A 72,089-nucleotide genomic window follows, 5' to 3' on the forward strand; every position below is an offset into this window, starting at 1 on the left:
AACCGGAATATTCCTGTGAATATCCCCCGCCCTAACCCTCCGTCACGTTTCACCGACCGCCAGCCGTCAGATCTGGCCCGCTGCAGATCAACGGCTAACGGGCCGCCCCATATCCAAATCACCCGACCGTTAGCGTCCGGGAGATGGGCGGTATTGCCCCGTACTCCCGCCACGCGTCAAACGCTGGGCTGTGGCGGAGCTCCTCCCTCCGAAACCGCCATCCCCCATAAGCGGTGTGCCACATACCGCTTACCGCCTTCTGCCAGGTGACATCACCTCCACGTCACCCCCTGCCCAGTCACCGTGTCCAGTCACCCGCCACGTGGCCCCTCCCACGTGTCTCCGCCACCGTACCTGCCACGTCATCGACTGTACAGGATGACGTCATGCTGACACGTCACCCGCCGTACAATGCTGACGTCATCAACCTTTTTGGCGCAGAGGCACGAAAGTCGCACTTCGGAGCCCCGGAATCGAATTCTGAGGTAGTTTTTGATGAGCGATTTGGGCCAAAATGGGGAATCTTCAGGGAATCTTTAGGGAATCTTTGCATTCCGCGGCTCCAGGAAGCCCGAAAAGGCGCAAAAATGATCTGTTTTCCTCACAGAGCATACCAAAAGGATCAGAAGACAATTTCAAATGATACAGAGGCTGAGCAACGGCCATTTACTAGTGATTAGACCCGCATCACATAAGATCCGCAGCCCAGATTTTGTCAGAGAGTATCAGTGGAAGAAAAGACGCCAGAGAATGTCAGTCATGATTTTTAGGGGCTCAAGGCACCTGAACATTTATGAAGCTCCCAGAAAGTCAAATCGATGAGCATCAGCCCATCCTTGCCTTAAAATCACCATCAAAGCATTCAAAGCACCAAGACAGCAAGGAAGCAGAAACCCATACTCATTTATTGCAGAAAACACTGCAGCAAGCCACCAAGGACGGCATTATTTATTCAGTTTTGATACATCGGCCTTGAGCACGGCCCGAGACATTTGTTGTATTTATTTTAGGATAGGATTAGGTCAAGTAGTCATTTTTTATGACCTAATTAGGTCAAGATGTAATAAAGGAACTCTGCAGAGAGTTTTTGCCCTATATATACCACCCTCTGTATAGTTCTAAGGGTTGGTCAATTGATAATTTTCACTAGAGACTCGCTGTGTATACCTGGATTTTCTGTAAATCAAAGATTGTTGAAAGCTTGGAGAGCGAACTGTCTATTGTTCATGAATGTGTTGAAGAGTTGAAGATGGAATTCTTGCGCTGCGGTCTGAAGCAATAAGTGCCTCTTATCTTTGTTTATGTGTTTGCCATTATCTAAATAGCTGGAAAAAAGAATAGCCTAGAATTAGTTTAAATACTCTCTATGCTCAATTCCTGCTGTTTCTTGATGTTTTCTTCTGAATTGGTTATGAACATTGAATTCCATCCTGGCTCATGTTTACCCCAGTTCACCTGTGATGGCCAATTATCTAGGGATTCTTAACTACCCCTAGGTAGCGCCCTGTTACTTTCTCTGCTAATCTGTTGGAGAGATTCTTAATTGCCTCTCTTTCTTTAGCATTCTTTCATCCCTTAAACCTGAAGATTGCTTCAACCTCAGTTATCTTGCTCCATGTTCCCTCACTGTCATTAAGGAAACACAACAGCGGCTCCCCTCCTTGACTCCACGCCCAATGGCCTGAAACATTCAGACTATACTCAGCCTCTCTACCTGAAAGTGTCAGTTTTCCTGCCAAAACTCAATCAAACCCCTGTGCATCATATCTAGCCTAAAATCAACCCTTTCAAACAAATCTAAATCATAAAGAGAGAGCCCTCTCTGACTGCAGGCAGGCTAGGGCTTGCAGTCCAAAGTTGGTTTGTGGTTACCTCGGCCTATCCCTTTAGGAGTCAAAAGGGACAACCTGAGTGATAACATAATGGCGACTCTGCTGGGGACGTGAATCATATGTTTATTAATGCAAATCCTCAATTTTGACCAGTTCGCCTCATTTTCTGGAGAAGAGGTTCCTTTTCTTCAGGGTTTTTCATGTTCAGCTCTGATCTGTGACAGTGGACAGAGATCAGGCACTTCACGGTTGTTTCATCCACCTGGCGACTCCACATCATCCTCATAATAAAGACTCCGCTGGAGAAATGAACCTGAAGGAATTATATAAGCAGATCAGGCTCTTGACTTGGATGATAATCCAAGAGATCATGTTCTTTCTCTTGCACCAAATTTTGATGTGCATATTGTACTTTAAAAGCGACCTTATGTCAGATTTTTATGTTTTTTCTTTCGAAAACATTATTGAAAAGCCTCCTTGCACATCAGAGCAGCAACTTTCAAATGTTGTTGAAGATCATCATACAGCCAAGGAGGAACCAAAAATAAAGCCCAGTCTTCTAGTTCCTGTACATACCCCCGTGCCTTGTAAAGTTCCTGAAAGATATAAGCCACTCATTTTTCCTTCTGTACTCGGTCCTCTGCCAGCAAATCATCCTGAATATCTCCCTAGATTCGATGGAGAGAATGGAACTACTGCCCAGAAGCATATCCAGGTTTTTGAAGATTATCTTAATGCATTTGAAGTGGAAGATGAAGATGTCAGTCTTAGACTATTTGCCCTTTCTTTGCAAAGCGAAGCTAGGACTTTGTTTAAAGCGTTGCCTGAGGCGAGCATCTCTAAGTTTCAGCAGTGTGCCAGGCTTTTCCTTGATAGATGGATGATCAGAGGAAATCTCTCCTTGCTCATTGAAGAATACAATCATTTAGAAAGGCATCCAGATGAATCTGTTCAGCAGTTTTCAGACATATTCAATCAAGTTTATCTAGCCATGCCTCTAAATATAAGACCTCCCCTTGATCTAGCTCTATTGTAGTATCCTAGAGCATTTGACACAGAAATGGAATTCTGTCTGAGAGAAAGATGCCCCTCCACCTTGAAACAGATGCAGGACATAGCTGTGGACGTGGAGGCAAATCTAAAAAGGAGGGAGGAACGGCGCAAAGAAGAGCAAGAAGAAAGACTTCATAGTGTGTTAGAAAAGACAAAGGAAATGATGCAGTTGATCATAATGAAAGTGGAATGTTCAGAGCACAAGAACCGATCTGTTTCACAATAGGAAAGTAGTGACATTCACGAAAAAACCTGCCAGAAAACAGATGACATATTCATCCAGCCATACATGATGGAGCAGTCTCCTGATATAGTGTGTGAATATAATAGCTTCTCCTCTTTCAACTGTCTGCCCAAGTATGATTTGTATGATGATGATTATGAGCCTAACGACCAAATCGGCCTTGCAGAGGAATCAGATCTCATTTTGGCAGGTAGCAGTGTTCAGGTTCAGCAACCTGAAACTAATGATCAGCTCTCCCATCTCAGCTATGAAGAAAAAGTAGGAAACACAGAATGCGTTGATTTCAGTGAAGGAACTCTACCCTTTTGTTTTGAATCTTTTCGATTTATCAAGGATAACTATCATGCTATATATGATCAAATGTCACCGAGTGTTGCCATTGATTGTCTAAGAGATAATCAAGATATTGTTCCAAAGGTATTGCCTCCAGTTTCGCATCTCCAAAGAGCCATTGAATATCAGATTGAGGAGGACCCAGAAGCAGCAGCATATGACCAAATGATTCAAGTGGATCCCCTACCTCTTTGTTTTCAGCCATCTGAGTTGTTCAAAGAAGTAGAAGATCAGCAGTCTGCACAGATCAGTCAAGCCCTATCAGACCCAGAATGTGATAAATTACAAGCACCCCTACAAGTAACGAATGACCTATCTGCTGGCAGACAGAATGATGAAAGCGGCCAGTACTCTTCTCCACTAACAGGCTGCAAGGCTCAGTATCAAGGTGGCAATGATCTCCTGACTCCGAGGCATGATATCGATCCTCAAATTTTGTATAGTTCTTTAATTCAGCCTAAGAATTGTATATATACGTTGCAGGACAGTTTTGTAAAGTATTTAGACACTGCAAAGAAGGTCAGTAGCTTCCTGATCTTCTCAAAAATTGACAAAGCCACAACAAATCGTAAAATCTCAGTTTGTGTCACTAGCAAGCACAAGCAGCAAAGCCCACTCATGCTATTATTACTTAAGTGGCTGCATTGGCTATTTCATTTCACCTAACAGCAAAGTGAGTGCTGGTTAGGGTAGGTAGCTAGGTAGGATCAATAAGGCAGCCAGCCAAGGGAATTTGCAGAACACAACAACAATTAAATAGAAGGCAGTCTGACCTGTTGTTCTTGACTTTTCACAAGGAAAAGCCATCCCCAAGTGGAGCCACTGTTAGCCTCCTGCTGCAGCAGGTTAATCATCTTTCATGATTGACAATTTCACATGCCAAATATGTCGTGCTATGCCTACTGCAATGCTCCATATTTGCTACAGATGGCCAAAAGAAGTCTTCATAAGAGTGCACTAGTCTAAGTGCCAATGCTGTGTTCCAATTTTGATAAGCAATCCATTTTTGGTTTAAGGCAGTTTTTCAGTTGGAGGTACTCAGGCTGGAGTTCATTAACCTCTCCCTTCTTCTCATCACCCTTATTATATAACTCCCTAACAATTTTCCCTCTCCCCCTATTTTAATCATGTATATAACACTCCCCTAGATAAATACCCCTCCCTGGCACTATAGCCATAATTCTACTAAGTCCGGGAAATCTCAGTCCATCTGGGACTGTTTTTAGCCCTTCCGCGTCGTTGAGGAACTGGTTCGACACCTGGTCGGCTAGTAACCTCTCCCTTAACCCAAAAAACCCCCAAAAACCCATGTTCCATGTTTCCCCTTCCAAATATTAACCCCCTGCCGCATATAACCCCCATAACCCACCAAGCCTAAGTCTAAACCCACCCGCGCGCATATTAAAACCGGAATATTCCTGTGAATATCCCCCGCCCTAACCCTCCGTCACGTTTCACCGACCGCCAGCCGTTAGATCTGGCTCGCCGCAGATCAACGGCTGACGGGCCGCCCCATCTCCAAATCACCCAACCGTTAGCGTCCGGGAGATGGGCGGTATTGCCCCGTACTCCTGCCACGCGTCAAACGCTGGGCTGTGGCGGAGCTCCTCCCTCCGAAACCGCCATCCCCCATAAGCGGTGCGCCACATACCGCTTACCGCCTTCTGCCAGGTGACGTCACCTCCACGTCACCCCCTGCCCAGTCACCGTGTCCAGTCACCCGCCACGTGGCCCCTCCCACGTGTCTCCGCCACCGTACCTGCCACATCATCGACCGTACAGGATGACGTCATGCTGACGTCATCCTGCGACGTTGCCCTGTTGACGTCATGCTGACGTCACCCGCCGTACAATGCTGATGTCATCAACCTTTTTGGCGCAGAGGCGCGAAAGTCGCACTTCGGAGCCCCGGAATCGAATTCTGAGGCAGTTTTTGATGAGCGGGATTTTTTGGGCCAAAATGGGGAATCTTCAGGGAATCTTTAGGGAATCTTTGCATTCCGCGGCCCCAGGAAGCCCGAAAAAGGCGCAAAAATGATCCATTTTCCTCACAGAGAATACCAAAAGGATCAGAAGACAATTCCAGATGATACAGAGGCCGAGCAGCGGCCATTTACTGGTGATTAGACCCACAGCACATCAGATCCACAGCCCAGATTTTGTCAGAGAGTATCAGTGGAAGAAAAGACGCCAGAGAATGTCAGTCATTATTTTTAGGGGCTCAAGGCACCTGAACATTTATGAAGCCCCCAGAAAGTCAAATCGATGAGCATCAGCCCATCCTTGCCTTCAAATCACCATCAAAGCATTCAAAGCACCAGGACAGCAAGGAAGCAGAAACCCATACTCATTTATTGCAGAAAACACTGCAGCAAGCCACCAAGGACGGCATTATTTATTTAGTTTTGACACATCGGCCTTGAGCACGGCCCGATACATTTGTTGTATTTATTTTAGGATAGGATTAGGTCAAGTAGTCATTTTTTATGACCTAATTAGGTCAAGATGTAATAAAGGAACTCTGCAGAGAGTTTTTGCCCTATATATACCACCCTCTATATAGTTCTAAGGGTTGGTCAATTGATAATTTTCACTAGAGACTCGCTGTGTATACCTGGATTTTCTGTAAATCAAAGATTGATGAAAGCTTGGAGAGCGAACTGTCTGTTGTTCATGAATGTGTTGAAGAGTTGAAGATGGAATTCCTGTGCTGCGGTCTGAAGCAATAAGTGCCTCTTATCTATGTTTATGTGTTTGCCATTATCTAAATAGCTGGAAAAAAGAATAGCCTAGAATTAGTTTAAATACTCTCTATGCTCAATTCCTGTTGTTTCTTGATGTTTTCTTCTGAATTGGTTATGAACATTGAATTCCATCCTGGCTCATGTTTACCCCAGTTCACCTGTGATGGCCAATTATCTAGGGATTCTTAACTGCCCCTAGGTAGTGCCCTGTTACTTTCTCTGCTAATCTGTTGGAGAGATTCTTAATTGCCTCTCTTTCTTTAGCATTCTTTCATCCCTTAAACCTGAAGATTGCTTCAGCCTCAGTTATCTTGCTCCATGTTCCCTCACTGTCATTAAGGAAACACAACAGCGGCTCCCCTCCTTGACTCCACGCCCAATGGCCTGAAACATTCAGACTATACTCAGCCTCTCTACCTGAAAGTGTCAGTTTTCCCGCCAAAACTCAATCAAACCCCTATGCATCATATCTAGCCTAAAATCAACCCTTTCAAACAAAGCTAAATCATAAAGAGAGAGCCCTCTCTGACTGAAGGCAGGCTAGGGCTTGCAGTCCAAAGTTGGTCTGTGGTACCTCGGCCTGTCCCTTTAGGAGTCAAAAGGGACAACCTGAGTGATAACAAAATCCATGGAAATGACCTCCCATTTCCACTCGAGAATCAAAATCGGTTGTAGTAATCCACCTGGATGTTTACACTCTGCTTTCACCTATTGAAAGTCCAAGCATCTAGCCACAAACTCTACCACATCCTTCTTCAAATTTGTCCAATAGTAGAACTTCTTCACTGTCATGAATGTCTTCTGGTATCCTGGGTGACTTGAATATGTCTTTGCATGAAATTATCTCAAGATAATCTTCTTGATCTCACTTTTGTCTGGCACATATATCTTGTCCCTAAATTTGACCAAACCATCCGCTGTGAGACAATATTCCAGATCCTGATCACCTATACCCTGTTGTAACTTATGCATAAGATCCCTATACCTATCATCTTGTTGTCCTCCCTGTAAGCTCTGATCCTCTAGATATGTCCCATAAGAACTCATAGTTTCTATATGATTCACTTTCACTCCTCCATTAAGATCATCTGCAACCATGTTTTCATTTCCATTAATGTATTTGATATCGAAATGAAACTCGTTGATCGTGTCTAACCATCTAGCTTGCTTGGAATTTAGATTTGGTTGGTCAAATATATACCTCAATCCATTGTGATCGCTCATCAATAAAAACCTCCTGCCAAGAAGTTAGTGTCTCCACATCTTCAATGCACAAATGATCACTGCCAACTCAAGATCATGTGTTGGATAATTTTTCTCATGTTCATTCATTTTTTGTGACACATAGCATGCTACTTGTCCTTCCTGCATTAAGACTCCACTAATTTCTCTCTTGCACACATATATACACACCACAAACTCTTTGTCTAGATATGGAATCTTTAAAATTGGATCATTTGTCAACAACTGCATCAATTTCTCAAAACTGGTTGCACATTCCTTTGTTCATTCAAATTTCTTACATTTCCTATAGAATGGCATAATAGGATAGGGAATCTAAGAGAAGTTACTGATGAACCTCCTATAATAACCTGCTAGCCCCATAAATGATCTTACCTCATCCACATTTCTAGGAGCTGCCCATCCCTTGATAGCTCTTATATTTTTTGGGTCCACTATTATGCCCTCCTTGGAAACCTCATGCCCCAAGTAATATACCTATGTCTAGAATAAACTGCATTTACTAAGCTTATCATGCAACTGATGTTGCATCATCAATCTCAATATGGTTGCTAAGTGTTCGATGTGTTCATCTTCATTCTTAGAATATATCAATATATTATCAATGAATAGAATTAAAAACTTGTCTAGATAAGGACACAACATGCTATTCATCAAGCACATAAAATTAGTTGGATTATTATTCAAACCTAATGGAACTACAACAAACTCATAATTCCCATACCTGGTCTGGAAAGCAGTCTTGTGTATGTCCTCTTCTTTGTTGTGTACTTGATGATATTTGTATCTCAAATCAATCTTTGAGAACACTTTCACCCCCTTCAACTGATTAAACCAATCATCAATCCTCAACAATTGATACTTGTTCTTGATGATCACTTTGTTAACCTGCCTGTAATAAATGCGTAACCCGAGAGTGTGATCCTTCTTCTTCACAAACAACACTGGTGCACCCCAAGGTGATACAATTGGCTTGATGTATCCCTTGTCAAGCATTTCCTGCAATTGCAACTTCAACTCTACTAACTCTGGAGTGCTCATCTCGTAAGGCGCCTTCGATGTTAGTGCTTCCCCTCGTACCATCTCAATAGAAAAATCCACTTCTATGTGTGGCAGCAACTCTGAAATATATATTAGGAATACATCTTAAAACTACTGCAAGATCGAGTACCTTTTCATAACTTTTTCATCCTCAACATCCTTACATTTATCAATAGAAATATGTACTGCAAATAACACACGCCCTTTTCTGCGACTGCGCTTGGCCTGCATATTTTTCACCATTCTAACTGATGTTGCCTTCTTCTTACCCTGCAAGATTCTATGTTCTCCATTGTCATCCAAACACTCAATAGCCTTGTCATAACAATCCACCTTGGTCCTGTTGATATATAGCCAATCCACAACCAAAAGCATACTATATGATCCCAATCGAAGTAGATTAAAAAAATTTGATGTAGGCATACCATTCAACTCGAATGCACAAGCTCTTACCCAATGATGAACTCCCTTCTTTTTAACTGTAACCAACTGCACTAACCACAATTTTGCATGCACTTCTTTATTCAAACCAAACTTATCCACCAGGATCTGATTAACATAACGATAATTAGATTCAGGGTCAATCAATTAGAAACAACTTGATCACAAAGCTTATTTTCCATCTCGATAATAGATGTTTGGTGATCCACCTGCCTGTTATCCAATGTTGCATAGATTCATGGAATGTTTTTCCCAACATCCCAAGATGATTGCTCTTCCTATGCACTGTGATATGAGGCCTACCACCACAATTATACTGGGAATTCCTCTTGAGATGCTCCTTTCCACATATCCAACACTAAAACTTCCCCTTACCATCACCTTTATTCTTCTTCCCTTTGGGTTGTGACCCATTAAACTTCTTATAAGGTGCAACATTTTGTTTCTTTCCTGCATTCTGGGGTCTGGTTCTTTTCAGCTGCCATTTACCATTAGCTTTGTATTTCCCTTTCCAACCTTGTTGATATTTTGTCTTATGCTTTGATTGCTCATAATAGTGCTTCCATTTCCCAATGAATTCTTCAAGTGAATTGGGCTCATCATACTCAATCCGATCTTCATCCACAAATAAGCGCCCCGAATAATTTCAGCGACAATGGAAACCCATGGCAAGCTTTCACAAATCGATCTATCAGATCTGCAAATTCTTGTGATGGAAATCGTCGATTCAAGGCATAGAAATAGAAGAGCTCTTTGGAGTGTGATCGAATCACCCCCTTCAGATTATAAATTGAGGACTCTAACACTCCTGAGCTTATGAGGACATGTTTTTCCCTGAGGGTAGCCAAAATAAAGTTATCGGGGTTAAGGATAGCTATCAAGAATGATTTTTCCCGACTTTACAAACTCTACCATGAGGACAAGTTCATCCAAGCACCAAGTAGATTCAGAAAGGTTGGTGAAAAAATTTCAATGTGGACAGACGTACCATGGATAGCCTGTTCTATTTGATAAGGGATATTTTGTCTTGCCTCGAAATCCTCTTTGTCCAAAAATACTCTCAAGCTTCTGTCAATAAGACATTGGTATAAATAGCTAGAAAATGTCTTTTTAACATCAGGGCCCCTATGATTAATAAATACATCCCAAGGAGGAGAGTAAGAAGTGGAGGTAGAAGATGAATAGGCCATGGAGGAGGAAGAAATAGAATGCTGAGGGCATATAGTTAGGCTTGCCATTGATACTAAAATTTGGAAAGGTGTGGACTGATAAGCTCAATAACAAGCTGAAGCTTCAAGGAAAAATTAAACTGTGTTTTGATTTTAGTTCTCAGTTTAATTCAAGGAAAAATTAAACTGGAATTTATTGTTGCCATTTCTCAACAAAAATGGTGTAACGGTGTCTGGATGGAAGCAGGTTCTTTCCTCCATGGCATCCAGGTATGATGATTTCAAACTAGTTTCAACCTCCTTTTGAAGCATGAGCAACATTGTTCTAATTTGCAGAGAAACACCGATGTATTTTTGCATGTTCTATCTGTTCAACTCCAAATCTTCCTTGGTGGCAATTTGTCTCAGCTACTCGAAGTACTCTTCAATCTCTTGCCAGATCTGGTTCCTGGGCTTGTATTTGGTGAGCGAGCCAACTGATGGGATCTTGTGTGCTTTCACCAAGACATCAAAAATACTATATAACCGTACATACGAGGCCCAAATGTTACGATAAATGAGGCGAGGTGCTTGTTGTTATGAATCAACATATGAACTCTTTCTTTCTCCAGCTCTTCCTGTGGCTTCATTTTATTTCCCAAGTCAAGTGGTACCCCTTTGTAATGCATTTTCCATTCTTTCACATAGGGAATGACAGGTTGTACATTCCTGAGAGTTTTAACAAAATATTTGCTCCACTTTATAGGCCAAGCAAATGCAAAACTACTTTATGTACAGTCACAAACTCCTCATAGAGGTTCTGCATGGTTTCTCCAAATGTGGATACTTCAAAAAGTGTCACTGTTGTCATATCCTCCAAGTAGACTTGTGCGAAAACTGAGTTTTGTGCTGCTACGCAGAGTTGTTCTGCCTTTTCCCTAGCAACCTATAAGTTATGTGCCAATTTCTCATTCTTGGCTATCAAATACTGAATATTTGATCTTGTTTCACCTAAAAATTCCAAGTTGGCTTTGGAAATGGAATTTTGGTTCTTCGTGGTGTCTGCCACTATCACCCTTTCTCTAACAAATGCAGGTGATACATGATCACTCGGAAAATTATTTCTCCGCGCTTGTACAATCTTCTTTTGGAACTCATCAAATGATAGATTGTACATGTCTATTATCGAATCATCAGTAAGAGGAACAACATCCCCTTCTTCCCTCAGAGCTAGCTCTACTGTTGGAGGATGTGGAGAATGAGTGGTGACCTGCGATGTGCTTAGCATTAGGTCGACACCTTCATTCCATAGCTCTTGTTCTAACTCCACGTCTTTAAATTCAAACAAGTTCTCAATATGTTGAGAAAACTCCAATCCTACATCTATTCACCCTCCTCCTCTACTATTGGTTGGTTCTTTCCTTGCTCTTCAGCTTGCTTCTGCGTTATTTATACTACTATTTTGCATTGCCTTTTTTCTTCTTCCCAATTCTGCTTCTATTCCTCCATTAGGCTCCAATGTGCTTCTCTCTTCCTTTGTTCTACTCTTTACAACCTTGTTTTTCCTCTTTGCCTCACTTGCTAAAGCTGATTTCATAACAACATGATCCACTTTCATCTTGTGACTTCTTTCCTTCCTTGGACTATAAGATGATGACATCTGCACATGGGAAGGTTGGATACCTACATGCAATCCTGTGTAATCTCGAATATTGAATATTGATGTAAAATTTCCAGCCCTCTAGATATTCTTTGAAGCTCCTTGCTAAAAATATTCCTTAACCTTGTGCCATGTTAGATCTAAATTATTTTTTACAAATAGTTGAGTGTCCGCACACACTGGCAAGTCTACTGGTGTTTTCTCAAATGTTGAGTCCTGGAACTACACAATACATAGTTAGGCCAGCCTCTACTACACACTGCGTAGTTCCATAAGCCAAGCTCTCAGCTTGAGCCTTAGGATTACACAGTGGTGAGCTGGGCAAGGAAAAATATTGCCAAGGAAAGTTTATATCTACCTAGTGGAAGTGTGAAAAATTAGCAGAACTCAGTGATGATTTGAGCTTGAGTGAAAAACTGACTAAGTTGAATGAATCAATGTAGATCAAGTGTAGAAATATAACAAACAAAAGGAAAATCAAGTATGTGAGGAGAGTCACTGCAACGGTGACCATCGGTGCAAAAACAAGAAAACTGATGTGACACTTGTGAAAGGAAAACAAAAACTTATAACAAAACTCCTACAAGCTAAAATAAGTTGAAACTCCAACAACCATGAAGCAAGATAAGTAAAACAACACTCACACAAGTGAAATGAAAAAAAAGTGATAGAAAAAACAACAAAAGATGATAAAAGCAAAACTCACCTGAAAAGCGACGACGACTGCATTGAAGGTTCCTTGATCTCCTCGGTAATTATAGAGCTCTAAGATAGAATGTCCAAATGAGCTATAGAGTCATCAATTAAATAGATTTGAGCGAATTGGGATTTATGATTAGTATGCCTAAAATTAAGGAAAAAGTGACACTTGGCAGAAGTTTCTAAAGTAGTGAGTGTTCCTCTTTCAGGATACTAATAATGGATCCCTATTTTATAGGAACGTTATTTTTTCTTTTTAGCTTTATTTTCTTTTTTCTTTTTCAAGGAAACTTGCCATGCATGCTGTTGGGAAATATTACACAATTATGGGGCACTGGGTAACTTTCTAGCTCAGTGCATTGTGCAGTTTCTGAGCTTAGTAAGGGATTGTGCAAATTCTAGGCTCGGTGTTGAGTTTCCTTCCATGACTGCACAATTTCTAAGCTCAAAGCTGATTTCTAGTATGAACTGCACAATTCCAATCATCAAGGTTGACTGCCCTCAAGGATTGCACAGTTTCTGGAGGCAAGCCCAGAACTGTTGTGTGACCAAGTCAGGAGGTTAGCTTGTGACTTAGAAAGATCAGGTAAGTGTAAAAATGAGAAAACACAAGAAAAAATGAAAAAGATAAGTCTCATTCAAATCACGAGTACTTGAAAATAGTATAAGATAAGCTCTTGTGGATAGGGAGGAAGGCTCCAAAATCAAAGCATAGGAAAAATTTTGGGGGGTGGTTATAACCGCTACACCAAGTTCGTGATCTTGTATTGGTCAATGATGGCCTTCACAAGCCTTGAGGTAAATTTCACCCCTTGATATGTAGCAATTTCTCTAAGGACACCAAAACACATAAATATTTCCTCAAATAAAAAATATACAACTTAATTTTTAGTAGCATAAGAAAGTGTTTTAGCTGCTACTCACTTAGCTACGTAATCAATATAAACTAGAATATACCTTATCTTTTGTGATGCTAGAGTAACTGGTCCCACAAAGTCGAGGGCCCATTTTCAAATGGCTCAATACATACCTAGGGATGTAAAGGAATTTCATCATCTTGCACTAGATGACCCATCCATTGATAATTGTCGCATCTACGAACATATTCCTTGGAATTCCGAAAGAGGGTAGGCCAATAGTAGCTCAAATGAAAGACCTTATAAGAAGCCCTTTTGTCAATGGAGTGGCCTCAACATGGTTCATTATGGGCATCCTTCAATTTTTCAAACGCATCTTCTTACCACATGCATCTTTGGATAACCAAAATAGGGCTAGTGCGGAATAGTTCTCCCTGAACCCAGGAATAAAAGGCACTAGACATGATGATTTTCTACTTTTTTCTAAAGATGTGATGGTGTTTTTCTTGTGATAACATAATTAGTTATGTCTAAAACACATAGAGTTAGTAGAAAGAACAAATATATGCTCATCAAGAAATGTACCATCTACAAGGACTATTTGACCTGCATTATTCACTCAAGAAAGAAAATTGGCTACAAGGTTAGTTTTACCAAGCCTATCTAACACAATATTAAATTCTTGTAACAACAACAACCGCCTACCTATTCATCCATTATTTATTGGTTTTCTCATCAAGTGCATAATAGCATAATTATCTATATCCACTAATATAGTGTTTAAAATTTTTAATGACATATATTACAACTAAAAACTCCTTCTTTATTATTATGTAATTTAACTGAACGAGTGTAATATTTTTACTAGAAAAATCAATGGCATAGAAATATTGTCCTTCCTATTGTCCCAAAGTTGTGCCAACTTCCATCTCCAAGGAATCCATAGAAATGTGAAATGGAAGTGACCAATCATGTCCCCTCAAAAAAGGTGTCTGAGTAAGTTTTTCTTAAGCTCCTCAAAAACATTTTGGAAATCATTATTCTATGAAAAGTAACTATCTTTAGAAAGAAACTAAAATAAAGGAACAACTATCCCAAAAAAATACTCAATAAATCTCCTATAATAGCTAACATGGCCTAAGAAACTTCTCACCTCCTTTTGTGTTTTTTCCACTGGAAAATGCACAATAACCTCGACCTTAGCAAGATCAACTTGTATACCTACACTAAAAATAAGATGTCCAATAATTATTCTTGCATTAAACATCGTAGGACATTTAATATTACTTAAAGAAATATTAGCCTCATGACATATTGTTAATAATTATTCAAAATTCTCTAAGGCTTCATGAAAAAAGTTACCATAAATAGAAAATCATCCATGCATATCTCAACACTCCCAAGATTAGATAAATAACTATAATCACTCACTGAAAAGTAGTAGGGTCATTACAAAAACCAAAGGGAAGCACCCTATAAGTGTATGTTCCCAAGGGGTGTGTAAAGGTAGTTTTGTCTTGATCTTTAGGTGCAATCTGTATTTGGTTGTATTTGTTGAAGCCATCAAGAAAGGAAAAGCACTTTTTACTGACCAAGGTGTCCAACACCAAATCTATAAATTGGAGGGTAAAGTATTCCTTGAGGGTGGATTTGTTAAGATCTTTATAGTTTATTCAAATACACCACCTACCATCCTTTTTCAGGACTACTACAAGAGGAAAGACCAACTGGCTATTGAATATGGGGTAGATGAATTTGGCATCAAGGAGATTCTGAATTTCATCAATAATATTCTTGAGCACAAGGTTCATTCACCTTTGGGGTTGTCAGACAAGTCAGGATCCCTCCTGAATATATACACGACGAGTACATGTTTTAGGAGGAATGCCTTCCATATCCTAATAACTCCAGGTGAAGGCACTAGTGTTTTTTTGCAGCATTTTGATCAGTTGATCTTGCTGATACTATTTGAGTTAAGAGTTTATGTATAAGGATTTTCCTGGACTAATACCAACAAAGACAAAATTAGATTTAGGGGTATCTATGGTTGTGCCTAAATTCTGCAAAATGATGAAGTGTTAAAGCTACAATTCTCTTGAAAATAAAAACTAAAAATATGATCAAATAAACCAGAATTATACAAGGAATCAAGATTAACAAGAAAATCATGGGTTTAACTATCTTCAGTACATGTTGTAAATTGAAGGATTTGATTGATGATAGAAATGGACTGAGTATATTCATCACTATTACATTCTTCAAGCCATGTATTATTCTGATACTATTGAGTGGATCTCGTAGGGGGATATAAGGTTACCTTCTTTTTTCCTCCCCATGTGAAATAAGCATGTCATTAGAGTGACAACCAATATAAGCATTTGTTATGGAAAACCATGGTTGTCCTAGAATCAAGGGATTCCCTCCTATGGGATTCTTAGGTTGTAAAAATATGAAACATGTAGGGTATTCCAAAGAGTCTAGTGAAACAATCACGTCATCCAACACACCCTCTAGTCTAATTTTAGATATGTTTGCAAGCTCTAAAACAATGGGCATTGGGCGGAAGTGAAACAACCATAGTTGATCCATGGTCTGTCTGGTTATAACATTGGTCATGGCTCCATTATCAATTAGAACATTAGGGACAAGAATACCATTAATGTGGACAAAAAAACTAGATTACCAGTGTTTGTATATTTTTTTACTAAGGCTTATCCCGACATCAAGTCAGTTGTCTTAGCAATGAATTGAATAGTTTGTGGTTTTACTCTCTTCCTCCATGGTTTCTTTATACAAAGTTTCACAATATTTTTGGGGTAAATAAGAATTTCCTTTATGGCCTACAAGAAGGGAAATTTAATACAGATATTCTTAAGCTCAGAAACCAAGTCATATTTAGGGCATGGGTTAGATTACTCCAAATTTACTCAAGATAGGGAGGTGAACTAGAAGATAGTAAGGGCTTTGAATTTTGTGAAGTAGGTTTTATTGTAGCATCACTATGTGTGTGGTGAGGAGTTTTTTACTTAATTTTCTTCTCAATTATGACAAGGGGATTTTTTGTTTTTTTCAAAACCATTCCCAATCTTAGCTAGATGTCTCATGCCTAAACGGGTGTGATATGACACGTAAGAAATGGTGCTTGCTCAACATTAAAAATATGTTGAGTTACTTATTAATAGGGTTGGGCACTAGTTGGGAAGGACACTATGTAGGTCTCAGATGGTGAGAAGGTGGTAATTGAGGTGGTGAGGGTTGCATTTGTTGAGGCAAAGCAATAGGTTGGGGTGGCTGAGTTTATGGATACAATGGGTATGGCATGGGGCATTATCACTATGGTGGCATATGGTAGGGAAACATTGGCATATTTCCATAATGAGGCCCTCACCGACCTTATTCCCAAAGATGACTTTTGCCATGTTGTTAAGGATATCCCTGCCAAATCATAGAGTAATTACAATACTGAAAATAATTCAGTTGACCAGGAAAATTAGAAGAATGTGGTGTAGGATCAGATTGTATACCTCGTGGGGGCTTCACTCAATGAACCTCTAACATATCGCATGCATACATGGCATACTAAACAATACCCCTAATTTGACTACATATTGGAAATACCTCTAAAAATCACATTATTTAACCCCCTACCAATATGAACCCAATACACCTCCCCAACTTAAAAAACCCCTACTTTTAATAGATATTGTATGTATCCATTTTTTCATTAACATTTTTTATACCCCTTTATATTTTTACATTAACTTTGAGCTCCATTTTTTATCTGTGCCAATATAAAAACCCTTTACCCAATATATTAAGTCAAATTTTCCTCAATATATATTCCCCAATATGAACCCACGTGGTATGGTATTGCTCCCCTAGTGAAGCTCCCATGGTATACCTGAGCTTCCAAGCTGCCAAGGCTTCTTTTCCCCTATTTCATGTAGTTTCTTTGGCGCTTGACTTACTCCTTGGTTGATTTCTTTCAAGCTAGGTAATGATGGGAAATCATGTGATTCTCTACATAAATGACACATAAATTAGTGACATCTACAAGACACTATCGTAAGCATCAGTTTCTATCTACATCTAGGACATAAAATAGAAAGTGCTTCTCTCTCTTCCTCTTGATTCTTTTCAAATTACAAAAAATCTACTTGTAAATTCAAATTTTCAAAAAAGTCACTTTTAAAGCTTTGTAGTAAATGTCCTAGTTCGTTTTTAGTAACACCACCAGCCATAGGTCTGTAATTCTTAGGGATAATATCCATAAATGATTTCCCAAACCTTGCTTGACTATGAGAGTACCTCCTGCACAAATCACAAATCTCCATGTCCTAATAGATCTCCATGTCTTAATACATTTAACACATTAATAGTTTCATCCAAAATACCTCTTAAAAAGATAGTTCTAATAGTCTCCAGATCTATTTTATGTCGCTTGGATTGTTGAATATTGTACAAAAACATTTCGATATAATCCTCAAGACACTCATCTTATCTTTGTGTCATTTTAAAAATTTCTTCCGTAAAGTCATGGGCTTTGCAATGCTCTTAGTATTTTTGCAGGAATACTCTTTGCATCTCCTCCCATGTTTGGATAGTATTCCCTTCCAACACCATGAACCACCATAAAATTTCATCCCTAAGGGTGGTAGGGAATGATTTAAGCTTCTAGGCATCATATGAATAATCATAACTCTTTCATAGAATATCAAAGTAAAAAATAAATGCAACAGGGTCCTCATGATTCATGCCATAAAAGTGTGTTAGAATAGATGGGGGAATGTTCTTCATTTTCACTATGGGAGCAGGATCCACACTAAGGAGCCCAAAAGTGATTTCCTCCTCTGCATTATTTTCTCCCTAAACTTCACCATTTCCTCCATCAATCACTTATTCCTCGTCTTCTATTATATTATTTCCAAATATACTATATTCAATCTCTGGAAGTGGTAATTGAGTTTGATTAATTCCTACAGTGGGATCTCACCTCCCTGCCAGCTTCGATACAATAGAGGAGCCAATACTAGGAGTTGTCTTTTTGTCTCTTGTAGGTACTCTAGAGTTGCTTTCTTTAGAATCCAATTGCAAGCTTATAGCCTCATTTTTCTGATTCTACTTAGACAGTTTACTTGCAATTGATCCAACATTAGAAAAAGGGCTTTCAAGGATATCATATTCACCTTTACCCCTAGTTTTTGATTTCAAATCTTTTCCCCTAGTCATACATATTTAAAATAAAAAAATTAATCACAGCAAAACCAAGGCAAAGAAGCAAACTAGACCATTGGTCCTTGACAATTCTAACTCAGTTAGCTTCAACAAAATTGCATTTGCTAATAAAAATAACACTAGGCCATAAAAAGAAATCTCAGTTGTAGGAAAAGTAAAAGAAGTGAACCAAACTATTGGCTCCTAACAATTATAACTCAATTAGCTTCAACAAAACTTTGTTTGCTTGAATCAAACCACACTGTGTGAACCAACATGACAAGGGCGACACACTGAAGATGGTAGTGCAGGATCTTGCCTCCTCTTCTCCTCTGAGTCTTAAATATTGTGGAATTCAGTCAAAAAACCTTTGATCACCAAGGTTTTATCCCTCAATTGCCTCCCCCATAACGATGCAAAAATGTTGGGTGGAATAATTGATAAAAAACCTACTCAGCAATTACATATCAATCTAGTGTTGTAGACTTAGAGTCACCACATAGTTTATACATGGATTGAAACCACATAGACCTGTTATGCTAAAGATTTATCTAATTGCCTAAGAAAGTTTCACCTTAAACAAAATAAAAACTTGCATCACCTTGGTTTCTATCAAAGAGTCATATCTAGGACAACAATGATCAAAATACCTTCGACAGTTTTCACTCAAATCAATCAAGAAATCCTAACTAAGGGGCCACTAATTTCCTAGTGCTAAACCCTCCTGGGACAATTGAATTTTTGTACCCTCATGTCTTAAGGTGGAAAAAGGACTCAAGAACTCACAATGGATTCTAAGATTACACTACAGGAAAGGAACCTAGGTTTTAATAAGCAACTCCTAATCAACTAGGCAGTGTTGTTGTCAGAAAATTTTAAAAGGAAAGGGTGACTAATCCTAAGTTTCCCTTGGGGTCATACCACTACTAAGCACTCATTGGTGATTTAGATACAAAATGAACAATGTTAAATGTATATAGGTTGTAACACACCCTACTCCAGATCATCAAAAGACAAGTCAAATCCATAGGTTATCATTCATATAATAGTATACATAGATTTATTTTCTCACAAGAAAGAAACATAATATAATATAAATGATGTTTGAAGTTCAAATTCAAAGCTTCGCTCAACATTGATAAGTATGATACAAATTCTTGCTATTAAATATGAAATTATAACAAATATAAACAATTATATTATGTGAAGACTACACACAACACTTTAACCATTCCCGTGTATCAACACATATAAAGATTTGATTCACATAAACTTCTTAGAGTTATATGTGGTCTTTGCATACACAATTCATGCATCCATCGAGATCTATATAAAAATAGAGGAGTTCGAACTATGCTACATAACAATTATAAATAGTTCAGAGTGCACATATCTCCTTGAAACAAAACCTTATATTTTTAATGAATCTTTGCAAACCATAAATGGTGATCTTGAACGAGATGTATCATGCCACCTGCTTTATTATTGCATTCCAAAGGAAACATAGTCTCGCATTCACCAACGACACCTCACAACAATAATTCCTAGCCCTATATTTACAATAAATCATACAAGGTATGTGTTCTTAGACAAAAAAATTATACATTTGATTGTGGTAGACTAAAGAACAAGACTAGCATGTAAACACTCCAAATTTGATATAAGCGAGAGGTTAAATACGCCATTCTTAGCCCTATATTTACAATAAATCATACAAGGCATGTGTTCTTAGACAAAAAAAATTATACATTTGATTGTGGTAGACTAAAGAACAAGACTAGCATGTAAACACTCCAAATTTGATCTAGGCGAGAGGTTAAATACGCCTCAATCTTAATGTGCACACCCTCAGTTATAACATTCAATGATTGAAATCAAAAAAATAATCTAAATAAGAATAACACATAGATACAAAACTTCTAATGTAGTTCTATTTTTTTTAAAGTAAAAAATTCTAACTTTCTATAAACATTTAAATATTGTCTAAAGCATTAATAAACTTAGAAATTTCATAAAACATTTTAAAATAAAATTTTCCAAATTAAAATTTATTTTCATAATTTAGATAGAAATAAAAATTTATTTTCATAATTTAGATAGAAATAAATACCTTTATTGTTTCTTAATTATATAATTTTTATTTTAATAAACCATTTATAATTATTTATGGGTTTACAACTATTTATTATAAACTTGGTTTAAAATTATTTATCATAAACTTGTTAAAAATATTTTAATGATTTTAAATTTTTAGAAATTTAAAATCAATATTAATATAAAATAAATAATAATTTATGTTTAAGAAAAACATATATATATAATTCGGTACTCTCCTCGCAAAATATTATGATGAGTAATTTAAATATTTAAAATGAAATTTAAAAATTTAATTTTAAATTATTCTTTATTTTGAAATAACTCTTCATTGTCATCACGTCATAGGCTTAAACTAAACCTTCTTTCCATTTCATATTCTTACTTTTATATGTGTTAAGTAAACCTGAAATAGTGAAATAGTGAAATATTGCCACCAAAAAGTGAATTAAATTATATAAACATTACATTATACAAACAGGCGTCCCTTCAATCGTTGGCGCAGTTGTTCCAGCTCACCCTCACCCCACCTTAGTTTCGGACAGCCCATAGCCGAAAGGTCCTTTAGCGAAATTAAATGTTTCGCGCCGGACAACTCTAAGATCTCATGGCATCCAGAAACATTTAGACTTGTGAGCTTCTTGAGCTGCCCCAACCCTGGAATGCTCCGCAGCATTTTGCATCCCTGAACATCTAATATCTCCAAAGATGTCAACATGTCAAGATTTGGCAGCTCCTCTAGTCTTCCAGAGTTAGTGATCTTCAGGCATTGGAGTTTTGAAAGACCACGAAGCCATCCTATTTGTGTCAATCTCTCACACCACGACAACACCAGGGTCTGAAGGTTTGGGCAAACACAGAGATATCTCATTTTAAATGGTAGTTCCAGCGACGGACAAAAATGCACATGTAAATATAGAAGATTGTTCATCTTCACAAGTTCCTGTGGTAAGTTTTTTATCCCACAACTCTCGATGTGCAAGCTTTCTAAATTGCATAGGTTCAGAATCCCGCTGGGCAGTTCTTCTAACCACTTCAGTTCTTCGTACGACCCCCACTCTCCGCCCACGTGTAATTCTTTCAAGGACAGTTGATGCTCAAGCGTGGTCACATTACAAAATTCTGTCACATTACAAAATGAGATATCTAAGAATTCCAAGGTCGTAATTTTTCCAAGCGTGGTGCCGGAGAAGGCCAATTGACCGCATCCTCTCAAATCTAGACTTTTGAGTTTATTTAAATTCCCAAAAGATTCTGGAAGCGTCCTCAAGCTGTAAGCACCAGCTAATTTAATGTGCTGGAGGCGTGTTAGCTTTCCAAAAGAATCAGGCAGGGATGTTATTTGCTCGCAGTCCTCTATGTCTAAGTATTTCAAGCAGGGCAGTTCACAAAATTCTTCTGGCAAACTTTTGAGCATGTTTCGATCCATTGTTGATATGGTAATCTTTTCAAGGTACTTCAATTGTCCTATGGACTTGGGAAACTTTGAAAATGAGGAGCCAGCCCAGATACGTAGCTCTCGCAACTGAAGAGGAGGCTGCAATGTTTGGCATTCTATCAGAAAGAGGTACATGGATTTTGGCGTACAAAATGAAATAATGTTAGAAAAGAAAAATAAGCATACCCCAGATTCCTCCTGCCACAGTGTTTCCAAGTAGTACCCGGCCACTTCTAAAACTCTTAGGTTCTCCATTGGTATCGAACAAGGCAGGAAAGAGTATGGACACTTAACCCAGCGGAGCCATCTGAGATTTGGTGACGGAGCTTTCTCCAATATGCGTTCCAAATAAGGACTTTCAGTTGCAACAAATTCCAAATCCGAAGTGCCACAAGAACGAGAATGTCTCTTCCTTTTGCGCCGTGGAATTCCCATCGTTACCGCGACCTCGGGGTCGGTCATTCTCTGCTCGCATATGAAAAGTATACATATCACAGATTAAATCTTTCTTTCTAGTATTTTTATTGTGAACTTTAAAAATTCAAATTTAACTTGAATACAAACTTGTAGTATTCTTTCTGGGGTTGCCTTCTCCCTCTACCACCTTCATCACTGCTCGTTCTCAACGGGGCCTGGGAACGAGCAGTGATGAAGGTGGTAGAGGGAGAAGGCAACCGCAGCTTAGGGTCAGAGGCAGGGCCAGGCGGGATATGAATAGGAAAATTAATGAAGCAGAGGAAGCTTACAATCATGGCACTAGCCAACATGTGAGAACAGTTATTGATCAATTGGAAGAGGAAGCTATGCAGGCAGCTTCAGATCCAGAGATGGAGGGATCCAGAGATGGAGGAATGGCAGAACTTTACCCTGATCCTGGACATACTCGAGGAAGGTTGTCTTTATACAAACAATCTCTGCATGCTTACTGGGGCATGAAACGACTCCTGGCTAGGGCCATGGAGCAAATTGCAGTTGAAATGGTTGAATTAGTCCATGGACTCCCTACTTTCAAAAGAGAATTAAGGAATATACAGATGACTCTGAATGTCCAAAATTATAAGTTGGACAAAATTCTACAGCTGCTGAAGGAAAATGGTTTCGAGATCAAGGCAGAAGGTGAACCACAGATGGATATCTCAACTCACTAGGGACTGGACTATGCTGTCAACAGGTTTTCATAAGCTTTTTTAGTTTTGTCAATTTTGTAATCCTTAATGGAATTGTCTCAAACAAGATATAGGTTGCTTGTGAATCTCATAGTGGAAAATTTTGTATGGATAGATAGGCTGGTTATGTTTTTCTTATGGATGGCAGTTAAAAACTATCGACTGGTCCCGGTTTCCCTTAAGGGCGGGCAATGACTTGTTTTTTTGTATATAACTGGATTGTAAGTTTTACGATGTTTTGAAGTAATAGAATTCCTAACTCAGTTTACAGAAAAAAAAACAAAAAAGGTTTCAATGATTGAAGAGATGTTTTACCACATCACCCTCACACGGCCACCCCCATTGAGAAAAACGACAAGTTAACCCGCGAACTTCGGTCATTATCTGCTCGCATATGAAATGAAAAGTACACATATGACAGATTAAATCTTTCTTTCGAATAAATAAGCATATTTATTGTGAACATTAAATATTGAAATTTAACCTGAATACAAAGGTTTCAATGATTGAAGTACTTACCTGTGAGGATTGCTTCAGCAAATCGTTAATCTCATCGATGTATAGCTGCCCAAGACGACGGGTCCCTAATCCCTGCGCAATATTTCTTGCCAGGTCACGAATGTGATCATGCATTCTTATACTGTTTTCTGCGTCCACATCCAACAAACACTTGTCCTGTAGATTTTGGAACCCCCGCAAACCCCATATTCTAATAGCAACATCTCTTTTTTCTCCTATGAAAAATGAGGCAATATCTAAAAATATTTGCTGCTCATCTAAACTGAGCGAGTCGTAACTTATTTTTAGGCTTTCCTGTATCTCAGTGTTAGGCAGCATGTTGTCAAGTTCATCCAGTGTTTCTTTCCAGTAACACTCACTTTGCCCACAAACAAGTGCCCCGAATACTTTCAACGACAACGGCAACCCATCGCAGGTTTTCACAAATCGAGCTGTCAGAGCTGCAAATTCTTGTGATGGGCATGGCTGATTCAAGGCATAGCAACAGAAGAGCTCTGTGGAGTGTAATTGACTCAACCCCTTCATATTATAAATTGAGGACTCTAACACTTCTGAGCTTCTGAGGACATGTTTGTCCCTGGTGGTAGCCAAAATCAAGCTATCAGGGTCAAGGAAAGCCCTAAATGACAAAAGCGCGTCCATTTGAGAGGCACCATCTACATCATCTACAACTATCAGAGCGTGACAGGATGAGAGATATTTTTGAAGTATCCCTACTCCTTCATCACCACTCTCAATTTCTCGTTTCATACCTGCTAAGTCTTCTAAAAGCTTACTCTGCAAATAATTTACAGATTTTCTCTTTATGGTTTCTCTTACATTAAATAGAAAAGAAGATTTACTATAACGTGATCTCCTAAGATTGAAGAATTCCTTGGCCAGAGTGGTTTTACCAACTCCACCCACACCCCAAATGCCCACAACCTTGGCCTCACCGCGCTCAGTCTCCTGCTTCTGTAGGACCGTGGTTTCAAATTCTTCCAATTTCTGGTTCAATCCAGTTGGGTATTTTGCCACATACAATAGTGGCTTTGGAACACTTTTTAGAACGCTTTCCACTACCTTATCCAGTAGCTCACCTTCGTCGTCCTCGTCCCTGAATAGTGTAAACGAAGCAAGTGAGAATCGCCTGCCTAAGCATGTCATACAGCATATATCAAATGAAAACTAACACGGTAGGAGATGCACTCACCGAATCACCACGAAACCGCTTAAATCAGCAGCAAAAGAAAGTGCGCCTCTCCATTTCGTAAAATTATCTGAGTTGTAGCGTGGCAACTCTTTACCAGTTTCAGGATCAAGGTCAGTTTTCTGTTGAAGCTTTCGCAGGTCACGAGCGTACGCTCCGCCTTTGACCGTATAACGGACTTCAAAAGGTTCAACTTTGTAGAATATTGGAAGAATGATTTTCCCCGACTTTACAGAGTCTACCATGAGGACAAGTTCGTTCAAGCACCAGGGAGATTCAGCATACGTTGGTGAAAAGATTGCAATGTGGACAGACGCACCACGGATAGCCTGTTCAATTTGAGAAGAGATATTTTGTCCCGCCTTCAACTCCTCTTTGTCCAAAAAGACTTTCAATCCCCTGGAAACGAGAGATCGATACAGATAGCTGGCGAAAGTCCTTTTAACATCGGGGCCTCTGTGATTAATAAAAACATCCCAAGGAGGAGGAGAGTAAGAAGTGGAGGCAGAAGATGATGAGGCCATGGAGGAGGAAGCAGCAGAAGCCTGAGGGGAGATAGTTAGGCTCGCCATTGATACTGAAATTTGGAAAGGTGTGGAGTCATAAACTGAATCACAAGGAGATGAAACTTCAAGGGAAAGACAAGTTTTATGTATGAATTATGCCTTTAACCAGGCGTTGAGGAATGATGTGATGTGGGTGCTTTGGATTCCAAAGACGCGTGATTCCAAATGCCATCAACTGCTTTTACTTTGTGGTCCACATTGCATGGAATACTTCCCACCACGCATCACATCACATCAATGACTTTATTTTAATGGCCCACCGACACGTGAAGATGTACCAGTTTCTCAAATATCATCACTGCTTTTACTTTGTAGTCTAGACTGCATGGAATACTTTCCTACACGCATCAATGGATTTTTCTTTAATGGCCCACCAACACGTGAAGAATTTACTTTGTGGTCGACCAACACGTGAAGGAAGGAGTCTCTGCGCAGGCATGGATTTTGATAAGCATTTGCCACTGTCGGTCGTATTTAGTATATTAAAAAACGAACAATAATAAACTAACCTCTACTTTATGAATTATTTGTACCTAACAATAATAAATATATGTGCCACCAATTATTCGTATAGGTGTAAAGGTTAATAGAAGATTTGGGAAGATTTTCTGATTTTGATAAGCATTTTCTTACTTCGTATTTAATAAGTATATTAAAAAATTAATAATAATGAATTAATATTTATTTAATAAATTATTTTTACTAACAATTATTTTTAGGTATAAAGGTTAATAAAAAATTTAGGAAGATATTCTGGGCACAAATGTATAGAAGGGTTGTCAAATTCTTCAATAAAATCAGTAATGAAAATATAAATTATTACTTATTTAAAAGTCATATACATTATTATGATTATTTTTTTAGATTAAAATAAAATTAATTACAATAAATATTATTATATTAATTTTCAATCACTTAAATTATAATTAATTTATAAATATCATTTTTTATATAGAAAAATTAAAATCATCCATTAAATTATTATAATAAAAATTTAATAGTTTTATATTTTTACAATTAAAAAATAACCAAATATATATTTTTTAATTTATTAAAATTATATAATTAATTATCAATTTTACTTCCCTTAATTACAAAAAAAATGTCAAATAACTTTATAATTGTATTGCAGAAAAGTCTCAGTTCCATTTAGATATTTCTTTTACATAAATATGGTTTTTGACTTTGATTTTTCCTTTTTAATAATTCATGTGGGTTATTGTCACGTGTTTATTTGATCTTATAAGTCTTAATATGTTTTCACCAAGTTTGTATCTCAAGAGATTTGATCTCTCTCGTCACTTGGTGGATCCGAAATTAAGATGGATCTAAGCTAGTTAAAATTAATTTAAATTCTTGAATAAATAAATTATAAGTAAATTGATAAAGTAATTATTTTGAACAATTAGAAAATGCAAACTTGAGATAGATATATAAATGAAAATTCATAAATTACTTTATAATATATTTTCAATCATTTAAATTTTCATAAATAAATGAAAATTAATAAATTGTTCTTCAATAAAATAATATAACACATTATTTTATAGTTAAAAAATATAACCATATTATAAAAATATGCTATTATAAGTGGAAAGAAGTGGTTACCTCTAAAATTTTATTGAGAATCCATGAAATATTATTTTATAATTAAAAAATATAAAAATATTATAAAAATATACTCTTGTAAGTGGAAAGAAGTGCTTACCTCTAAAATTTTATTAAGAATCCATGAAGACATTTAATTTTGATGAGTGAATTATCGGAGTATCTATGAGCAACCTTCCTTAAACGTTTACCAAACCTATGTAGTTTTGTTTCTTTACGCTAATGTTGCTCAAAATTTGTGAGTACCTTCTATTTTAGAGTGTAAATCATGGACCTTCTATTTTAGAGTGTAAATCATGCCATGTCTGCTTTGGCCCATGAGCATCAGCATTGGTCGAAAAAGTAGGATTGTGATAATCTTCTTTGTAGCGAGTCTCAATATCCTTGAACAAACATTGGGAGTATCATAACGACCATCACAAAGATCAAGCCTACCAGTAAATGTAGTTATTTTTATGTAGTTTCTACGATCACATTTTTCTGATGATGAGTATATAAGGTACCCACAACCTGTTGTTTGAACCAACTCAATTCACTACTTGCATAACACGGAGCTAGCACATATTGAACCAAAAAGTGTTTGAATTTTTTTTTTGCTTCCTCATCATGTGTTTGCATAACTCTTTCCGTTTTAAAAATCATATTGTGGTTTGAAGTTTTTTCATCGCATACTAATAGAAGAAGACAAATACCTTTTTGGGATTTAAATTTTAGAAGGTCCCCCAATTTCAGATCTCCATCTTTTGCAAGTGGCCTTATGGGTTCTCTCACAAGCTTTGCTTTACTTTATGATATATGGACCATCTAGTAATGTAGACCAAATGATGGGCTTCAACTATGGCGTGCCATATATCTTTCTAGCATTTTCCATGTTCAAACACTTTTCTTCCTTCCAATTGAATCTTAGGAAGTAAGGCATCAATGACATGAACATCTTGGTAAGCACAAACCATCCCACCTTTACAAAGAGGAATATAAGTATTGAAAACCCCACCACCACCTTTGCACAATGCTTCAATTTATGTTGGACATAACTGAATTAACAACCTCAACGCAGAATGAGGCTTAGGAGGCTTACCATAGGAATTAAGCACTAAAAATTGGTCATCAATCTTGTCACCAATCAAAACCTTCTGGACAGGGATCACCAGAGTTCTTATGGGATCATCTCCAAAAACATCATTATCCTTAACAGTAAACTCCACTTTCGATGCAAAATGAGCCACGCCAACATGAAAATGCTCATTCCAGCGAGGATCTTGGTTGTTGTTTATGACATGGGTTTGTGCAATAGTTTCCCCTCCAACTAAAAGCAAAGCATGATTTGTTTTTTTCCCTAAAATACTACATATTCCATAACACCAGTAAATACTCCTCTGGACCTATCTCAAATGTTGTAAAATAAACCATTTGAATGCACAAAATGGCCTAATTCCATGATAGAACAAGGCAAAGGATTTGAACAAGCAACAATGCATGAACAAAGAACACAACATAACCCCAATAACAACAGTATCGTGTACTAAACAACAATCGAATTTCATTCTAGCTTGGATTCAACATACAAGGTTAAAGAGGGAATATTTAAGAAACAAGAGAAAATGACCACGTAAACTAAGTATTTTTCCACATCACCTTCAACATCTTAGAATGTGTTGATGGTGCTGGACCCACCAACACTCAGCGGATCTCCCCGATATGAAGTCCAAACTAGACCTCACACCGTTTTGTGTAGGTGTCCCATCCGGTATGATGGCCCGGTTTCCATTGTCTTAAAGGTTTGTCTTAGCTCTTGCTTGTCAGCACATGAGATTGGTTTTCTTTGTCTTCAAACAATGAGCTTCACATGCCTAGTGAGTGCTTAGTGTTACTTATGTCAAGGTTCTTTCACCTCAGAGGGAGAGGGTGGAAGTGAGTCTCAAGTCGAAAGGGAATAGTCCCAACTCTGTTAGAGACACACAACACAATAGGACATGTGCAACTTCGGGCGAAGTGGTCCACATGGATGCAAGAGTCACAAACACACAGTGAACGGATAGCACATACAACACCCAGCGGAATAGTCCACACGAGTGCGGTGGTCGTTATAACAAGTTTATGAAAGTGGTTTTGTCGAGTGTTTAGTGGAATAGCATGCATGAGCGAGACAACGTTAACAAATTATACAACACATTTTTGAAAGCATATGTATTAGAACAAGTGAAATAGTTCAATTGTCTTAATATAGGTTAAAACAACATGCATTACAAGAGTCCAAAGAATATTCTTACAAATAAATACAATACATGTGTGCAAAACGGGTTGGCCTGTTATCAGGTTTCTGAATTAAGCGAAAGTTCCAAGACACATCAGTACACCATTACATCACTAACATCGATAGTGGGGCATTGGAGCCACTGCTCACTCCTCAAAGAAAATACTACAGACTCTCAAGGCTATGTGGGAGGAGCCAAGGTGAAAAGTCTTTTGCATGTACAAATGAGGGGTATATATAACCAACGATGAAACTGATCCTTGTGATTGTTCGACTTCCTTCATCACTGTTTGACTTACATGACTCTTCATCTTTACATGTGGGTCTCTTGGACTTCCACATTACGTTACATTGATTACAATAGTATGGCCCACAGTAGTGATGTGGTCGAGATGACTCATGACATGACTCAACACGATATAGCTGGTATGTTCATGCTACTGCTGGTGTCCATGTCGAGCTGCAGTGTTGTTGAGTGATGAATGTGCTTTTGGTGTATCATAGCTTCACCTTTGCATGGCAAGGTGTGTAGAGTCTTCAATGGTCTTGGTGTTTGCTTGATGTTGCACGTGCATGTATCTCCTTTGCTTGTACTTGGCATGCTCCATGTGTTCATCGGTTCACGAACAAGTCTCCTAGCATGCGCTCCTTGTTCATCCCTTTCATTGTTGCGCCATGTCTCATCCATGTACTTGTATCTGCAATCACTCATGACGAGATGACATCAAATCCAGAAATCTCATAGTCTACCATGATGCATTATCTTTCGCTTTTGGGTGCAGGTGACCGGGAGAGAGGACAAGGCTCTGACACTGCACAAAGCACATTTCAGGTTGGGATGCGGGCTCTAGGCACTGTCAAGGAAAATTGCGCTAAGGTCACTGAGAGGCTGAGATGGGTGGTCTAGATTAGCAATGACTATCTATGGGATATGGCTCGACTGAAGGGAGGATCTGCGCATTTTTTCTAGGGAGGCAGTGCAGGCAGCAGGGAGGACACTGGTAGTGAAAACTGCGTATATTATCTGGGGAGGCTGGTAGCGGGTTGCGGGAGCTTGCTAGCCAAAACTACAGAGAGATGGCAGGCTAGCTTGTAGGACATCCTTGCACAGTTTCTGAGTTGAGCGGGATTTTGGGTAGCTAGGAGACAACCCATGAAAACAGCATAGTTTTCAAGAGGAGTAGCAGTTCGGCTTCCCCACTTACCCTATGGATAGACATGGTTCACCTTTCACCAACTCAGTCAAACACAACAACAAGTTTCATCTTGATCACAGTGTTTCGAAATCAGGAAGGGTAGTTTGGATTGTGAGTTAAAAATTTTCAGAGTATAAGTTTTCATCTCTAGTGTTGCTCCGCTGCCAGCAGGTCTGGATAGTAACCTGGTGGAGTCACACAGGAACAAACGCATTTCTCCATTGCTAGCGAGCCTGGTCAGTACCCCGGTGGAGTTGCATGCTTCACCTCTCTGCACAAGAAGCCTTTCTCTTCTTTCGCCTTTGTATTTTTAAAAGAGGATTGTGCATAGGCACTAATTTATTTTTGGGGTAGAAACGGGATCTCGACTTATTGAGAACAGAAGAAGTTGTTCCTTCAATGAAGCATGTAATACCTTTGACATAATTTTTCTCGTTTAGATTTTCCCCTTCCCCGTTTCTACTAGTTCGATGAGCTTGAACACATAGAGCAAAAGGTTGAGTGCAGTTATGGGGTTTCCCAGTGTGGACATAGGTTCATGGTTGGACCCAAGCTTCCCTTGCAGACGACTCATATTTTTCGTCAATACTTCATCGGCTAAAGGTTATTACCAAGCACAGAGAAGACGAACGCAAGACTGGCCAAGTGTTGCAGTGTCACAAGACTCTTTAGATCTTAGCCACATACTCATTCAAAAGTCAAAACTCAGTAGACGGAAACACTTATTTACAAAACCAAAAATAGCATGATACTAAGCAAGCAAAACAAAACGAAACAAAAATAGTAAGAAAAGTGAAAAAACAACAAGCAGTAAACAAACTATGTACATGGCGCGAGGCGTGGCCCTGGCCTACTAAAAATAATGCTTGAGATCTTGGCCATTAATAAGAAGGTTTTCAATTGTCCCGTCAAGTGATTACAAACAATACATGTGTGGTCCAAGCTTCTCATGTATAGTGTACAGACCAATCCACAAGGACTGGAACTTCGTATGTTTTCCTTTATCTTCATGGGGTTTGTCCCATTTCAATACCAAGTCACCAACATTGAATTTCTTGTGGTAACTGTTCTATCCCACAGTTGCGGACGCATAAGATTTCCAACTAAGTCAACAGTAGAAAGTGATCGGGCAAGTACTTCAATCTATGCGCTCTGTTGAGAGCCAAATTTTTCAGGTTCTGGGGCAAAAAATGAGGCAGCACTTTCCACGAATCGCCACCTATTGTCAGAGCTTCTAAATTGCATAGGTTCCCAATCCAGCTGGGCAATTCTTCTAACCTCACTCCGGCCATGTGTAATTCTTTCAAGGACCGTTGATGCTCAAGCTGGGTGGGCAATTCTGTCACATTAGAATAGAATGAGATATCTAATTATTCCAAGGTCGTAATATTTCCAAGCGTGGTGTCGGAGAAGGCCAATTCATGGCATCCTTTCAAATCTAGACTTTTTGAGATGATTTAAATTCCCAAAAGATTCTGGAAGCATCCTCAAGCTGGCAGCACCATCTAATTTAATGTGCTGGAGGCGTGTTAGCCTTCCAAAAGAATCAGGCAGCGATGTTATTTGCTTGCAGTTCTCTAAGTCTAAGTATTTCAAGCAGGGCAGTTCACAAAATTCTCCTGACAAACTTTTCAAGCAGAGGCCACAAGGCATGTCTCGACCCGCTGATATGGTAATCTTTTCAAGGTACTTCAATTGTCCTATGGACTTGGGAAAATTTGAAAATGAGGAGTCAACCCAAACACGTAGTTCTCGCAACTGAAGAGGAGCCTGCAATGTCTGGCATCTATCAGAAAGAGGTACTTGGATTTTCGCGTACAAAATGAAATAATGTTAGAAAAGAAAAATAAGCATACCCCAGATTCCTTCTGCCACAGTGTTTCCAACTTGTCCCCGGCCACTTCTAAAACTCTTAAGTTCTCCATTGGTATCCAAAAAGGCAGGCAAGAGTATGGACACTTATACCAGTGGAACCATCTGAGATTTGGTGACTGAGCTTTCTTCAATATGCGTTTCAAATAACGATCTTTAGTTGCAACAAATTCCAAATCTGAAATGCCACAAGAACGAGAATCATTGGAGAGATGTTTTATCCCAAACACCTTATACAGCCATCTTGTACCCCATGGCATTACCATTTCTGACCGCCTCGACGGCGACCCCATTTAGAAAAATGACAACCAAGCATGGTAATCCCGCGAACTTCGGTCATATCTACTCGCATATGAAATGAAAAGTATACATATGACAGATTAAATCTTTCTTTCGAATAAATAAGCATATTTATTGTGAACATTAAATATTGAAATTTAACCTTAATACAAAGGTTTCAATGATTGAAGTACTTACATGTGAGGATTGCTCCAGCAAATCATCAATGTCTTCGATGGATTGCTGCCAAAGATGACGGGTCCCTAGTCCCTGTGCAATATTTCTTGCCAGGTCACGAATGTGATCATGCATTCTTATACTATTTTCTGCGTCTACTTCCAACAAACACTTGTCCTGTAGATTTTGGAACCCCGACAAACCCCATATTCTTAGGAGAGAGATTCCTAATGTTGTGCAGGGACCAGTAATTGATATAGTACTGGTCCCACCAAACTACCATAAATTGAGACTTTTGAAACCAATATTTAAACAAAAATAAATAACATTAAGTATAAATAAGTATTAATTTATGTCCAAAATTTCCCCATACATTGACTGGGCCCACAAGTGTCCATAAATAGTATTTTATTACTTAAGACTGCAAACCATATTGACCCAACTAGAAAACAGCTAAAACCATAAAGGCTTCCAAAATGGTCTATTCCAGAAGTACAAAGCAGCAGTCACTTCAACCCCCACTCATCAAAACTGCAGCTTTGCATCCCAAATAAATATGCCTACATGCACATAACAAAAGGGAATGTATGTCAGCCATAAATACTGTGTTGTTCAACAAATAAACACCCCATGTTCAATAAATGACACCTAACCCAATAACATTTAAACCCACTTTGTTCAATAAATGACACCCAGATCCAATAACTATAATAAATGACACCCAACTCACTCTATTTCTCATTAAAACAGATCAAAGCACATGGATCAACACATAACCAATTCCCAACCATTAGATCACATCAAATTAAATCCAGACCACACATTCAAAATGAAGCCATTGTAATCCATGTGCATCCATGTCCACCAATTAAATTCAAGTGCCCAAAACTATAAAAGAAGTCCACCCACTGTTGAAGTTGCATCTTATGCTTTCAAACTATTCAGCAAACTTGAAGACAACATCACAAAATAGTTGCAAATATATCCAGGTTAGTTATATGAATTACAACTCATTCTTCTTACAGTTCTATTTTCATTGTTTTCATTTATCAGATTTCTTACATGATCTGTCTAGCCATAACTGCTAGAAGGATACCTAGATGGTTTCACAAACAACCATTGAAAGTCATTGTTCTTACAGTTCTATTTTCATTGTTTTCATTTATCAGAGTTCTTACATGATCTGTCTGGCCATAACTGCTAAAAGGATACCTGGATGGTTTCACAAACAGCCATTGAAAGTCATTGTTCGTACAGTTATGTTTTCATTGTTTTCATTTATCAGAGTTCTTACATGATCTGTCTGGCCATAACTGCTAAAAGGATACCTGGATGGTTTCACAAATAGCCATTGAATAAAAAGTAGGTTCTAAATACAACTGTTTAGAAAAGTTAAAACCATTCCTTAAAATAAATAAAAATGAATGCCTTCAACATACTTAATTTTTTCAGTTCAATTTTCTAAAACTTTTTATGACTGATAAGTCCATTCCAAAGCTGATGATAGCTGCAAGTTGTTCCCAACATAGAATTTATGTCTGGAATGGTGGCCATGGATTGTAATGGAGAAGTTGCAGTACTGAGACATTTTTGGCAATGACAAAAAAAAAAAAAAATGGAAAATGATATTTGAAACAACTATCATAGAATCCTACTTGAATCCATATAAAAGTTGCTAAATTGATGAACTATGGATATACTTGGAATGACATTTGCAAAATTTTGACACTGCCCTATGAAAGTGAAACATTTACTCTCATTATGAAAACAGATGAATACATGGAAAAATCCAGTGTGAACGAAAAAAAAACTAAATATTCAGAGTAACTCGAGAATATTGAAATGCTCGATAAGTTCCCTGTGGAAAGAGGATTTGCATTAAATCGAAGGCTAGAAAATGTGAATTCATATTGATGTGCAATATTAATATGATTTATCACTTCTGGTGCTCCCATATCCAAACTTCAACAGCTTGAGAAAGAGAATCTTTTGAAATTGGATGTAGAATTTCATAGTTGTGTCATTGGTCATATAAAAGTTTCTAAATTGATGAACAGGCAGGCAATTGAGAGACCACAAGGCTGATCACAGCTGCAAGTTGTTCCCAACATAGAATTTATGCCTGAGATGGTGGCCATGGACTGCAATGGAGAAGTTGCAGTACTGAGACATTTTTGGCAATGCCAAAAAGCAAAAAAAAATGGAAAATGATATTTGAAACATTTATCATAGAATCCTACTTGAATCCATATAAAAGTTGCTAAACTGATGAACAGGCAGGCAATTGAGAGACCACAAGGCTGATCACAGCTGCAAGTTGTTCCCAACATAGAATTTATCCCTGGAATGGTGGCCATGGACTGCAATGGAGAAGTTGCAGTACTGAAAGATCAGGTAAGTGTAAAAATGAGAAAACACAAGAAAAAATGAAAAAGATAAGTCTCAGCGAAATGACGAGTACTTGAAAATAGTATAAGATAAGCTCTTGTGGATAGGGAGGAAGGCTCCAAAATCAAAGCATAGGAAGAATTTTGGGGGGTGGTTATAACCGCTACAACAAGTTCATGATCTTATATTGGTCAATGATGGCCTTCACAAGCCTTGAGGTAAATTTCACCCCTTGATATGTAACAATTTCTCTAAGGACACCAAAACGCATAAATATTTCCTCAAATAAAAAATATGCAACTTATTTTTTAGTAGCATAAGAAAGTGTTTTAGCTTCTACCCACTTAGCTACGTAATCAATATAAACTAGAATATACCTTATCTTTTGTGATGCTAGAGTAACTGGTCCCACAAAGTTGAGGGCCCATTTTCAATTGGCTCAATACATACCTAGGGATGTAAAGGAATTTCATCATCTTGCACTATATGACCCATCCGTTGATAATTGTCGCATCTACAAACATATTCCTTGGAATTCCGAAAGAGGGTAGGCCAATAGTAGCTCAAATGAAAGACCTTATAAGAAGCTCTTTTGTCAGTGGAGTGGCCTCAACATGGTTCATTATGTGCATCCTTCAATGTCAAACACATCTTCTTATCACATGCATCTTTGGATAACCAAATTAGGGCTAGCGCGGAATAGTTCTCCCTGAACCCAAGAATAAGAGGCACTAGACATGATGATTTTCTACTTTTGTCTAAAGATGTGATGGTGTTTTTCCTGTGATCACATAATTAGTTATGTCTAGAACACATAGAGTTAGTAGAAACAACAAATATATGCTCATCAAGAAAGGTATCATCTACAAGGACTATTTGACCTGCATTATTCACTCAAGAAAGAAAATTGGCTACAAGGTTAGTTTTACCAAGCCTATCTAACACAATATTAAATTCTTGTAACAACAACAATCGCCTACTTATTCATCCATTATTTATTGGTTTTTTCATCAAGTACATAATAGCATAATTATCTATATCCACTAATATAGTGTTTAAACTTTTTAATGACATATATTAAAACTAAAAACTCCTTCTTTATTATTATGTAATTTAATTGAACGGGTGTAATATTTTTACTAGCAAAATCAATGGCATAGAAATATTGTCCTTCCTATTGTCCCAAAGTTGTGCCAACTTCCATCTCCAAGGAATCCATAGAAATGTGAAATGGAAGTGACCAATCATGTCCCCTCAAAATAGGGTATGAGTAAGTTTTTCTTAAGCTCCTCAAAAACATTTTGGCAATCATTATTCTATGAAAAGTAAGTATCTTTAGGAAGAAACTGAAATAAAGGAAAAACTATCCAAAAAAAATACTCAATAAATCTCCTATAATAGCTAACATGGCCTAAGAAACTTCTCACCTCCTTTTGTGATTTTTCCACTGGAAAATGCACAATAACCTCGACCTTAGCAAGATCAACTTGTAAACCTACACTAAAAATAATATGTCCAAGAATTATTCTTGCATTAAACATCATAGGACATTTAATATTACTTAAAGAAATATTAGCCTCATGACATATTGTTAATAATTATTCAAAATTCTCTAAGGCTTCATGAAAAGAGTTACCATAAATAGAAAATCATCCATGCATATCTCAACACTCCCAAGATTAGATAAATAACTATAATCACTCACTGAAAAGTAGTAGGTTCATTACAAAAACCAAAGGGAAGCACCCTATAAGTGTATGTTCCCAAGGGGTGTGTAAAGGTAGTTTTGTCTTGATCTTTAGGTGCAATCTATATGTGGTTGTATTTGTTGAAGCCATCAAGAAAGGAAAAGCACTTTTTACTAACCAAGGTGTCCAACACCAAATCTATAAATGGGAGGGTAAAGTAGTCCTTGAGGGTGGATTTTTTAAGCTCTTTATAGTTTATTCAAATACACCACCTACCATCCTTTTTCAGGACTACTACAAGAGGAGAGACCAATCGGCTATTGAATATGGGGTAGATGAATTTGGCATCAAGGAGACTCTGAATTTCATCAATAATATTCTTGAGCACAAGGTTCATTCACCTTTAGGGTTGTCAGACAGGTCAGGATCCCTCTTGAATATATATACGACGAGTACATGTTTTAGGAGGAATGCCTTTCATATCCTAATAACTCCAGGTGAAGGCACTAGTGTTGTTTTGCAGCATTTTGATCAGTTGATCTTGCTGATACTATTTGAGTTAAGAGTTTATGTATAAGGATTTTCCTGGACTAATATTAGCAAAGAAAAAATCGGATTTAGGGGTATCTATGGTTGTGCCTAAATTATGCAAAATGATGAAGTGTTAAAGCTACAATTCTCTTGAAAATCAAAACTAAAAATATGATCAAATAAACCAGAATTATACAAGGAATCAATATTAACAAGAAAGTCATGGGTTTAACTATCTTCAATACATTCTGTAAATTGAAGGATTTTATTGATGATAGAAATGCACTGAGTATATTCATCACTATTACATTCTTCAAGCCATCTATTATTCTGATATTATTGAGTGGATCTGGTAGGGGGATATAAGGTTACCTTCTTTTTTGCCTCCCCACATGAAATAAGCATATCATTAGAGTGACAACCAATATAAGCATTTGTTATGGAAAACCGTGGTTGTCCTAGAATCAAGGGATTCCCTCCTATGGGATTCTTAGGTTGTAAAAATATGAAACATGTAGGGTATTCCAAAGAGTCTAGTCAAACAATCACATCATCCAACACACCCTCTGGTCTAATTTTAGATATGTTTGCAAGCTCTAAAACAATGGGCATAGGGCAGAAGTGAAACAACCATAGTTGGTCCATATTCTGTCTGGTCATAACATTGGTCATGGCTCCATGATAAATTAGAACATTAGGGACAAGAATACCATTAAAATGGACAAAAAAACTAGATTACCAGTGTTTGCATATTTTTTTACTAAGGCTTATCCTGACATCAAGTCAGTTGTCTTAGCAATGAATTGAATAGTTTGTGGTTTTACTCTCTTCCTCCATGGTTTCTTTATACAAAGTTTCGTAATATTTTTGGGGTAAATAAGAATTTCCTTTATGGCCTACAACAAGGGAAATTTAATACATATATTCCTAAGCTCAGAAAACAGGTCATATTTAAAGCACGGGTCAGATTACTCCACATTTACTCAGGATAGGGAGGCGAACTAGAAGATAGTAAGGGCTTTGAATTTTGGGAAGTTGGTTTTATTGTAGCATCACTGTGTGTGTGGTAAGGAGTTTTTTACTTAATTTTATTCTCAATTATGATAAGGGGATTTAAATTTGTTTTTTCAAAACCCTTCCTAATCTTAGTTGGATGTCTCATGCCTAAACTGGTTTGATATGACACGTAAGAAATGGTGCTAGCTCAACATTAAAAATATGTTGAGTTACTTATTATTAGGGTTGGGTACTAGTTGGGAAGGAAACTATGTAGGTCTCAGATGCTAAGAAGGTGGTAATTGAGGTGGTGAGGGTTGCATTTGTTGAGGCAAAGCAATAGGTTTGGGTGGCTGAGTTTATGGATACAATGGGTATGGCATGGGGCATTATCACTATGGTGGCATATGGTAGGGAAACGTTGGCATATTTCCATAATGAGGGCCTCATCGACCTTATTTCCAAAGGTGACTTTTGCCATGTTGTTAAGGATATCCCTGCCAAGGTATAGAGTAATTACAATACTGAAATAATTCAGTTGACCAAGAAAATTAGAAGAATGTGGTGCAGGATTAGATTGTATACCTCGTGGGGCTTCATTCAATGAACCTTTGACATATCGCGTGCGTTCATGGCATACTAAACAATACCCCTAATTTGACTACAGATTGGAAATACCTCTAAAAATCACATTATTTAACCCCCTACCAATATGAACCCAATACACCTCCCCAATTTAAAAAACCCCTACTTTCAATGGATATTGTATGTATCCATTTTTTCATTAACATTTTTTATACCCCTTTATATTTTTACATTAACTTTGAGCTCCATTTTTATACGTGCCAATACAAAAACCCTTTACCCACTATATATCCCCCAATATATTAAGTCAAATTTTACTCAATATATATTCCCCAGTATGAACCCACGTGGTATGGTATTGCTCCCCTAGTGAAGCCCCCATGGTATACCTGAGCTTCCAAGCTGCCAAGGCTTCATTTCTCTTATTTCATGCAGTTTCTTTGGCGCTTGACTTCCTCCTTGGTTGATTTCTTTCAAGCTAGGTAATGATGGGAAATCATGTGATTCTCTACATAAATGACACATAAATTAGTGACATCTACAAGACACTATCGTAAGCATCAATTTTTGTCTACCTCTAGGACATAAAATAGAAAGTGCTTCTCTCTCTTCCTCTTGATTCTTTTCACATTGCAAAAAATCTACTTGTAAATTCAAATTTTCAAAAAGTCACTTTTAAAGATTTGTAGTAAATGTCCTAGTTTGTTTTTAATAACACCACCATCCATAGGTCTGTAATTCTTAGGGATAATATCCATAAATCCTTTCCCAAACCTTGCTTGACTATGAGAGTACCTCCTGCACAAATCACAAATCTCCATGTCCTAATAGATCTCCATGTCTTCATACATTTACCACATTAATAGATTCGTCCAAAATAACTCTTAAAAAGATAGTTCTAATAGTCTCAAGATCTGTTTTATGTCGCTTGGATTGTTGAATATTGTACAAAAACATTTCAATATAATCCTCAAGACACTCATCTTATCTTTGTGTCATTTTAAAAATTTCTTCTCTAAAGTCATGGGCTTTGCAATCCTCTTAGTATTTTTACAGGAATACTCTTTGCATCTCCTCCCATGTTTGGATAGTATTCCCTTCCAACCCCATGAACCACCATAAAATTCCATCCCTAAGGGTGGTAGGGAATGATTTAAGCTTCTAGGCATCATATGAATAATCATAACTCTTTCATAAAATATCAAAGTAAAAAATAATTGCAACAGGGTCCTCATGAGTCATGCCATAAAAGTGTGTTAGAATAGATGGGGGAATGTTCTTCATTTGCACTATGGGACCAGGATCCACCCTAAGGAACCCAAAAGTGATTTCCTCCTTTGCATTATTTTCTCCCTAAACTTCACCATTTTCTCCATCAATCACTTATTCCTCGTCTTCTATTATATTATTTCCAAATATACTATATTCAATCTCTGGAAGTGGTAATTGAGTTTGATTAATTCCTACAGTTGGATCTCACCTCCCTGCCAGCTTCGATACAATAGAGGAGCCAATAGTGGGAGTTGTCTTCTTGTCTCTTGTAGGTACTCTAGAGTTGCTTTCTTTAGAATCCAATTGCAAGCTTATAGCCTCATTTGTCTGATTCTGATGAGACATTTTACTTGCAATTGATCCAACATTAGAAAAAGGGTTTTCAAGGATATCATATTCACCTTTACCCCTAGTTTTAGATTTCAGATCTTTTCCCCTAGTCACACATATTTAAAATAAAAAATTAATCACAACAAAACCAAGGTAAAGAAGCAAACTAGACCATTGGTCCTTGACAATTCTAACTCAATTAGCTTCAACAGAATTGTATTCGCTATTAAAAATAACACTAGGCCATAAAAAGAAATTTCATTTGTAGGAAAAGTAAAAGAAGTGAACCAAACTATTGGCTCCTGACAATTATAACTCAATAGCTTCAACAAAACTTTGTTTGCTTGAATCAAAACACACTGTGTGGACCAACATGACAAGGGCGACACACTAAAGGTGGTAGTCCATGGTCTTTCCTCCTCTTCTCCTTTGAGCCTTAAATATTGTGGAATTCAGTCAAAAAACCTTTGATCATCAAGGTTTTATCCCTCAATTTCCTCCCCCATAATGATGCAAAAATGTTGGGTGGAATAATTGATAAAAAACCTACTCAACAATTACTTATCAATCTAGGGTTGTAGACTTTGAGTCACCACATAGTTTATACATGGATTGAAACCACACAGAGCTGTTATGCTAAAGATTTATCTAATTGACTAAGAAATTTTCACCTTAAACAAAATAAAAATTTGCATCACCTTGGTTTCTATCACAGAGTCATATCTAGGACAACAATGATCAAAATACCTTCGGTAGTTTTCACTGAAATCAATCAAGAAATCCTAACTAAGGGGGCACTAATTTCCTAGTGCTAAACCCTCCTGGGTCGATTGAATTTTTGTACCCTCAGGTCTTTAGGTGGAAAAAGGACTCAAGAACTCACAATGGATTCTAAGATTACACTACAGGAAAGGAACCTAGGTTTTAATAAGCAACTCCTAATCAACTAGGCAGTGTTGTTGTCATAAAATTTTAAAAGGAAACGGTGACTAATCCTAAGTTTCCCTTGGGGTCATACCACTACTAAGCACTCATTAGTGATTTAGATACAAAATGAACAATGTTAAATGTATATAGCTTGTAACACACCCTACTCTAGATCTTCAAAAGACAAGTCAAATCCATAGATTATCATTCATATAATAGTACACAGATTTTTTTTCTCACAAGAAAGAAACATAATATAAATGATGTTTGAAGTTCAAACTCAAAGCTTCACTCAACATTGATAAGTATGATACAAATTCTTGCTATTAAATGTGAAATTATAACAAATATAAACAATTATATTATGTGAAGACTACACACAACACTTAACCTTTCTCGTGTATCAACACATATAAAGATTTGATTCACATACACTTCTTAGAGTTATATGCGGTCTTTGCATACACAATCCATGCATCCATCAAAATCTATATAAAAATAGAGTTCGAACTATGCTACATAACAATTATAAATAGTTTAGAGTGCACAATCTCCTTGAAACAAAACCTTATATTGTTAATGAATCTTTGCAAACCATAAATGGTGATTTTGAACGAGATGTATCATGCCACCTGCTTTATTATTGCATGCCAGAGGAAACATAGTCTCGCATTCACCAAAGACACCTCACAACAAAAATATCTAAAAGGAAGGAGCATGGTCTTTTGGTACAGAAGAAAATCTCTGGGCATTAAAAGAGGATCTGCCATCTGGCAAAGTTTCAGGAAGATTCAGTTTTTCTTTATGGGAAATTTAAGGTGGAGAATTTTCTCAGGCTCGAGCATCTATATCGGCATTGACTCAACAGTGAATGGTCTGGAATCACTGCTTCCCCCCGGATTGATCTCCTATTTCCACTCAAAAGGCTATTTTACGTGGAACAAGTTGATTAAATCTTGGTCCTCATCTTCTCCAGTATGGAAGGACGGGGATGACTTATCATTGCCTCTTTCTCTTCGTCCCATTTGGTTGTCGGCTGTCAATAATCTTGCAGGCAAAGGTATCAAGCAATCGGGCTCAAGGGATGTGCTGGCGTGGTCTCTGCAGAATTCTACTTAGCCTATTCGTGTCAAAGACTTATATGCAGCACTTTCATCTGGCCTCCCGCCGCTCTCCATTCCCATCTTTCCTCACAAATTCTGGAAAGCGTCTTGTCCGCTCAAAATGATATTATTTTCATGGTTGCTCTTTTCTAACAGGAACCTCACATGGGAGGTCCTTCAAAGGAAGGGATGGCAGGGTCCGGGCAGATGTCCAATGTGTCGTTTTGCGGCTGAATCAAATGCTCACATGTTCTTTCAATGTGCCTCAACTTCTCAAATCTGGTATGAATAGTCATTGTCACATGGTTTTCCTCACCAGTTTTTCTCATCTGTACAGGAAGGCTTCAAATGGTGGAGTGAACAGCGACCATCTTGGCGATCATTATTCATCCTCACATGCTGGTTTTTGTGGAAATGGAGGAATGCTCATATCTTTCAAGATTCCAGGGTGCCCCTTGCCTCTATCCTGGTTCACATATCGGCATTCTTTGATCCTGCTGGTTAAATCTCCGGCCTATGGTTTCTGTTTATATGGCCATTATCGTTTTTTTCGGTTTTTGTGGATGTTTTTCTCTTTTGATCTTTCTCTATGGACGATATTTTAAAATGCTTCTAAAGAAGGTATATTTGTATGCTATCTGGACAGACATATTTTCTGTGGAAGTATCTGTATAATCTGTTGTTTTTGTTCCAGGATGGGACGGTCATGTTATGTATTCAGAACTTTATATTCTCTTAATATAATCCATGATGATTTTCTCTCTGAAAAAACAATAATTCCTAGCCCTATATTTGCAATAAATCATACAAGGCATGTGTTCTTAGACAAAAAAATTATACATTTGATTGTGGTAGAATAAAGAACAAGACTAGCATGTAAACACTTCAAATTTGATCTAAGCGAGAGGTAATACGTCTTGATCTTAATCTGCACACACTCAGTTATAACATTCAATGATTCAAATCAAAAAAATAATCTAAATAGGAATAACACATATATACAAAACTTCTAATGTAGTTCTATTTTTTTAAAGTAAAAGATTCTTACTTTCTATAAACACTTAAATATTGTCTAAAGCATTAATAAACTTAAAAATTTCATAAAACATTTTAAAATAAATTTTCCAAATTAATATTTATTTTCATAATTTAGATAGAAATAAATACCTTTATTGTTTCTTATTTATATAATTTTATTTTAATAAACCATTTATAATTATTTATGGGATTTTTCAGTTTTATCAAAGTTTATAATTATTTATTATAAAATTGGTTTAAAATTATTTATTATAAACTTGTCAAAAATATTTTAATGATTTTAAATTTTTATTTTATAATTATTAAAATTTAAAATTAAAATTAATATAAAATAAATAATAATTTAGGTCCAAAAAATCATATATATATAATTCGGTACTCTCCTCGCAAAATATTATGTTGAGTAATTTAAATATTTAAAATAAAATTTAAAAATTTAATTTTAAATTATTCTTTGAAAATAACTATTATGTTAAATAATTTAAATATTTAAAATGAAATTTAAAAATTTAATTTTAAATTATTCTTTATTTTGAAAATAACTCTTCATTGTCATCACGTCATATGCTTAAACTAAACCTTCTTTGCATTTCATATTCTTACTTTTATATGTGTTAAGTAAACCTGAAATAGTAAATCTTTTGGTGGCATATATTGCCACCAAAAAGTGTATTGAAATTACATAAACATTACGTCCATGGGTAGGTAGTTAGGTTCTTAGGCCTGCCTTCAATCGTTGGCGCAGTTGTTTCAGCTCCCCCTCACCCCACCTTAGTTTCGGCCAGCCACGAGCCCAAAGTGTCTTTAGCAACATTAAATGTTTTGCGCCGGACAACTCTAGCGTCTCATCGCATTTATTAATTATCGAAAAATCAAAATTATTACTTATTAAAAATCATATACATTAAGGAATTTAGACTTCTCTGATCCATAACATTGAATCAACCAAAAGATTGGTTCGAAACGCGTCGACAAAAGATTGATTATGTGATTTTGCCGAAGATTATCTAGACAATCATATACATTATTGTGATTATTTTTTTAGATTAAAATAAAATCAATTACCCTAAACATTATTATATTAATTTTCAACCACTTAAATTATAATTAATTTATAAATATGATTTTTTATATAGAAAATTTAAAATCATCCATTAAATTATTATAATGAAAATTTAATAGTTATATATTTTCACAATAAAAAAGAAAAATTAAAAATTAAAAAATAGCAATATATATATATTTTAATTTAAACAATGTAAACTTTGAAACGGGAACTATAAACTCAAAACGAGAACTCTGGCCCAAAAACCCCAAAAAAACCACAAAAACAGTGCTCAAAACGAAAAGTGTGTATACTGGAACGATGTTTTTTTTTTTAGGTGTCAATTTTGCGGTTGTTTTAAAAATGGCAGCGACTACGAAATTTTCCTGCAAAATATAGCTTCAGAAAAAAAGTGTTGATACTGGAATAATGATTTTTTTTTTTTAGGGTCAATTTTCATACTTTTTAAACAATGCTAATAAAACCCATTTTTTATGTCTCAAACAAAGTTAACTTTTAAGGAAAAACACATTAATGTTTCTGGTAGAATATCATTTTTCTTTCTTAGGTATAAATTTAACATGTTTTCAACCACAAAACTAAAAAAACATGACATTATGAACAAATTATTTCACTGAATGAATTCAAAAGTCTTTATTTGTACACTGAATAAAAGAGACATTATATCTCTAATTTGATATTGCATTGTAGATATTTAAACAATAAGATTTATCATACTTAAGACATAATCCAACAACATAAAAATGCTTCATAACTTCTCATTTAACAAAATATGGAAAACATCCATTTTATTTGAAGATACGATGCATACATCAGTTATATAAACTGTCTTAAACAATTATTCAAAATCACTCATATTTTCTTGCACACCATCAGAATTCACATCTTCAGATGAATGACTGGATGCTGACGAAGATGTTCCATATTCTTCTCTGTCATCAACTAGTGCCCCATCTGAGTCCACATGCATGCCCAAGATTCCAGGTTTCAAAAGTCTTCTAGATCTACGACTGGTTTCAACAGAGTCCCATGTCAACACTGTTCCTTCTGGTAACAACCTTTTCAGAATCTCTGTCGTCTTGAAGCGAAGAGTTCCTCTCTTTGTTAAATTGAAGTCATAAACAAGTATGTCAACATCCTTCAATTGTAATATGTCTGTGCGGCGACGATTTATATTTGTACCCTTTCTTTTTCTTTTTCCACCATTTTTTTTGTCAACTACCATCTCTGGCTTATACACACCATTGAATGGGTGTGTATTTGTGGCATACCAATGTACTTCAACACCTGTAACATCCTCATTTTCTGTAAAGACCTTTAAAACTTTAGCAACCCAAAATGGATAGCCATTGGGATCTCCATCTGCTAGCACTGCAATCATGCAACCCTCCTTAATAGCCTGTACTGAACCCCTATAAAGGTCTTCCATGGCTTCACGTTGTGCACGAGATCTTCTGGAACCTATATACATCTCTCTTTCCTCTGCCTGTGAAGAATTAATAATACCCTGAGATTGTTGTTGTTCAACAATGTTTACTTCCTCATGTTCATTCGACACATTTTGTGGCCAAATAAATGGATTTTTCAAAGGTATATCTTCATTTATTGTTGTCGAAATGAGATCACTTTGATTATTGAAAAACGACTCCCACCAAACTGAATCAGCAATGTCAAAGTACTCATATGTATATCTAATACATTTTTTAATTTCTTCCAGGCAATCAGAATAATTTATAGCCCTGTTCTGTCTACGTGCATTCTGAACTTCACCAACTGATTGTAATGACAATATTTTTGATGCAAATATTGGATGATCTGGAATGAACTTCAAAAATTGCAATCCTGATGACGGGGCCCACTCTGTAGTAGTTGAATACTTCTTGCCCCATATTAGTGTTTTCCCATCAATTTTTTTGATACGAAATTGATGTTGGAAGCTAATGTCATTAAGTTGTTCAATGCATTTCCCCTCACCATATGATCCCAGAATAAACCTTCGCATGTCAACAGTTTCTTCCAACACTTCAAAAGCAGGCTCTGGCATGTATGATTTCTTAATACATTCAATTAGTGATGGCAAGCTCCCAACTTCCTTCCTCCTCAATGTGACTGAAAAACGACTGAACATCTGATCAATATGGTCATGAGTGTGCCCAACAAGAAGGAAACCAACCTTTACCTTTTGAAAAATTCTCAATTCAACAAGCATGTTCAGATACCCAAAAACAATCTGATTTTTGTTTTCACGGCAAGTGTTGTCCAATTGTAGATACAAAACTTTAGGAAGATTACCAGACCAATGAGAAATGACATCATGAATTATGGTTATGGTCAGATTTGCATCATTATGAATATTTGGAGCTGTGAAGTACACCCTTGGCAACATTTTCCCATTGAAGACCATACAACCGACCAAGTGAAACTGAATAAAATTTTCCTCTTGTAGATTTTTGGGTGTGCGAACAAAATGTGGTAAAAGTGTTTTCTTCTGGTCCATACCATCAATTATCAAACCCAAATATTTATTTGGATTATCATAACACTTCTTTCGATGCTTGTACAACTTCTTCCTTTCATTTGTTTGTTGTTCGCGATGCTCCTGAAGTTCTTTGACAATTAAATCTACACAACATAAAAGAAATTCATTAAGAAATATGTTTTCATAGTTGATGACTATACAATTTTAAAAGTAAAAGTTATGAACACTTACCTCTTTCTGAGCCTTCACATTTGTCCCTTTTTTATTTAAGAGAAGCACATGTACTGCAAATCCCCATCCTTGTCTTCTTAGGAATACGAACATTATTGAATTCTTTCTTCCATAGCTTCACAAAATATTGATATGTAATAAAGTGGCCCTGTCCCTCAGCACTTTCTGCATATTCTTTGTATAAGTTGTAGATTTCTCGTCTTGAAAAATTATCTGGAATATGTATTGTCTCTCTATTTGGCATACACTCTCCATGCTTTGAAAAGAAATCTTTCATCCATGACATTGCAGTATTTGATAATGGCCCAAACTGCCTTTTATAACGTACTTCTGAATAAAATGTGGGATCCTTTTCCAAATTTTCTTGAATTCTCGAGAGACGAAAATTCCCAAGTGAATGAAACATTTTGAAAGCTTTTCTACACAATAAAAAATTCCTAATATGATAATCATAACCTGACAATGTAGATTGCATGCAGCCAACTAAATATGAGTTTTGCATGCTTTTATTCATTGACAAATATCTCTTCCTGCTTTCTAAACAATGTAAACTTTGAAACGGGAACTATAAACTCAAAACGGGAACTCTGGCCAAAAAACCCCAAAAAAACATCAAAAACAGTGCTAAAAACGAAAAGTGTGTATACTGGAACGATGTTTTTTTTTTAGGTGTCAATTTTGAACGTGTTTTAAAAATGGCAGTGACTACGAAATTTTCGTGCAAAATATAGCTTCAAAACGAAAGTGTTGATACTGGAATAATGATTTTTTTTTTTAGGGTCAATTTTCAAACTTTTTAAAAAATGCTAATAAAACCAATTTTTTATGTCTCAAACAAAGTTAAATTTTAAGGAAAAAACACATTAATGTTTCTGGTAGAATATCATTTTTCTTTCCTAAGTATAAATTTAACATGTTTTCAACCACAACATGCTAGATACAAAAGAAATTGAAAAATTTTCAACTATAAAACTAAAAAAACATGGCATTATGAACAAATTATATCACTGACACTGCGCCCACCCCCCCAACCCCCGCCCAACTGTACCCTTCCCCAGCCCCCATCCACCCCTACCCCTGTGCCCTACCCCTCCCCCCCCCCACTCCTTACACCCTACCCGCGCCCTACCGTTACCCCCCCCCCCACCTCGCCCACACCCTACCCCCCACCTTATCCTCCCCCCTCCCAATCCCTTACCCTTAACCGCCCCCCTACCCCCCTCGCCTTACCCCCTACCCCATACAACCCCCCCCCCCCCCCAGCCCTGCCACCCTCGCCCATCCCCTACCCCCTACCCCCCCTAGTCAAAGTGAAAATTGGCACTTCAAAGATCACATCCAATGTTCTTTCCAACCACCTTCAAGACTGCTCCAAACAATCCTACTTCTATTATCTCTTATTACTAAAGCATGGTTACAAGTGTTTTACTTGTTTTATGTGTATTTTAGTGCCTTTGGCCTCGTAAGTTATGGCCTGTATCTCTAACTACTTTTGATTCTCTATCATAAGTTGCTAGCAATTTCTTTATAATAAAGAATATTGAACAAATCTGATCAAAGTGAATCTACTATTACTAAAACATGGTTACAAGTGTTTTATTTGTTTTGTGTGTATTTTAGTGCCTTTGGCCTCCTAAGTTATGGCTTGTATCTCTAACTACTTTTGATTCTTTATCATACATTGCTAGCAATTTCTTTATAATAAAGAATAGTGAACAAATCTGGTCAAAGTGAATCTACTTGTATTTCACAAATAGATGTACTTTTTTTTATGAATGAATAAAACTTTGGTTTAAAAGAATTATCTATATATATATATATATATATATATATATAGATATATATATATATATATATAAATAAAATAAACATAATTAGTATTCAAAAAACAATCAAAATTTAATGTAAAAAACATAAAAATTTAATTAATACAGAAATTGTAAATTATATATATATATATATATATATGATTGAATGACTAAAACTCAAAATTTAATGATAAAAAATATAATCTTATTTTAAAATATACTTTAATTAACATGAAAATTGTAAAATTTAAATAATTGGAACAAGACTCTTTAAATTTACACCTTATTAGCAAAATTAACAAAATTGTTAATTTACCGTAAAAATAAAACTAAAATTCTGTAGTTACAATTATATATATATATATATATATGATTGAATGACTAAAACTCAAAATTTAATGATAAAAAATATAATCTTATTTTAAAATATACTTTAATTAACATGAAAATTGTAAAATTTAAATAATTGGAACAAGACTCTTTAAATTTACACCTTATTAAAATTTACACCTTATTAGCAAAATTAACAAAATTGTTAATTTACCGTAAAAATAAAACTAAAATTCTGTTCAAAAGCAAGCTAGTTTCTCATGTTTTTCCAAACAAAAGACATCCACATTATATAATATAAAACTATTTCACTTTAAAAATTTAAAATTGCCAACTATATGTAATATCGTTAAAAAATTGAAGTAATTTTTTAGAAATATATTATTAAACATTTTATAATTTAATATTAAAAATTTTCAATATTTATAAACTTTTAAGATAATTTAAGTTTTTTCTTCAAAATTCTCACAAAATATGCTCCTGGGTCGATTCACGTAAGGGTAGGGCGTGGGTAGGGTGTAAGGGGGGGCGGGTGTGGGGCAGGTGCGGGGTAGGGCACGGGGGTAGGGGTGGGTGAGGGCTGGTGAAGGGTACAGTTGGGCGGGGGTTGCGGGGGTGGGCGCAGTTGCGAGGGCAGCCGCGGGGAGGGGTTGGGGGGTTTGGGGGGATGGGGGGCGGGGGTAGGGGGATTGGGGCGCGGGAGTGTGGGGGGACGGTAGGGGGTAGGGTGAGGGAAGGGGAGGGGGGCCCGGGAGGGGGGAAAGCTTAGGAAGCTTCGTTCAAACATAAAATTCCGCTGAAAACAAACATCTAGCGTGGCATGCAAAGGATGGACCACGAATAAATACAGAGTTGGCGAGCGAAACAAAGAGAAAACACAGATTTGATGGATGCAGGGAGTACAATAACTTGGTAATCATATCGAGGGATTTGTCATCATCATCATTTTCGGAGATTGGATCAAGCGTGTTACTTTAATTATTAATGTGTAGTGAATCCAGACAAGAGATCTCTCGTGAGAGGAATAAGTTAATGGGGCCGGGGCTTTAATGTAGTCGTCAGGGGGTTGTGGGGGGCGCATGGGTAGGGGCTCGCCCATACTTGCCTAATTGTGCACTTAGTCACATTATCCCTCACCTGACCTCCTGCTCGCCCATCGACCCACCTGCCCGTTAGAGGTGGCTGGGCAATTTTGATTATACAAATAAAAAATTTATGGTATATTTTTGTTGTTAATTTAAGTTAATATGTTTTTTTATTTACTAATTTATGTGGTTTTTTTTAGGAAATTGGCATCAAGGAAAATTTCTTTGAATCTTTCTGGACCAAAGAGTCTTAAAGGTGTATCTTCAAAAAACATTGGTGAACGAACTCCACCTGAGCTCATGCCTACAAATATTTCAAGTGCTTTAAGTGATAAGAAGCTAATTTCAGATTGGAAAAGTTCAAAAGAGGTGAAATTTCCATCAAGGGTCTGGTATGTGAAAGAAAGAGAGAGCACAACTGTGATTTTCGCATTGATTTTTAAATTAATTATTATTTTTTGAAAAAAAAAATTGTTATTATTATTTTTTTGACATGAAATTCATAAAAAAAACTATTATTTGACCATTTTTAGTTAATATTTTTGTATAAAAATTGTGATTTTGACATGTTAATTCTAGCAAAAAATTATCAAAACGTTTATTTTTTTGTTATATTTATGTTAAAAATGGTTATTTTTATGTCCATTGTTAAAAAATGTTGTTTTTTAGAAACAATTATTTCATGTGGATTGAAAAATTAATTAAGGATGTATAAATATGTAGATTATCTAAAATTCAAACTATCGACTTTCTAATTTAAAAACGCAAAACAATAAATACCCCCCTAAAAAAAAAAAAAAATTAAGATAGAGAACAAGAAAATATGAATAAAATGACGACTTCAAAAACTATCAAATTTCGAAAATATTTTTTTACATTTCACACACTAGAAAATTAAAAGTAAAAAAATAGGTCTTTTAAAAAAAGGGTGTGATGCAGAATACTCACTTTTTAAAATCAGCATGAAAATCAATACCATTCTAAAACTTGATTTCATTCTTGAACATGAAAAAAAATTAAAGTTCCAAAAACCATGTTCTAAAAAAAACATGTGTATTCTGCATCACCACTTTTGAAAATCGGGTCATTTTTTTGCTATCTCTACGAAACGGGTAACAGTATCAGTTCCCGTTTCAAAGTTTACATTGTTTCTAATGCAAATGTGAAATCCATACGTTTCAAGCAATTTTTTTGGCAACATTCACTTGAAATGAGAGCGCTGATAGAACTTCTTCTCATCAGATATTCTGCTTTACCCCTTGTATAACTAGAATAGCTTACATTGATACGAAAAGGTCTACTCCTACTCCTTGATACAATATTTCTTGGCAACATCTCCATCATTGGATCTTCATTTTTATAAGGACTTTCATCATTAAGAGGAACGTTATCCACACTATGATCTGCTCTGATTTTCAAATTTTGACTGAGAGGATACCCTTCATCTTCCCCTTCTTCAGTGCTACTATCATAGTCCTTAGAATTCAGACTAAATGGAAAATCTGACTCGATGTTTAATGGATATTCTTCCTCATGTACATTGTCAGTGCTACTCTCATAGTCCATAGAATTAGGACTATGTTGAAAATGTGGTTGTTTACTTATTGAAGATGCTACATCCTGTCCTTTGTCACTGCTACCTTTATACTGATTAGAATTAGGACAAACTGCATCATCCTGTTCTTCATCACTGTTGCTCTCATAGTCCTTAGAATCAGGACTAAGAGGACATTGTGATACTCCAATGTTTTGAGAATCATCATCCTGCGCTTCATCACCGCTGCTCTCATAGTCCTTAGAATCAGGACTAAGAGGAAATTGTGATACTCCAATCTTTTGAAAATCATCATCCCGTGCTTCATCACCGCTGCTCTCATAGTCCTTAGAATTAGGACTAAGAGGACATTATGATAATCCAATCTTTTGAAAATCATCATCCCGCGCTTCATCACCGCTGCTCTCATAGTCCTTAGAATTAGGAGTAAGAGGACATTGTGATACTCCAATCTTTTGAAAATCATCATCCCGCGCTTCATCACCGCTGCTCTCATAGTCCATAGAATTAGGACTAAGAGGACATTGTGATACTCCAATCTTTTGAAAATTATCATCCCGCGCTTCATCACCGCTGCTCTCATATTCCTTAGAATCAGGACTAACTGGACACTGTGACAATCCATACTTTTGAAATTCATCATCATGCTCATCATCACTGCTGCTCTCATAGTCCTTAGAATTAGGACTAAGTGGACACTTTGACACTCCATTATTTTGAAAATTTCCATCATGCACCTCAAAACTGCTGCTCTCATAGTCTTCAGAATTAGGACTAAGTGGACATCGTGACCCTCCATTCTTTTGAACTTCACCATCACATTCTTCAAAACTGCTACTCTCATAGTCCTCAGAATTAGGACTAAGTGGACATTGTGACACCCCATTCTTTTGAACTTCACCATCATGCTCCTCATCACCGCTGCTTTCATAGTCCTTAGAATTTGGACTAAGTGGAATCTGTGACTCTTTAAATTCTCCATCCCCTCTTTCATCAGTGTTGCTCTCGTAGTCCTTAGAATTGGGACTAAGTGGAAGAATTGACTTTCTATTCATAGTGGAAGGATTCCCACTATATTCATCAATATGAATAGAGTTGTTACGCGATGAAGATGTTGATGGTGTATAAACCGAAACTTCACCATCAGAGCAATCCATCACTTTCAAATAGAAAATGTTGAATGACACAAATGGAGTCTCCTGAGAGTATTATATAGTTTAAAGAATGAAATATTCCCTCCAAAAATTTTCGCGAAAATATTTCCCTCCAAAAAATTTCGCGAAAATATTTCCCTCCAAAAGTTTGTTAGATTTATTTACCTTTATTATTTTATTCTACAATTGATTGAAAAACATAAACTAATTTATTTTTATGAAATAAATCACTAAAATTCAAATTGTAAATCACAACTTGTACATTAATTATTCTAATAGTTAAAGTATATCATATTTACTTAACAATTTCTTTTTTTTCTAATTTTTATAATATATTCTCAAACATATTAATCCCACATTCAATCCGTTGTAAAACAACTCTACAATATTCTCTCTATAATAATGTAAAACAAATTATCCCACATTAATCGTATGGAAAAACATCTTCGTAATTTCACTTATATAATAAATTTCGCTATCACTATTACTCGCCTCACATCTAGGTTTTCTGAAATTCCTTGAAAGACTCGTGAATTTGTGGAGCAGCGATATTGCTATCAACAATATATACAACGAAGAATTGTCGCAATTGAAAGGCAAGTACAATTATTTTTTCGAAATTTTCATATTAAATTACGTTAATGAAAAATATATTTTTTTTTAAATTAAAAAATTTTCCAAGCCAATTTTTTTTTTTATACCACATGGTGAATCGGTAACTGTCTAGCCTAATCTTGCTATTTACCCTACCCCGCCCGCCACACCTCCCCCCTTCTCCAACCCTTGCCCCCCTAACTCCCTCCCCCCCCCATTTTTTAATTAAAAAAAAAAAAAATTTCCAACCCCACCCGGCACCCGCCCCCACCCCAGCCAAAAAAAGTTTCCAACCCCACCGCACCTCGGCCCCCTGCCCATCCCACACTCCACCCGGGCCCACCCGGCACCGGGCCGACCCCTAGGTCCCCCGCCCGGGCCGCCACGCCCCCTCCCCCTCCGGCCCCACGGGCCGCCCCGACCCCCCTCCCCCCGGCCGGCAAACCCCCCGACCCCTGCCCCTCCGACCCCCGGGCCGTTCCACCCTTTCCCTCCCACTGGGCTGCCCCACCCTCTCCCCCGCCCGGGCCGCCCCCTCCACCCCCCGCCCTGGCCGCCGCACCCCCGCCCCTTCCCCCCTCTCCCGCCCGTCCCCCCTCCCCCCTCCCCATCCCCCTCCTCCCTCCCCCGCCCGGCCATCCCCCCTCCCCATCCCCCTCTCCCGCTCTCCCGCCCCTCCCCCCTCCCCATCCACCTCGCCCTCACCCACCCCGCCCACCCCGCCCTGTTGTGGGGAAAAGTATCCGACTCGAAATGACTCTATCCCTACTCTAAGGGTGATAGTTCCTTAGCAACAACTGAAAGTAAAGATTTGATATTTTCCTTTGTGAAAGTACAGAGAAAGAAGAAAAGATTGACCAACCGATATCTTTCGCTTTTGTCGATCCTGTCTTCTCTCGTTGCCTCTTGTTCCCAGCTCCTTGCTCCCTTTGCCGGCCCGGCTACACAAAGATCCTGCAAAAACGAGAGAGGTAAACTACAAAAAACATGTACTCATAACTGATGCATGGATTAGGATGAATCAAATATACAGATAAAAACAATACATCATTGCAATACAAGTATATAGGAGAACATCAGAGCTTTATTGATAGAAGAAAAAGGTTCTGAGAAGGTTACAACCGTAAATGGCTCCAATCCAGCAGCACCTCCCCAGCAGCAAGAAATGTCCTCTTCCCCTCTATAAAAGCAATCACCCAATAGCTCTAACTGTAAACCAACAGCACTTCCTTGCTTTGCCCAAAATTCCAGCCTTCTGAGCTCATAGGAGAGAGCTCAATATATAGATGAATTGAGAAAGGATGAGTCAGCTTGCAACTGATGTGTAGCTGCCTTGTGTCCTCTCTCTCTTCAGTTAATCTTTAGTTGATCTTCAGTTCTTGAGTCCACTTGGTGAACCTTGCTTCCACTTGGAGAAACAAAGCCTCTGACTCATCATAAGGCCAAATAGCTGATCCAAGTGTCATTTTTGGAAGTTTCCAAGGTAATGACTCACTGTGCCACATGTCCAATATCACCCAGCGCAGGTAGCCTTCATTGGTTTTGACTTTCAGCGTAGGTGCAAGGAGGAGCAGTTGACATTCAGCGCAGATGCTCAGTGGAGCAGCTGACATGATCCAAAAATAGCCTGTTTTTGAGTGTTTTCAGGTGGAGAACTGATCAGGAGTGATGTGGTTTGCTGACCTTGTTCCTCTAGGGGTAAGAACAACATGTTTAGGGACTGAGGATCCCTGTAATTATTGACATTTCATGCTCCATGCTGCGAGGCACAAAAATGTCTATAATAGTTGCCCCCTAAAGTATGAGGTCGTTTATCGGGTGAAATGCTTTATCCAGAGGGTCCGAAGTTCATTCAAGTGCTGAGAGGTGCCCTGTAATAAAATACAATACAATACATTATTTTTCATTCTGCTTTCATGATCTAGCCGAGGCGGGCATTCCCATGCTCAGCTTTATAAATACATTTTGGTACATAGAACAGACGATCGTCTGATGGTAGACTGATAATTCTCTGCTGAAATTATCATCCTTTGAATAGGATGATCATCTGCTGCAATGATGTACATGACAAATGCTTTTATATTTCCTGAATATATATCGCAGCCCGGATGGATGAAACTAGATCCGGGGTCTTCAAACTCGTTCGATCTTCACTCTAAGTACAAGTCGATCCATGTGAGAATTTCGCTGAAGTCGAACATGGAAAGACATCGCTTGATTACCGGTCAATGATGAAAACCGTTAACAAGCGCGAGAGGAATCACCGATAATGATAATGACCCTCAAGGTACTCCAGTACAATTCACGTGGCGTGAATAAAGGACTTGGCGTCGAACGCCACGCAAAATCTTTTGGTCGGAGGTCATTGATGTATACCTGTCGCCGGAAGTGAGAAACTTGCCATTGAGGCATGCAAGCTTCAAAGTACTGATGGGGTTGTTCCTAGATCAACTTCTTGGATAATGAGCTGAAGTCGACAAGAAGCGATCCGTCAAAGGAGGGCCTTAATGAATCCCACATCAATGACACGGAACGGAGCTAGTGATTTTAATGGAGGTGAAAACAAACTGTGACATATGATTCAGGGTGGCGATCATGAATGGATGAAGGATAATGTATGGCAGTGGATGGGACATGGTTGACACTTTCAGAATGACCTCTCTTGAACATATAACGACACTGATGCGATGGATCGGTAGCATTACCCCAAAATGTGGATGGTTTGGTGAAGACCATGGTGATGAGACCGGTGAACGAAACAACCCAACCCGATGTGGTACGGAAGAAAAAGTGTCATGTTCAAGAGCGACTTGTTACCATTAAGCTTTGATGTTCTCCCAATTTTTCCCCAGTCATCTCTGACCAGTACCTCTTTATTTTTGTCAAGCTTGAGGAGGATAACATATGCTTGTTCTATGACCTGCCCTTCGGGCAAGCCCATCGCTATGATTTAACGAGCTTAGCGATAGGGAAACTCGTTCTCGTCTAAAGACAAGTTTGTCGCTATTTAATCATTTTAACGAGTCTAACGACAAGGAAAACTCGGTCCTTTTCATTTTTAGAGAGTCTGAAAAGGTACAGAAAGTTAACTCCATAATTCCTTTTTCGTCATCTAATCCCTTAAGTCCGAAAAAGTATAAAACAATACAGAAGGGATGGGTGTTCGGTACTTTTAACGAGCCGAACAAGACAAGCGCTCGATCTTTTTGTGCAATAATCCCTCAGGTCCAAAAAGATTAAAATCTAGAGGAGGGATAGCTCTTCCGGTCGTTTAACGAGCTGGAAGGCCAAAACTCGGCAAACTTTTCATATTTTACGAGTCAGGAGAAAAGAGCTCAAAGAAGACTCGTCTTTTGAGGAACGAGTGATAAACAGGGATAGCAACTGATTCCAGGTACAAATTGGAATTTTCCAATCACGGCAGTGTCACAAGGATGGCTAGGTGAAATCACTCTTCGCAGATGTTCCTCAAAATGGGTAAACACACCAATGGGGGTGAACGACTGGCCAAATGACGGTGGAGGTGATGGATGAAAACACGACCAAGGCTTTTAAGGCTGATAAATTTTATGATCACAGTGGTTATTTACCGAGATGGGTTCATTTTTTAATGAGCTTGAATGCGCCAAAACACTGCTCAATGCTTATGTTTATTTTTTAACGAGCATGAATTCCGCGTTAAAACTGCTCGGTAAATGCCCCTAGCATAATAATAATGCGGATGAGGGGCATGTCTCCTAAATCATAAAGGGGACATTTCATTTTTTAATGAGGTTGACATTGTAAAGAACTATCCTCTCTCCTCTTTATTTCATTTTTTAAACGAGGTTGACTTGAGATAAGAACTATCCTCGAAGCTTTTAGATCCATTAGAAATAGAAGGCTTCATATCCTGTTGCACCCATCTCCGCGAGATTACTCGGTGGTGGTGGGGCACAAGTGCCCATTAAAGAAGGGCCTTTTAGGAAAATTACTCCGATATCTCGGAGAGAATGATTGCTTCCATGGATCGATGGAACACTTCTTGTGTTGGATGGCGGCTCAACTTCTGTCGAAGTTGTTGTCGAATTGCCTAATCGACCCTTTTTCTCGCCATTCGACAACTGCGGGTTCCCATGATTTTTGTTCATTGTCCAAGTTGAAGCATTGTTTGGTTGCTTATCACTTGACACCATTAGAACTTGGCACCCGGAAGTGTTTCCACTATCAACCAGATTTTGACTCGGGTCGGGAAAAGGATCAGTCAACACAGCTGGAGTATGTGGATTTTTTATGAATCTCTTAAACTCAGCTTTGTACGGGCATTCTGTCATCCGATGATCGTTGTCATCGCATATTTGACACGGAAACCGTTTCCTATTCCCGGGAGGGTTTGAAGAATTTCTCTTAGGGGATGACCCACCTTGTTTATTCTTCCTCCCTTTGTTTTGATTCTTCTTGCTTCCTGGTTGATTGGTTTCTTTGCCCCTATCTGTCGATATGGCATTTACTTCCGAAGCAAGAACTTCTTCATGCGCATTTTGATTCGAATCCTTACGGGCCTTCTTTTGATTGGTCCTTTTCGGATTCGTGTTTGCCGTGCCAATCACGCCATCGCCGGCATGAGAGTCACTGTTCGATTTAGGAGGAGGAGGGATTGAAAACTCCGGTCTAGGGGCGTCTGGTATTTTGTCATAGAGCGTGCCGGACTGAGTATATACTAAATCCAAATATTGTGCACGAGCGATAACTTGATCTTTTGTTACGACTCCTCCCTTTGCTACATCTTCCGTTATAGCCGGAAGTAATGACTTTATAAACCACTCAGCTAAAAGCTGATCAGGAACGTATGTTTTAACCATTCTTCGTCGACGTCGCCACTCATGTATATGATCTGATATATGAGTCGCGGTTGTCTATTTGAAGTTAGTCAATATCTCAGTTCCTGTTTCGTACCTTATTGGTAATTGAAAGTGGGTCAAGAATGTCGTGGCAAGGGAGCCAAAATTGTCGAACGAAGCTCTAGGTAGTTCTATATACCATTTTGCCGCTGGACCTGTCAATGTCCTCTGAAAGAGGCGAAGCCTTATCGAATCGTCATTCAAAGTGTTCGATGAACACCATAGATGAAATGTCATCACATGATTCGACGGGTCTTCGCCTGGATTTCCATTGAATTTAGGAATGTCGGATGGAAGTTTGTGTGGAATCACTGGCCACCAAGGGGCGTAAGCAATTGGATCGTTTGTTAACCGATGTAAATCAGGTAACTCTAAAGTTGCCACGAATGGTAACTGCTGGTTCAAGTTAGGTGAAGCGTAACCAGGATACGATGGAATCGCATGAACAGTCGGTCTTTGCATACCAGCATAATGGAGTTGATGTTGGTATGATGAATACGGTTGATGGACTTGACCACCATAAAGTGGTTGATTTTGACCATTTTGAATATATGGTTGTCCAGTATTCGCAAATATTTGCTGTTCAGAACCTTGGTACACTTGTTGGAATTGTGGCTGTTGGTATTGCATTATCCACGGTTGTGACACCATGGGTTGTTGCGCTACACTAACCATTGGACCAAGATGTGGGGTAGTCATACCCAATTGTACTTGTGTTGTCCCACCAGTAGGTGATTGTGGTTGGGTTGCAGGGTCAAGGGGCTGTTGCATGAGAACCTGAGCAATCTGAGGTTGACATACAACAGGCATTGTTTGAACTTGCGACACGGTCACAATAGCCGGTGTAGTTGGGATGTTTGTCACAGGTACACACTGTTGCATAGAATATACAACTCTCGGTGGCTGGGATAGCATAGGTACCCAACTACTCGTTGCAATTCCACCATAACTTGAATAAGGTTGAGAGCTCCCGTATGGGTACTGCCCCCCATACGGTAGCAACCCAGAACTCAAGGCAACTGTCTGTCTTGGAGGACTGGATGGCCTAATTAGATTCCCAAAAGGGTCAATTTGATGAGTCTCACCGTGAGAGTTACCAGAAATTACTCCGGAACAAACAGGAACAGACCATACTGTCGGGGTAGTCTCTTGGTGGACTCCTTCTAGCGACTGCGAGCTAGTTGGGACAAATGGTATGCCGACGAACATTGTTGGATTTACAGCAGGTAATTCTGCTGTCGCCGTGTCATTCGACACAGTCCTAGATGTCGACGGTTGTTCAGTCATTTTTAACTTATCCAATTGATCACCTAGTGATTGTACAGGAACTTCCACTGGTGATGGACAAACTTCAGTTGTAGCAGGAAATAGAGTGACCCCTACTCCGAATTGAATTGGAGTGGATACTTGCGGTTCCTCTATAATTTCCTCTATCGCAATCAGACCAGGTGGAAGAGGAATACCGTCAGGTCTGTAAAAGATTTCCGGTGCCGAAGAAGGGGTTGTATCGACCGCGACGGATGTTTGAGGAACAAAACTCTCTGGACCGGTTACAGATGGAACTGGTTCAGTCATACAAGTATTTTCCCCCAGACTAGGATCAGTATTACTGTCCCTCTGTGGCGATTGAACTTCTTCTATTGAGGCAGGGTTTCCAGAAATGTTTGGAGCGACCAGAATCTCGGATGTTGTTGGAACGATTGTTCTAACTTTTAAAGGAGATTTTGAACTGGTTCGACGAGCTCGCTTTGTCCGGATTGTTTTCGATTCCGGAGACAAAGGCGGTTGGCTCGCAAGTCTCCGAGAACGACGGATATTCAATTGACTTTCTTCCACGATTGTGGATTACTCGACCAACTCAAATATAAAGGGGAAAAATTTTGTTTCCGATTTGAATGAATTTTATTAGACGCTTTTAAACATAACTTTGCTTTTTCATGTTTTAAGAGTCGAGAAAAAGCTAAAGATGACTCTAGTCGCCTTCGATGTATTAACGAGCCCGAAGTGACAAATGCTCGGTTGGACCTTTTCAGTTATAGAGTTTGAAAAGGGCCAAAAGAAACTGCTCTGGAGATCTAGGCAGAGGGTGTGCCAAACCTTTCGCGAAACCACAGAATACGTTTTACGGTACGGGTGGTCGATCTTCGTGAATGCTGTGTTCACTGCATCGCGATCAGTAGGGCGGCCGACGCGGCTTCCTAAGGATAAAGGATAAATGTCTATAGGGGTCTCCCAATATACGCGACGGTACGCGGGAGCACAAGTCCGTATTAGTGTTATCGTCCCTCAGGAGGAATCACCCACCTTCGTAGAGATCGACAGCCACTACGTTTAACGACGCCGGAACACGTCTCTACCTAGACCTCTATTGTGAGCGTTATGTTACAAAGCGTTTTTAGATTCATTCAATATATTTTAAGTTGATCTTGTTTAGCAGTTTGTCTTTCAGGATCACCACGAGATGTATTGGTACAAATTCCTAAATGCAGCTAAAATGATAAGCAAGCTTTTATAATCTTTTTAGCTTTGAAAATCCTAACTACTGAGGGGAGAGAAAAACATTATCTTTCCACACAGAGCACAAAGCACAAACTAATGCACTTTCCCCTAGATCAATCACGCAAACTTATCAAAAAATGCAAATGCAAGATGCATGTATTTCTTTTCTTTTCCCTTAATGTTGATGTAAACAAAAGGAAACTGTCGTATAATTTTTGAATTCAATTTGAAACGTAAACAAACAAGTTTTGTCTAAAATCAAAAGACGCCTTACAGGTATTTGTTTCGACACTAAAAATGTATGAATTCAAACCATAAGATGAAAAACAAACAAACTCAAACAGCCATGAACAGTAATAAAACTAACTCTTAAGATCACAAAGACACTTTTACAGTTCAGGATCTAAGAGGCCACAGCTATACTGGTTTGCTTTTCACAATGGGAAACTGTAACTGAAACAAGAAATACTGAAAGAACAATCACAGTTTCATCACACAACTGAGGCGGAATAATGTCAAGGAAAGTTGGTTTACAGCAAGTACAAATGACAAGCAATCAGCAGCAAAATAACAGTGAAAACAGGGCCAAGACTTAGTGGGAAACCTCAGGAAGACATAGACTAACTGGTTCAGCGCAGGCTCTGGTCTGTCAAACTGACTCTCAGCGCAGTTCCCGAAGGGAGTACCTGCTCTGAAATGCAGACTGCCTGTGGACAGCCTGCACTGAGACACGAGAGTTGCGTTTACAAGGATTTCCGGGTCATAAAAAGCTCAAAAATTCACTGTTTTTGCTGAAATAAAAAGCTATAGGTCAAGTACAAGCTAAGGGATGATCAAGAGGGTGAAAAGCTATCACAAAGAGCACAAAAGAATCTTTTTAGATCAGCTCTTCAAATCATGAACTTGCTCAGAAATGAGCCAGAGTAGCTGCCCCTCTACTTCGCTTTTGATATAGTCAAAAGCTTTTCGATTCGGTACTCTTTGGTTCAGGAAATGAATAGCAAAGATACTACAAACACAATCAAACGGATACGCTCCCCAGTGGAGTCGCCAGTTTGTTGTGGGGAAAAGTATCCGACTCGAAATGACTCTATCCCTACTCTAAGGGTGATAGTTCCTTAGCAACCACTGAAAGTAAAGCTTTGATATTTTCCTTTATGAAAGTACAGAGAAAGAAGAAAAGATTGACCAACCGATATCTTTCGCTTTTGTCGATCCTGTCTTCTCTCGTTGCCTCTTGTTCCCAGCTCCTTGCTCCCTTTGCCGGCCTGGCTACACAAAGATCCTGCAAAAACGAGAGAGGGAAACTACAAGAAACATGTACTCATAACTGATGCATGGATTAGGATGAATCAAATATACAGATAAAAACAATACATCATTGCAATACAAGTATATAGGAGAACATCAGAGCTTTATTGATAGAAGAAAAAGGTTCTGAGAAGGTTACAACCATAAATGGCTCCAATCCAGCAACACCTCCCCAGCAGCAAGAAATCTCCTCTTCCCCTCTATAAAAGCAATCACCCAATAGCTCTAACTGTAAACCAACATCACTTCCTTGCTTTGCCCAAAATTCCAGCCTCCTGAGCTCATAGGAGAGAGCTCAATATATAGATGAATTGAGAAAGGATGAGTCGGCTTGCAACTGATGTGTAGCTGCCTTGTGTCCTCTCTCTCTTCAGTTAATCTTTAGTTGATCTTCAGTTCTTGAGTCCACTTGGTGAACCTTGCTTCCACTTGGAGAAACAAAGCCTCTGACTCATCACAAGGCGAAATAGCTGATCCAAGTGTCATTTTTGGAAGTTTCCAAGGTAATGACTCACTGTGCCACATGTCCAATCTCGCCCAGCGCAGGTAGCCTTCATTGGTTTTGACTTTCAGTGCAGGTGCAAGGAGGAGCAGTTGACATTCAGCGCAGATGCTCAGTGGAGCAGCTGACATGATCCAAAAATAGCCTGTTTTTGAGTGTTTTCAGGTGGAGAACTGATCAGGAGTGTTGTGGTTTGCTGACCTTGTTCCTCTAGGGGTAAGAACAACATGTTTAGGGACTGAGGATCCCTGTAATTATTGACATTTCATGCTCCATGCTGCGAGGCACAAAAATGTCTATAACACGCCCAGCCCACCCCGCCCACCCCGCCCGCCCCGCCCAGCCCACCCCGCCCGCCCACCCTCCCAGCCCGCCCAACCCACCCGGCCCGCCCCGCCCACCCACCCATCCCACCCGCCCGCCCCGCCAGCCCACCCGCCCGGCCCGCACAGCCCACCCGGCCAGACCACCCCGCCCGCCTTGCCCAGCCCACCCGCCCACCCCGTCCAGCCCACCCCGCCCGCACAGGGCCACCCCCGGGCCGCCCCGCCCTGCCTGAGGGCGGAGCGTCGATTCCGGGAAGTTCAACAAAGAAGCATTTGATAAGTCAAAATGTTTTGAATACAATTATTATGTGCTTGGGGGGAACCATTCTGTTGAAGCTCAAAGACAATTGATGGAGGAATATCCTAATAACCCACGTTTTGAAACGATGAAATGTATCATTTATGCTGGTTTAAATGAAACAGAAGCAAAGCTAGTGGCATGGGATCATAATTCAGATAATGAATATAGGATGTCTATGACTTTGGTCCAAAAGGTTAGATTTATTCATAGTGAATTCCTAGAAAAATGTGGTGGGGATAAGATCAATATTACTACAGATTTCCAAAAGGAATGTTGTATGGAAATAGGCTATCAAATTGAAGATAAAGGCAATTCAAAAAATGGAAAAGACAACAGATCTAGCGATTTATTCAGAGGTGTTGATAACATTTTCCAATTGGCATTTAGAACTGGAGATATTTGGAATTTGATTGATGACATTTTTAGCACGTGGGAAGACATTGGCATTAAAAACCAGAAGGTCAGAAAGTCTAAGCCATTGATATGTAGCAACAATAAATCAGCGCCTGAACTGAAGCAACTTCCAGACGATATGACCATCACGCCTTGGAGGGCGATGCAAGGAGTGAAAGATGAAAAAATTGTCAAAACAATATTATCTCGTGTGAAGTCGGGGGAATTATCATTGGAAGAAATGTCTGAAGAATTTCAAAAGTAAGTTTGCTGAATTATTTTTACTTATTTCCAGGATTATAGTTATCTTTTAACTAAAACATGTTGTTATTGGTATTATTTGTTATACATATCAGTATATTAACTTTTTCTTACTTTATCTATGCAGTCACAAAGTTTACATGAAAATTCAGGAACAAATGGTTAAATTGTTGAATGAAGATAGTTGGGATGATGTTGTACGCAACTATCCAGATTCAAGTTCTACATCAACATTGAAAGCTTTTTATCTTGCATTTAAAAAGGTAACTTGATTTATACATTCAGTTTTAATCATCTGTGTACTATTTTTAATTTAAATTAAAACTTACACATACATTTGTTTGTTTGGTAAAAGATGAAGAAAGAAGATAATGGAGCACCAGACAGTTTCAAGACTTTTATTGAAAAAATAAAGATTGAAAGACTGAGAAAGCAACGTATTAAGAATGTTGAACTTGATCCAACTCTTAATCATTTCATTTGGAATGGGATAGACACTATTCAATATCAAGTAATACAAGGCGACTGTGAAGACATTGCGAAACTCATACCAAAAAGGGATTATGCCCTCGTTATTGCAGATATTCCCCATGGTTTCAATATTCCAAACATTTGCTATGATAATGACCCTTATACTTATCAAGCTTTTAATAAAGTGGTGGCGGGATTTAAGGAAGTGACGTCATCACCATTATGGAGATTTGTGACATTTCATTCAGACACACAGTTGGCAATGTTATTGTCAAGCTTCAAGGGGAAAACAAATTCAAGGATGCAGCTTACATGGTAAGATGTTTAAAGGTATATTTGATCAATGTTGAAAAATTAATTTATGTACAAGTTAATTGAACTTTTACTATTTTATGTTACAGGCAAAAGTCAAATCTTCTTGACAATGAAGATCAACAATTTATAAATGACTGTGAGTTCATTCATATTGATAGTTGGGCAAAAGATGATAGCCATATGTCTATGATTTTTAATCGGGTGGACAAAAAGAGTTATAGCCAAATACTGACTTATGATGCTGTTGTGAGAAAACTAACATATGAAGACAAAGAAATGAAAGGAGAGATAGTTAACATTTATCAGAAACCACAATTATTGATTAACTATCTTATAGACATATGTTCAAATGAAGGAGATTGGGTTCTGGATTTATTTTCTGGCTCAGGTACGTTTTGCCACATGGAATTGCATTTCAATATGTTCTTTTTTTTAATTAATATGTCATTGTACTAATTTACTTCATTATTTTTTTGTGCTTGATAATTAGGTACAACACTAGCATGCTGCCTTCAAAAAGGAAGAAATTGCATTGCAATTGAGAAAGATCCATTACAATGCAATTTCATTCAGCAAAGAATTAATGCTCTTCAATTTCTTCCAGATGCAATGCAAGAAATTGGGTTGAAGAAAGGGGACTTTAGTGAATCACGTGTGGCAAAAAAGGCAAAGGAACCCCAACCACCATTACATGGAATGTATGGAAAGACACATATTGGGGGATTTGCAGACATGAAAGACCCATTAGAAGAGGAAAATGAGCAAAATGAGCAAAATGAAACAGAAAATATTGTGGAAGAGGACAATGATGAAACTCTAGAGGACGAAGAGTTTGGATTACGTGACATTCTTGATTAAATTTAAGTTATGCTTGTAACTCAAGCTTTGCAATGTTTTGACTTTGACATTTTATGAGAAGAATAAACACTCAATTAGGGTTGTTATACGTTCAATATTGGTAATATGTGATTTTTGCATTGATTTTTAAGTTAATCATTTTTTTTTGAAAAAAAAGTAGTTATTATTATCTTTTTGACATGAAATTCATAAAAAAAACTATTATTTGACCATTTTTAGTTAATATTTTTGTATAAAAATTGTGATTTTGACATGTTAATTCTAGCAAAAAATTATCAAAACGTTTAGTTTTTTTGTTATATTTATGTTAAAAATGGTTATTTTTTATGTCCATTGTTAAAAAATGTTGTTTTTTAGAAACAATTATTTCATGTGGATTGAAAAATTAATTAAGGGGTTGAAAAGATGTCTAAATATGTAAATTATCTAAAATTCAAACTATCGACTTTATAATTTAAAAACGCAAAACAATAAAAAGCCCACTAAAAAAAATAAAATAAGATAGAGAACAAGAAAATATGAATACAATGATGACTTCAAAAACTATCAAATTTAGAAAATAATTTTTTACATTTCACACACTAGAAAATTTAAAGTCAAAAAATAGGTCTTTTAAAAAAAGGGTGTGATGCAGAATACACACTTTTTAAAATCAGGATGAAAATCACTACCATTCACCGAGCCTCACCCACTTAATGCACATGAAAAAAATTAAAGTTCCAAAAAGCATGTTCTTAAAAAAACATGTGTATTCTGCATCAACACTTTTGAAAATCGGGTCATTTTTTTGCCACCTCTACAAAACGGGTAACAGTATCAGTTCCCGTTTCAAAGTTTACATTGTTTTTATTAAAATTATATAACTAATCATCAATTTTACTCAACTTAATTACACAAAAAAAAGTCAAATAACTTTATAATTGTATTGCAGAAAAGTCTCATTTCCACCTAGATATTTCTTTTACATAAATATGGTTTTTGACTTTGACTTTTCCTTTTAATAATTCATGTGGGTTATTGTCACATGTTTATTTGATCCCATAAGTCTTAATATGTTTTCACGAAGTATGTATCTCAAGAGATTTGATCTCTCTAGTCACTGGGTGGATCCGAAATTAAGATGGATCTAGGCTGGTTAAAAATTAATTTAAATTATTGAATAAATAAATTATAAGTAAATTGATAAAGTAATTATTTTGAACAATTAGATGGATGCAAATGTGTTAATAAATCTCTGGTCACAAACCCACCCATGCCAAATATGGGAATAACTCATCATTGCTAACTCTCTACCTTAGCTCGCTGGTAGCCTAAGCTAAATCAAATATAGAAATCACCACCTCCATTCGCATTAAATTCATTGGCATGCATATGCATGTGCGGGGCAATTCATGCTACCTCCCTCTTAAATATTTCTTAAGATAGTGGGGTGACGACCTCACCTAACACCCTACCATTTGCGCTTCAAACCCCATGAAAGAATTTTTTCAATAATATTATAAAATTTTAATAAATTTAACTATTAATTATTTTATTTATTTAATTGTTAAATTTAAAATATATAAATAATAATAATTAAATATAATTAATATATATGATTAAGTAATTAATTCCAACATTAAAAATAATTAATTTTTCAATTTTCAATTTTTAATTTAACTCATAAATTTGGAAATAAATTTTAAAAAAATGCTATAAAATTATAGTTCAAAAGACTATATAAACTAGCCTTAAACAAATAAATCTTAAACCTTTATAAAAATTCCATATATTTCACGTACTCCTATAAAAGCATAAATATATACTAGTTATTATAAATCATTTAATTTGTAATCTAAAAATAAATGGATGCTTTTCCCCCTATAATATATAAGGAAGTGATCCTAACGAAAGTGGAATATTTTTTCCCTTAGCCAACTAATTAAACACTCGGGTGGAATTCATCCATTGTGCAAGAACATTTTTGACAGATTGATTGTTTTGTTTTAATTTTTTCACTTTTCACTATGTGCTTATGATTGGTTTTTCATGTTTTTGTTTTTTAAATAAATTAAATGTTTTTATTTTGATTTTTAACAATAATTATATATTTATATTCAATTATTATATTTCAATATAATTTTTTACTGATTTACATAATATTATTTATTAATTAAATATTTTCCATAACTATATATCTATTCTATATTTAGATATTATATTTCAATGATTTCTTTTATTAATCTATATAATGCCATTTTACTGCTAACATATTTTCAGTTTGGGAATGAGAAACTCCAATACCCTTGGTTAATATTTTCTCGACGGATTACATATTTTTAATTTAGAAATGGGAAAAACCAATACCCTTAGTTAATCCCTTCTCCACGGATAACATATTTTCAATTTGGAAATGGGAAAATCCAAATACCCTTAGTTAATCCCTTCAGTGAAGATGTCCCATTATTTCAAGTCTTTAATTAAATTTAGGGATCACTTTTATTTTTTATTTTTTTTAGGTTATGGAATTATTATTATAAATGGATATATTCCAACCTTGAAATCTCAAATGCATGGTCACCCAAGTTGGAATTTTTAATTAATTTTTTTTTTTTTCAAAATAATAAAATCTTAAAATCCTTTTAAATTGTTGAAATTTTTCACTAATTTTTATATAGTAATTTGAAAATTTTCAAGTTATACTCGACCATATTCTAAAACTTATATATCCTAAAAAAATTGTTATCTTCTTGAAGTACTAGGACCTTCTCCCCTTATATATCATGAAAAGAAGAAGACTGTTCATTTAAAATTTACTTTAAAAATAACAAAAAACTATAACTATTTTAAAAAATAAAAGTAAAAAAATGACACAGAATATATAATAATACTAAAACAAAGATTATATTTCGAAGAGAGTTCATGAATCACTCTATTAGGGTTTTTGAAGGAAAATCATCAAACTCTGCAACAAAATCATGATTGCGGTGTTGTACCTAACCATTTGACCACACTGCAATCTAATGCACTGACAGACTGAATGAGTGCGTTTGCAGGGAGGGGAGAGATCCCCAACTGCTGGAATATCACGACAGGAGAAACGAGTGCCCAAGGCGCAGCAATGACTGCTGGTAACTAGAATGGAAACAAGAAGGGATCCCCAGTTCTTGATGCCCAATGGCAAGCTCACATGCGAGGTCAATGCCTTCCGCAGGTGGTTAAAAAACCAAGATTTGTAATACCCAACAACAAACTAGAGACCTACTGAAAGTTTATGAAGGATCATGCACTAATATGTAAGTTTATTGAGGTTTTCCCTATTGAAAGAGATTTGGTAAAATTGATTCAGCACAAATGGTAACCAAAAGGCCACATAGAGTTGAAGTTGGGGGCTAGAGGTTTCTTTACAGTAATTTTCACCAGTTTAGAGGATAAGGAAAGGATCTTTGAAAATGGGCCTTACTTCTTCAACAATGGGTGGCTTTTCATGAGGTATTGGGAAGAGTATTATAACCCTCACTAGGAGAAATTTTTGGCAGCCCCAATGTGGGTTAGGCTATTTGCCCTACCGGTAGATTTTTGGGATCCAAACATCCTAGGAGGAATCGAGAACTCTATTGGGAGCTTTGTTAAAGTTGCAGATTGAACACGCCGGGGAAGGTACACCTCTTATGCTAGGATCTTTGTGTACATTAATGTAATAGAGCCTTTACCAGAATTCATCAAGCCAGAATACCATGATGAGGTATGGAAAAGACCCCTAGACTATGAACATATTCCCTTCAAGTATCGTAGATGCCATGAATATGGACATCTATACCGTGACTTCTCGCTAAATCAATCAGACCCCAAAGCACCTCCTAACACCAACAGTTAGGTCAATCTGTGAGAGGATGCCAATGGTTTTCAGGAAGTTCAAAGGAAAAAGTAGAATCATAATATTTCACAGACCCTACCTCAGCCGCCACCCAGCAAAGGTCTACATAATAACAATAGATATGACATCCTCATGGAGGAGGAAGAAGCCATTATTGATCAGATTGCATCTCCAGGCCAGCAAAATCACACAACTCTATAGAAGGGAGGAAACAATACCAAAAGAAAGGCAGAAGAGGAACCCCAGGACAAAGAGGCCCCCACACAACCAATAGAAAAAGCTAACATGGAGATCCATATCCAAAAGGAGGATCCCAGTATAGAGGAATAGGTCATGTGAACGTTTTTGAACAAATGGAAGCATTTGGACAAACGATTCATACCATAGGATCAAAAATAATTATATAAAGAAACCTTTCAATAATACAAAGCCAACCAAGGGATGATAATGTCAGATCAACCTGAAAAATTGGGATCCCAAATAAGCCAAGGGGGGGAATAACGACTTCATGGAAAAGGAGGAAAGAAACGCAGGAGAAATAATTTGAATGAGTCCATCCAGGTGGTAGGTGAAATGTTGGTTAATTCAGGAAGAGTGGTGTCGTTGTTGGCAGTATTTCACCAACTCAACAAACCTTCTAAATGATTATTACATCCTAGAATGTAAGAGGCCTCAACGGTAGAGGAAAACAAAGATATTTGAAATATAGGCTCAAAATAGATAAGCCCAGTATCATGGTGATCCAAGAAACTAAGATCTCGGAAGCAAAGTTAAAGGATATTGTGAAGAGTTGTAAGCCCCAATATGAGGTAGTTTCTTAGGATGCCAGGGGTAGTGCTGGAGGCGTTGCTATCCTTTGAAACCCTGCGAAAATAATCTTTGAGGATTGGGTCAGCCTCCCTAGAATTATTTCAGGAAAAATCTAACACATTGGAACCAAAGGTTGGGCTCTACTGTCAGGGATATATAGGCCTCACATTCCAGGAGAAAAGGGGGTTTTCTCCAAAATCTTGAAAGACTGAGAAAATTATATCTAGAAGATCTCTGGATAGTAGGAGGAGACTTCAACATAATCTCGTCCTTAGACAAGAAAAAAGGGGGAATTTGAAGACCAGATGCGGACATGAAGGCATTCAGAGAAATAATCATTGATCTACACCTTATGGACATGCCAACGAATAATGGAGTCTACACTTGGAATAACAGGAGGGGGGGCACACATCAGATCACATCTTGTTTGGACCACTTTTTGATTTCTGAGTAGGTGATCAGCCATGATATCTTCCTTGAGGCCTCGATCCTCCATCTATGGGATCAGACCATTGGATAATTATACTGGAGATAGACCTAAAACTTAGACCTAAGAACCACCCTTTAGATTTGAATCCTTCTGGCTAAGGGACCCCACACTCATGAAGAAGGTGGAAAGATGGTGGAAGGAGAGTGAAGAACAAGGAAGAAATCAAATGCATACCTTCCAACTGAAGCTTAGGGAACTCAAGTATAAGATCAAGAAATGGAACCAAGAAGAGTTCAGTCATATCATGAAAGACCAACATCAATTGAACAAAAAAATGTAGGAAATCCAATAGAAGATCACCAGTCAGGGCAGATCTGAAGAGATAGTGGAAGAGGAAGGGCAGTTAATCAACAAACTAGACAAGCAATGAAAATAAGAAGAGATATTATGGAAGCAGAAGTCCCGAGTTCAATGGCTTCGTGAAGGGGAACAAAATACTTGTTTCTTCCACAAAGCCATGATCCAACATCACCAACACAACATGATCTTCTCACTAAAGGATGAAGTAGGGAATAGACTGGTTCAACATGAGGAAATGGAGGATCTAGCAGTCAACCACTTCTAATCCCTCCTTTCTAAACCCGCTTAGGATAGGTCTGAGGCCATTCATAGAATCACACAAAACATCCCTCATCTCATTTCAAGGGATCAGAACCTTGCCCTCATGAGGGTAGTCACTTTGGAGGAAATAGAGGATGTTGTCAAAGGCATGGAAAAAAATAAAGCTCCTGGTCTAGAAGGTTCACGACAGAATTCTACCAAGCAGCCTGGAGCTTCATGGGGCAAGACA

At 37.5% G+C, this 72,089-nt stretch overlaps 2 protein-coding genes and 1 pseudogene across 2 annotated transcripts; all 3 read right to left on the reverse strand.

The window, feature by feature from the left end:
- Positions 1 to 21,071: 21,071 nt before the first annotated feature.
- LOC149236290 (uncharacterized) lies at positions 21,072 to 22,551 on the reverse strand. The gene is made up of 2 exons (XM_089368829.1): positions 22,227 to 22,551; positions 21,072 to 22,139 (listed from the first exon to the last, which is right to left on the reverse strand). Exons 1-2 carry the CDS (start codon positions 22,500 to 22,502, stop codon positions 21,072 to 21,074), a joined length of 1,344 nt encoding a protein of 447 aa, XP_089224955.1. The 5' UTR covers positions 22,503 to 22,551.
- A 1,001-nt stretch (positions 22,552 to 23,552) lies between these two features.
- On the reverse strand, positions 23,553 to 25,544 carry LOC149236291 (disease resistance protein RUN1-like). Its single transcript, XM_089461543.1, has 2 exons — positions 24,918 to 25,544; positions 23,553 to 24,821 (listed from the first exon to the last, which is right to left on the reverse strand). Exons 1-2 carry the CDS (start codon positions 25,484 to 25,486, stop codon positions 23,672 to 23,674), a joined length of 1,719 nt encoding a protein of 572 aa, XP_089317669.1. The 5' UTR covers positions 25,487 to 25,544; the 3' UTR covers positions 23,553 to 23,671.
- A 1,646-nt stretch (positions 25,545 to 27,190) lies between these two features.
- Positions 27,191 to 54,637, reverse strand: LOC149236292 (phospholipase D delta-like; annotated as a pseudogene).
- Positions 54,638 to 72,089: the final 17,452 nt, after the last annotated feature.

This window comes from Pinus tabuliformis, chromosome 8 (genome assembly GCF_031772625.1).
Source record: "Pinus tabuliformis cultivar Carrire ecotype Pingquan chromosome 8, CPIR1, whole genome shotgun sequence".
Lineage (NCBI taxonomy): Eukaryota > Viridiplantae > Streptophyta > Pinopsida > Pinales > Pinaceae > Pinus > Pinus tabuliformis.

Bases quoted from the DNA above. Each gene is read 5' to 3' on its own strand.
- LOC149236290 (XM_089368829.1), bottom strand. From the start codon at position 22,502: ATGACCGACCCCGAGGTCGCGGTAACGATGGGAATTCCACGGCGCAAA. The intron at 22,140-22,226 runs GTATGCTTATTT...CAAACATTGCAG, and splicing joins TGTGGCAGGAGGAATCTGGG to CCTCCTCTTCAGTTGCGAGA.
- LOC149236291 (XM_089461543.1), bottom strand. From the start codon at position 25,486: ATGGCGAGCCTAACTATCTCCCCTCAGGCTTCTGCTGCTTCCTCCTCC. The intron at 24,822-24,917 runs GTGAGTGCATCT...TACACTATTCAG, and splicing joins AGCGGTTTCGTGGTGATTCG to GGACGAGGACGACGAAGGTG.